General features: G+C 42.7%; 2 protein-coding genes, 1 non-coding gene and 1 pseudogene across 3 annotated transcripts in view; 2 read left to right on the plus strand and 2 right to left on the minus strand.

Annotated features, from left to right (window-relative positions):
- Positions 1–1,142: 1,142 nt before the first annotated feature.
- LOC138987341 (small nucleolar RNA SNORA42/SNORA80 family) lies at positions 1,143–1,276 on the minus strand. The gene has a single exon (XR_011463827.1). It is a non-coding gene; the product is annotated as a small nucleolar RNA SNORA42/SNORA80 family (small nucleolar RNA).
- Positions 1,277–3,118: 1,842 nt separating this feature from the next.
- Positions 3,119–53,080, plus strand: SMAP2 (small ArfGAP2). The gene is made up of 10 exons (XM_005898629.3): positions 3,119–3,651; positions 34,919–35,052; positions 36,243–36,328; positions 37,542–37,620; positions 41,053–41,139; positions 42,257–42,338; positions 43,301–43,410; positions 44,184–44,349; positions 44,755–45,071; positions 49,161–53,080. Exons 1-10 carry the CDS (start codon positions 3,549–3,551, stop codon positions 49,284–49,286), a joined length of 1,290 nt encoding a protein of 429 aa, XP_005898691.1. The 5' UTR covers positions 3,119–3,548; the 3' UTR covers positions 49,287–53,080.
- A 14,768-nt stretch (positions 53,081–67,848) lies between these two features.
- On the minus strand, positions 67,849–68,266 carry LOC106700965 (large ribosomal subunit protein eL43-like; annotated as a pseudogene).
- Positions 68,267–69,367: 1,101 nt separating this feature from the next.
- ZFP69B (ZFP69 zinc finger protein B) overlaps positions 69,368–71,625 on the plus strand; it is a 14,385-nt gene continuing 12,127 nt past the window's right edge. Inside the window, 2 exon segments of the mRNA XM_014479083.2 lie at positions 69,368–69,400; positions 69,786–69,942. Coding sequence (XP_014334569.2) covers positions 69,368–69,400; positions 69,786–69,942 — 190 coding nt within the window.

The following is a 71,625-nucleotide window of genomic DNA, read 5'->3' on the forward strand; positions in this document are numbered from 1 at the left end:
AATTTTGAGAAGTATTGCCATAGGTCATGGAGAGGCACTAAAGGGTTTTTAAGCAGGAGACAGTCAACCAGATTTACCATTTAGAAAGCTCTCTCCATAGCGTCATCCTGCTTATTTAACTTATATGCAGAGTACATCAAGCGAAATGCCAGACTGGATGAATCACAAGTTGGAATCAAGACTGCTGGGAGAAATATCAACAACCTCAGATACAAAGATGATACCACTCTAATGGCAGAAAGTGAAGAGGAACTAAAGAGCCTCTTGAGGGTAAAAGAGGAGAGTGAAAAAGCTGGCTTAAAACTCAACATTCAAAAAACTAAGATCATGGCATTTGGTTCCATCACTTCATGGCAAATGGAAGGGGGAAAGTAGAAGTAGTGACAGATTTTCTTTTCTTGGGCTGCAGTCCATAGAGTCACAACTCTTTGTGACTCTATGGACTGCAGCCCAAGAAAAACTTGCCTGGAGAATCCCAGGGACGGCAGAGCCTTGTGGGCTGCCGTCATGGGGTCGCGCAGAGTCGGACACGACTGACGCAACTTAGCAGCAGCAGCAGTAGTGACTAAACAACAACTACTCCAAAGAGTAGAGTGAAGGATCAAATTAACTAAAATTAGACTAAAGCAAAAAGTCTATTTGCATAGTGTTGGGATGAAGATGAGAATTTGAACTAAGGCACGGTGATCACAATTTACTGGGTAAGCCTGAGCCTTTCTTTCATCTTTTGAGACTCTGTTTCATCATTTTTTTGAAAAATTGTTATGTTAATATTATTACTTATCCTGTTGGGGCTTTCTCTGGATTATGATAGATAACATAAGCAAAAACTCTGACAGTACTAAGGCTGTGGGATCATAGAGATCTAGGTTAAAAATCCCAGCTCTACTACTCCCTAGATGAAGGAGTTTATTATTCTAAGTCTCAGTTTGCTCATTAGTAAAAGAAGTGTTAAAATAAGAAAATCTAAGTACGTTAATGTAAGAAAAATGATTACAAATGGGATGTCGGTTGAGAATATTAGCTTCAGAGGAAGGCAGAATTCCTTCTAGAGAAAGAACTGAGAATTTGTTTAGGAAAAATACCTTAATGAACTTATGTGTTTATGAAAGTCAAATCTTTATTTATTTTTTTTCTCTTCACCCTGTACAACCGCTTTCAGTGCTCACAGCCCACAGGTAAAGAGACTGGGCAATGGTTCGAGGCTGTTTTCTCTGGCATGGGTACACTATGAGAGGCCCACAGAGGAGGACCTGCCATAAATCCATTACCATGCTTTGAAAGTCAAATCTTTAGAAGGAAAGACGTTTAGACAGAGAATCAGATTGTTTTGATTAATACAGTAATAGAAAATTTTAGTTTTTTTCTGATGAAAGTTTTGCTTTGGGGGGAAAGTAATGAGATGGTGTGGTAGTTTAGTAACTAAGTTGTGTCTGACTCTTGCAACCCCATGGACTGTAGCCCACTACGCTCCCCTGTCCATGGGATTTCCTGGGCAAGAATATTGGAGTGGGTTGCCATTTCCTTCTCCAGGGAATCTCCTCAACCCAGGGATTGAAACTGTGTCTCCTGGATTGCAAGTGGATTCTTTACCGCTGAGCCATCAGGGAGGCAAAGAGATGGAGGAAAATTTGACTAGAGATAACTCTGAACATCTGGTCTTACCAGCTTCCCAAATCCACTCTTCCCATAGCAGCCAGATTGACTGCTTAAAACCATTAACTGAATCACATTGTTCCCTCTCATCCCGCCCCAGGACAGTGCCTCATACTTAGAAGTTTCTCAGTAACAGTTTACTAGGTGATTGAAAGAATGAATGAGTGAAGGAAAACATTTGCCAGACGGCAGGTAAGTCCCTAAAGAAAAGGACAGCCATTGAGAAATTCTGTACTTAATCCCCTCTGTAGTAAGGGTGGTTTTAGACAATGATGTTTAATAATCATTTTAATTAGTTATCTATTCTTGTGTTTTGATCTGATTCTTGTGTTTTACTGTAATAGCCCCTCCTCTCCACCTCACCTCTCCAAATAACTTTCAGTAAAGGTCTTCTGCACAAAACTGCACTATTTTGGGAGAACTGAGGAATTAAACAAGAAAGTGTTTAGGCAAAACAATGTCCAAAGATGTCAATAATCATAAGAGGAGACCTAATGAACAGAGAAACCCAGAATTCAGCAGGAGCAGGCATACCAAGTGAGAGGTAACCAGGGGGAGGTTGTGACTGATGTTCCCTTATTCTGTATTAGGAGGTGGTTGTTGTTATCCAGTCACTACATCGTGTCTGACTCTTTGTGACCCCATGGGCTGCAGCACGCCAAGCTTCCCTTTCACCATCTCCAGGAGTTTGCTGAACACATGTCCATTGAGTTGGTGATGCCATTCAACCATCTCATCCTCTGTCACCCCCTTCTCCTCCTGCCCTCAATCTTAGCATCAGGATCTTTTCCAATAAGTCGGATCTTCGCATCACGTGACCGAAGTATTGGAGCTTCAGCTTCAACATCAGTCCTTCCAGTGAATACTCAGGGTTGATTTCCTTTAGGTTGATTTCCTTGCTGTCCAAGGGACACTTAAGAGTCTTATCCAGCACCACAGTTGGAAAGCATCAATTCTTCGGCTTTCAGCCTTTTTTTATGGTTCAACTCTCATACCCATAATGACTACTGGAAAACCATAGCTTTGGCTATATGGACCTCTGTTAAGAGGTTTAGAAGGTAGGACCCTTCTATTTGGCTGTTGAAGGAAAGAATAAGCTTTGGAGCATTCACAACCCAAAGGTTACATAAGGATGGTAAAATTTTAACTCATAGAGAGGTTTGGGGGATTATGTTGGGATCATTCATAGAAAGCGCTCAGCACAGTGCCTGGCACGTGTAAGAGCTCAGTTATTTGTTGTTTCCCTTCACTTTCCTCCACTCCCTCCACCCGCTCTCCGCCTGCTCCATTCATTCTTTTCCAAGGACATGCAGGGGGCGTGCCCAATCCTTCCTCCGCCCCATCCAAGCCCCACCCCTTACTTCTGCCCGGATTGGTTCTTGAGAAGCGGAGCGGAGGGAAGAGCCCAGTCAGGAGCGGTGGGGGCGGGGCGCATGCGCGGGCTGGGCTGGGTGGAGGAGGAGAGGAAGAGCTGCCGGAAGTAGGCGGCCGAGGTGGTGGCAGAGCAGGCGGCAGCTGCCAGGGAAACCGAGGCGCGGGAGCCGTAGCCCGCTGACAGGCAGGCCCGGGGGTCGTCTCTGCGCCCGGCAAAAGCAGGAGGCCCGAGCGTCCCTGTTGCCTGGGCCGAGGGTCCTGCCTGGTCCGGCAGCCTCGTTGGGACCTGGGCCTTTCCCTAAGCCCGCCAGGGGGCGCCGCCCTGAGGGGGGCTGCAGAGTTGGGGGGCAGGCGCGGCTGACTGGAGAAGGGGCGCTGGACTGCGCAAGGGGAGAGGGCTCCCTCGTTCTCAGGAGGTGCCCTGGGCCGGGGACCGGGAGTCCTCACCTCCGGACTGAGGCAGGGGTTTCTGGGGCTAGGAGGGCGCGTCGCCCTCTGCCCCCACCGGCACCCTGGCCATGACGGGCAAATCGGTGAAGGACGTGGATCGGTACCAGGCAGTCCTGGCCAACCTGCTGCTGGAGGAGGATAACAAGTTTTGTGCGGACTGCCAGTCTAAAGGTAGTGCATCCTTCCTTGCGGGCGAGGGGTCCAGTCTCCGGGCGACACGGGGAAGGCGACCTGTGTGGGGAGGGGGGAGGTCTCTAGAGCTTAGGGGGCCCCTACCGTCTAAATGGTAACGCGTGCTACCCTCTTTGAGGAAGCTGCTAGGTGTTCTGGGGCGCCGGGATTGGTGTGGGGAGAGGTTGCGAGGGCGAGTTGTATGGTTGAGGCTAGGCTGGGGGGCGGGGGCGGTGATGGTCGGGGTTGGGGGAAGTGGCATGGTGTGTGCAGGTGAGAATGTCTGTATTTCAGGGCTCTGAATGAGTTCTGCGCCCACTGTCAGTGCGGCTCGCAGCCTTCCACTTGAAACGCTGGGGGTGAACTGCAGCGGGGTGGGGAGGGGGTGGGGAGGAGAGGGAAGTGAGATGACGGGGAGGAAAACTGCTTAAATGGTTTTTAAAGGTGGTGAGCGTGGCTGCCTGCTATTTGGTTAGCAGTTCCTTCTGTCATTTTACAGCCTTGCTGAGATCTAACAGAGTGCTTAGGTGGCTTTCCTCTTCCAGGATGTGTGGAGGGGGGAACTGGCTTATGCAGTGACACAGTGCGGATTTCTAGACAGCCTAGCCCTGGCTTGTGGAGAGTGTTGGAGGCCTGATGTGTGTGTGGTGGCAGGAACTGGCAGATTGTGGCTGTAGTGCAGGATCGGTTTAATCAGTGCAGAGAAGGAAACAAGGGCTCATCGAATTTGTTACTTCCATGGCGATCATCCTTCTAAAGATGAAATATGATCATGGCAGTGTCTTTGTTTTCTGTGCCCTTAAAGATTCATGATTTGGTACAGTTACAAATTAGCATGCAACCAAAGCTTGCTTATTAGTGAAATATTTGCGCTCGAAATTGATAGGTTACAAATATTTTGTTTCCTTATTTTCTTTCTGAATTCTTTGGAATATAAATTGGAGTTGGGAAAATTCCTTTTTTGGTTTGGGAGCTATTGCGAATTTACTTTTGTTCATAACACAGTGAATTCACCTGGATTGTTTGACATATAGCATGTTGGGCATATAGTACACAGCAAAGATCCAAATGTATTTGTCTTTATCAGTATTGAGAAAGGAATTACATGCTTAATTGATACTTTCACTTAATTACCTTTTATTTTGGAGAAGTAAGGTTATATAAGGAGATCGGAGAGAGACATTGATTTGGACCCCTGGTAGTATATTTTAGTGCCCTTTACCAATGGGTAAATGGCATGTGCCATTAGGAAAGTAGATCCCCCGACTTCTTTCCTGAATTTTTGCATTGGCAAAAATTCATTTTAAAAAGTATTGTAGAATAAGGTTATGTTGAGTAGGTTAATTTCTTATAGTTGACTTTCATGAGATCTTCTGCTAGCTCTATGGGAAGATTTGGCTTAAAATTTGGGAGTATATCTCTTTGGCTTGACTCAAATTCCCTTGTGTCCTCAGTTGACAGATCTTGAGTCGCAGTGGAACAACCCACTGAGTGAGCACTGCTCCGTTTGGGGAGTCAGATACCATTTTGATAATCGGTACCACCCCACCCCCCATTTCCCATACCACTCTTGTACTTACTCATATTCCAACAAAACATAGCACATGGAAGAGAGGTTGATTCATCACCTCCAAATTTTCTGTTGCTCTTTATTGACAGAATTACTGGGGATCAGGTAATAAAACATTAGTTAGTTCATTCTTAATGAGAGATGGTAACTGCTGGCCTGTAAACTTTATTAACTAATTTTGATAGTAGAATCCTGGGTCCTGAAATGACTTCTTTTCATGAATTAGCTTTACATTTTGGCCTGATGGCTTCAGTGACTTGGCCATTCTATTAAAATTGAGATGACAATGTGTCAGTCAGTCATCGTTCGGTTCAAGTCAGTAAGATATTTGTGGCCTCAGTTTTTGCAGTTTATGTGTTAGCTAGCCCTTGTACTCTTTGAACTCCTCCCATTCATTTTCCCGCTCCTTTTTCCTGACTGTGGTTGTCGTAATGGTCATGTGGACAAATGTCAGATGGTGGAAGGAAGAGACACTTGAATCCGTAGATTAAGTTATCTCTTAGCTCTGGTAAAAAACACTTTTAGTGGGAGGAGGAATTTTAAAGCTGCAGGCTAAAATGAGGTTTGTACTTGGGTATTTATCTGTAGGTCTCATGTCCTTTCTTACTTAGAAAATTGAGAGCTTAATTGTGTAGGACCTGGTGAGTGATTGCTTACTAATCCATTAACATAAAATCAGATGATGTAACCCTGAACTGCAGACCTATGAACAGGTATTTTTGTAATGTTTCAAAATACCTCTGGCAGTAATTCTTTAAAAAACATTGTATACTGATTTAAGAATGATGTTATAAGATACGTAATTTGAGTATCAGAATAGAGAATAAATGTGTTCTCTTTGTGTAGTATAAGTTTTGTTGGTTCTGGGTTTTTTTGTTTTTGTTTTTAACTCTCTTGAGCATAAGACTCACAAGTTTCCTGTACCTCCAAGGCATTGAAATAATTTAAGTGGGAATGGAGGCCACTTTGGTACTGCCTTTAAAGCAAATGCTTCAACTTGCTTTAAGCTGAAAGATATGGTTTCATCACCCAAAGCCTTTAACTTACTGTGACCTTTAGGGTAAAATTTTGGGCTGACTTGAAGTTGTGGTAGAAGAGAGGACAAACATACTGAAAACTTCAGATATGTTGATGGTTAACTCCACCTTGCTGAGGCCAGGCCGCGTGTTTGGAGGTTTAGTCTGTAGCTCTGCAGTTCCACGTTTTGTCTGTATGCCTGGAATAACTCCTAATCAGCCTCTTCAGAGAGTGGTTTAAACTGGACACTATCCTATTTAGCATGAAAGGATCTACCTTTCTGATGACCTGAATACTTATGTCCAATGTTGGGATGTTCCTTTCTCAGTATCAAGGTTCGTGAAAAAAATAGAGCTGTTTAATGAGCAAAGAATTAGAATGGAAGAAATTTGATGGTCTTGAGGAAATTTACTTTCAACTGTGAAATACCACATAGAATTCTGGAGTCTGACAAAAAGTCTGTAATACCTTTTTACTGCTCTGTTCTTCTACACTCCATCTCGGAAATGTTTCACTTCAAATCACCTGGCCACTGCCTTTGTTCCAGTGCCTAGTACGTGTTCTTAAATTCAGATTTCCTTTTTGAAAAACCACTTTTATGTGGTTCAAAATTCAAAAAGTTCAAAAGGGAATGTATTCAGTGAAAAGTTGTTTTCCTGTCCCTGATCCCTTAACCAGCTTTTCCCAGTGCTTCTGGAGGTAACCACTGTTGGTAATTTATTACGTGACTTTTAAGAGATGATACATACATAGACAACTTCATTTAAATATATTCCTTTTCAGTGCTTTTATGCAAATAATAGCATGTTACCCAAAGTCCATGGCACCCTGCATTCTTTTTCTTCTTCTTTAATATTTACGTATTTATTTTTTTTTGGCTGCATCGGGTCTTAGTTGAAGCCCGCGGGATCTTTCATTGTGGTGCTCAGGCTGAGTAGTTGCAGCACGTCCAGTAGTTGGAGCACACAGGTTTAGTTGCCCTGCAGCATACGGGATCTTTGTTCCCTGACCAGAGATTGAACCTGCATCCCTGCATTAGCAGGCAGATTTTTAATCACTGGACCATCAGGGAAGTCCCAACCTTTCACTTTTTCAATCAAGTGTATAACATGAAGGGCATGGAGATTCCCTCTCCATGCACCGTAAGGAGTGTCCCCAGGGTTTAAAGTTGAAAGATATGCATGATTTGGAAACATCTGCTCTCGCTGAAGTCATCTTAGGCAGTGTCCTAGCCCCCGTCCATAGCACCTGTAAGCTCACCTTTCAGGTGCAAAGAATCAGAGCTGTAGACTTTTAAAAATATGTATTTATTTATTTATTTTTGACCTCTTCAGATCTTAGTTGCCCCAAGGCATGTGGGATCTTAGTTCCCCAACCAGGGATCAAACCCACATCCCCTGCATTGGAAGACAGATTCTTCCAATGGAAGGACTTCCAATGGAAGTCACTGGACCACCAAGGAAGTCCCAGAGCTGTAGACTTTTGTTGGAAAGTGGAAGTCACGTCTGACTCTTTGTGACCCCATAGACTATACAGTCCATGGAATTCTCCAGGCCAGAATACTGGAGTGGGTAGCCTTTCCCTTCTCCAGGGGAATCTTCCCAACCCAGGGATTGAACCTAGGTCTCCCGCATTGCGTGTGGATTCTTTACCAGCTGAGCCACAAGGGAAACCCAAGAATACTGGAGTGGGTAGCCTATCCTTTCTCCAGGAGATCTTCCTGACCCAGGAATCGAACTGGGGTCTCCTGCATTGCAGGCAGATTCTTTATCAATTGAGCTATCAGGGAAGCCCTTTGATGTTGGAACATCCAGTTAAACTCTATCATTCTGCTTATTTTAGCTTTGGGACCTTCAGCACACCACCTAAGTTTCTCAGTTTAATTTTCCTCATTTGAAAAATAAAAATGCCTTGTAAACTAAAGTGTTACACACATGTAAGCACTATTTATCATTACTATTGCTGAACTCATTTATTTCATCTTAATTTTATTCATTCATTCCACTTTCAGACTTTATTCCCTTAAATACCCTAGTTACTGGAAGCCACAGTTAGAATGACTCACTGAATAACTCACTGAATAGAAAACTCATCTAGTTTTTAAGCCAAAACCATTTCCTATATTTGATTCTAACTCTGGTAAATTCATCTCTAGTTTTGCTTTACTTTTGTTTTCTGTCAATAGCTAAATCATTGCTTGTTGAATATCATTCCCTAGAACATGAACATTGCTATCAGTTTTTAATTATTTTAGCTGTATCTGTGGCACCTTTTAAGAGATTTTTATCTTAATTGCCACAGACCTGGACAGTAGAAGGTATTTTCCTTCCATCTCTAGTTAGACACCCTTCTCCAGCCAAGATCAAATAACTCTCAGTCCTTTTACAGCTCATGCACCTTAACTCTGACCATTGTAGTTAGGCTGACAGAGTTTTACTGAAAGTAATTAAAGTCCCTGTTAGGTTGTCATTTATTTTATTTTATTTATTTATTTGATTGCGTAGGGTCTTGGTTGAGGCACACCAGATCTTGGCTGTAGCTCACAGGCTTAGGTGCCATGCGGCATGTGGGATCTTAGTTCCCTGACAAGGGATTGAACCCACATGCCCTGCACTGCAAGGCAGATCCTTTTTTCTTTTTTTAAATGATTTATTTGTTTGTGCTGGGTCTTAGTTGAGACACTCGGGATCTTTAGCTGTGGTATGTGGAATCCAGTTCCCTGACCAGGGATGGAACCCAGGCCCCCTGCATTGGGAGTGCAGAATCGTAGCCACTGGACCGCTAGGGAAGTCCTGCAAGGCAGATTCGTAACCACTGGACCACCAGGGAAGTCCCTAGGTTGTCCTTTAACATCCACTTATTCAAACTGTTCCCTGGGAGACATTTTCCTATTAGTTCTCTCTGTCCTTTAAATATCATCTGGTAGCAGTGGGATAGAAAGTACAAAATGCCTTGTCTTCTGAGAGTGCAGTCCCACACTGTATGTATTCATTCAGAAAATGCTCTTAAGCACCTGCTTTGTGTCAGACACTACCAAGACATGTAGATTAAAAGATAGGGCCTTTGGTCTCAGGGATTTTATAGTCTAATGAGCAAGCAGATGTGTAAACAGATAAATGATGCAATGTAGTAATTATCATTGTAGCATTGTGTACAGGGAGAAATGAAAGCGCTGAAGAAAGCAAGCGAGTCTGCTTAGGAAGTCATGGCTCAGAGAGACAAGTAGGCTATGTCTTGAATGGTAAGCATGATTTTGTCAGGTGAATTTAGGGGACTTGCATTCCAAGCCGAGGAAGAAGAACGTGCAAAGCCTCAAGACGTGCTGTAATGTGTGTGTGAGATTCTTTGGTATAGTCTCACTACATGTTGGGGATTGACAAGGGCTAAGGTAGGCAGAGACACGTCAGACTAGCTCTGTAGTTGACTTGCTGTGTGGCATTGAAATTATGAATATGCATTAGACTCTCTGTTATGTAAGAAACCCACAGTATTGGAAGTCCACCTGCTACTCAGATGGAGTTGTAAATATAGCAAACATGAAATGTTTTCTAACTGCTGAGTGGTAAGGAAGGTCAGAGTATCGTGCCCACTAGATCTCCCTTCATGAGTACCTTCATTTATCTTGTGAAGTCTAGTGAAATGCCAGCCGTCGATGTCATGCTGTTTCTGGAGCTGATGACGTTGGATTTTTGAAGCTGAGCATGCTCTCACACTCAAGCAGTCTAAGAATATTTCACGCAAGCCCTTGGCTGTTCAGTGCTTGTGTGTGTGTTCAGTCGTGTCTGACTCTTTGCGACCCCATGGACTGTAGCCCTCCAGGCTTCTCTGCCCATGGAATTTTCCAGGCAAGAATACTGGAGTGGGTTACCTTTTGCTTCTCCAGGGAATCTTCGCAACCCAGGGATTGAACCTTTATCTCTTGTGTCTCCTGTATTTGGCAGGCGGATTCTTTACCTTGAGCGCCACTTGGGAAGCCGGATGTGTAAACAACAGGCAGCTGCAGCCACATCTCAGTATACCTTTCAGCAAATCTATTGCTTTTAAATAAATCAGAAAACTACCTTCTTTCTGCATGTTTCCTCTGAGATCGTGGTATGTAGGTGGCAGCTTTCTTGGGCAGAGTCGTCTGTGTAACTGTTCACCACATGAGTCATTGTTTCTGTTCAGCCTAAAAATTCCATCTTGGAAATAATGTCATGCAGTTGGAGACCACAACACTTGACTCGTTAATGTGCATTGTGGCTGGCTTTGTATGTGATACTGGAAGCTACCTGCGCCATAGGGAGGAGATAAAGTGACATTAAATGGACTCAAACTCAATTCCTCCAAGTAATAGCTCCTCTGAAAAAGATACCCAGCAAGACTCTGCATCAAACACTCATGTGTTTTTCATTTAAGCATACAGCGCTTAACTTTTATTATTGTGTCTGCCTAAATCCTTATCACAGTTATATTTTTGTTTGAGCAAGTTGCCAGTTTAAGTAGATACTAACTTTGAAGAAGTTCTATACTGGCCCCTGGAATGTGACAGTTCAGCATACCACACTGAAAAGGTAGGAACCAAGTCTCTGTGGAGCAGAACCCCTTAAAGTTAATTCACTTTTACCAAATTCCTCTATTTTTAAAGAAATATTCCTCTGCTAGTTAACTTCTTAAAATTGTAATTTGCCACAGTTCACTAGAAAGTAAGCCGCATGAGGGCAGGAGTTTTGTGCCTGTTTTGTTCAATATAGTATTCCCAGGACCTAGTATGGTCAGTTCAGTTCAGTTCAGTTGCTCAGTCATGTCCGACTCTTTGCAACCCCATGAATCGCAGCACGCCAGGCTGTCAGGCTCTCAGTAAATATTTGCTTGAATGATACAAATCCTTTGTTTCTTATTAAAAGAAATCCTTTATAACTTATCTGAATATTTGTGTAATTCTTAGGAAATCTAAGTTTTTAAAATATATTTAAAAGTCATGGACCCTTCAGAGAAACAGAAAACACTACAGGAGATACAAGCTGAGGGACTTTAATATCGAATAGGTTCCATAGGTGATAAAAGGGCCAAGAAGGTCAGTGGGCTGGTGAGACAAGGCAGAGATTGGCAACACCTGGGACCTCCTATGCCCTAAGGAAATTAGAAGGTGCTGAAGTCAGCAAAGGCCAGAAGCCTGAGCCATCTGCTGGGACCAAGAAGAGTGGAAAGAAAAGCTGTCTGGTGGAAGCTGGAACTCGGACCAAGTAAGATAGAGAGTGTTACCCTGGCTTCCCCCCTTCTCCTGCCTCTTATCCTTATCAGTGCCTCCCATTGATGGAACTTACCAAGAAATTAGTTGGCAGGGGAGCCTGGGAGATGTAGTTCCCCGTGATAGTGTGGAGGAAGGGGAGGATCCAAGTTGAGACAGGCAAAGGCACTTAAATCTCCAAGATGCAGTTCTTTCTGCTTGTAAGAAAACAGTTGAGTTATTTTGGACAAAGGATAAGAAGGGTGTTCAGGCCAGTGCTTCTAAAGGAGCTTAACTGTTGCCAAAACAATAATTAGTCCTGGGAAGTAATGTTACAACTCAGTCATTGCCTGTTTAATTAGGATGCATGACTTCTGTGGAATCTGTATTTGACTTTCTGTTTCTACCAGGAGCAGTTTATCGTTTGGTTACTTGGAAAATAAGTTCCCACCCTGCTAATTCTGGGAAGACTTAGGCATGATGTGTATACACTGAGTTTGTCCCATCCACAACTAAAAACTCGAGTCGGTATCACTTAAGATATGCAAAGAGTTTTGAGGATTGCAGCCTTAAAACGTGGTACGGATTAGACTTTTCTGATTGTTACGCTGGAGCCAATTTTCCTTGTGTTGGGTATCTCTTTAAATAGTTTTGATTGGTTTGTCTGTTCCCCTCCCTCAGCAAGCTCAGATCAGTTAGCACTGGGTGAGAGAGGAGATCACCGGACACACAGTCTTCTCTGTTGTTGTTGCCCAGTCCCCTCGTCGCGTCCGTCTCTGCAACCCCATGGACTGAAGTCTGCCAGGCCTCTCTGTTCCTCACCGTCTCCCGAAGTTTGCCGAAGTTCGCTGTCTTCTATACTAGACCTGAAAAATATTTTGTCTTATTCAGAAGGTTGCTGCTGTTCCTTGTAAAGACAAGGCTTCTCAGGTTATTGCTGCCAGTTTTCTTGATGATGAGCTGTTTAATGAGTTATGTGATACGAGTTGAGCGCTTTGTAGAAGTGCTTTTTTTGTCAATCGGGTCACCTGCCTTTGGGCGCCTGCCACATTATTGGAATTGGTGGAACTAGGCCAGCAAGGGTTTTTCAGTGGAGTGTGAGTATGTTTGCTTTTAGGTGGTTCTTTTCCTGCAGAAGCTATGGATAAGGACCTCTCATTGAGTAAAGTTACCAGTGGTAAAAATTGCATAGGTTTCACTGTTTTTCTCTTCTTTTCCAAAAATTAGTTTCCTCATAGCAGGTACTACTATAATTCACGCATGTGATTGAAGTGTAATTTGGTAGTGTAAAAAGCATATCTCTTCCCAGAGTACCAGTTCTTCCCAGCCAGCCCCTTTCACCTTAAGAGGTACACTTATGTGGTTTTGAAGCCTCGTGTTTAATAATTGCAATATTTCACTACTGTATTTGACTCTTCCATTTTCCAAACTTTCTCCTTTCCTACCCCACTCTTCTGGATCCTGTATTTCCCCCACAGGCTGTGTGGATGCTGGTCCATTGATGGCTGAACTGCAGGTTTCTTCCCAGTGGAAAACCCCAGAGATGAGCCAAATCTGCCTTCAGCTGTGGCCACCCATCAGCGTAAGGTCACCCTGGTGGTCGTCTTCAGTTTGTGCATCACACCCCTGAAACCCCCATGCTCCCTCTTGTGTGGCTGGAACTTGTCCCGGGTTCCCACCTCTGCAGCCTGTTGCTGGGATTTTGTTGTCGCTGCTTGTTTTCAAACAATGTTAAGTAGCTTTTTAACCATTTTTGTTGACCATAGCCCTCTTTTCCCCATTTGTATATTTCCTATGGGTATTCTGGTTTGCTTTTTAAATAGCTGTTGGATATGGTTTATTTAGAAAGTACTGGATTTCATAAGTCCACTTGGAAAATGCTTTGTTTATCCTTACTTAATTTCAAGTCAAAAATTACAAAAAGAACTGTCTTAATCAGAAACAACGAGAACCAGATCCCTCAGGCTTCATGTCCTTTCTCCTCACCCAAGGAACAAACGTGTAACCTTTTCCATTTTATGATGTAGTGAAAATAATAGAGCAAATACAGGAGGAGGAGAGACCTAGTCTCAGCTGCAGCTGATAAGCCTGTCCCCGCATAGAGATGTGCGGAAATAGAGCACCTTTTCTTTCCCTTTATTGCAAACAGCCACCCTGTCTTTCATGGCGGTTGCTGGTGGTGGGAAGTCCGTAAATATCCCCGCGCCTCTGTCACAGAGCTTACATCTTGAGATGTGGGTTTACATGTTAATCCTACAGTGTTATTTCCTGAATGCACACACAGTGAATTTTAACTTCTTCCTCTTTTCTTATCTTAATGGAAGTCCCCTCTGTGTGTGTGTGTGTTTGTGTGTGTAAATTTAGAAATGAGTTCTCTAGTGTTTCAAGTCTTGAGTTAAAAATTGTCCTAATATTATTTAGATGGTTTTTGTTCTAGTGCCTTCAAAAAATAATCACCTACAGAATTTTCCATCCTGTGCTGTTGATGGAGGGGACATTGGTGTCTTTTCATGTTGACACTTTACCACTTGGGTTATAACTGACCCAAGGCCTCTGATGAGAAAGAGGAAGGAAACTCCCTATTCTTATCATGATGCTTGTGTTCAAAATAGCTGGAAACAATGGACTTAATGGAGACCATTTGAAGTGTGACAGCCGATTTGAAAAAGAAAGAATGAAAAGACTCAGCCTCTTCTGCTGTATGGAAAGCGTTTTTATTGTGAGAATAGCTGTAAGGGACTGGGAACTTGGTCTCTCCCAAGGTAGATGTCAGGAGATGAGTTAGAGGAACTGTTTCAGACTGAGGGGAATTTTGAGGTCTTTCTGGTAGTGTGAGTGTTGTGTGAACATTCCTAGCTCTCCTGTGAGAGAAAGGAAGCATCATTAAATACAGCATTGGAATCAGGAAGATTCCAGCTCAGCTCCCTTGAGCCTTCTGACTTGGTTTTGAGCCTTGTCTGTGAATAGGCATCTGACACAAGTGACTCAAATTAAGGATCGATGGGAACAGATTCCCAGGACAGTTGTGCTTATTAGCTAAACATGATTAAATGCTATTTCTCTAAAAAAGAAAAACTATCTTTTTCTCATTATGAAAGTTATTCATATTTGTGATGGAAATCATTGGAAAGTATGAAAAAGTATAGTAATGTAGAAGATATTTCATATAATCGTTATCACCCATTTTTACTTAAGCTTATACTACTGTAATATAGTTTTATATCATTGTTGTTTTGCTTAATATTTATCATAAGCATTTTTCCTGACATTAAAAATGTTTAAATGCCTTTATTGTACTCCATTGTTTGAATATATCATTACTCAATTCTTGCCCAGTTGTTGGGCATTTGGGTCTTAAATTTTCAGGGTTATAAAATTTTTTATAACGAGACAATGTGAATTTTGGTGTTGCTGTTAGACTGATGGGTTATTTATGCGTTCAGAGTTGAGTAGTGATGTGTGCCTTCTAATTTTAAGGAGTGGTCAGGGGGTTCTCCGGTTGAGCCCCTGTAGAGACGGCCTTGCTGTGGGGGCTGTCGCTTTGAACTGTCTTATTGTAGTGGACATTTGAGACGGGAGCAGAGAGCTGGGGAGAATCCAGGCTTAACCATAAGGAACAGATTTACAGGATATGATCATAGCAAGATGGGCCAAGATATATTTTTATATCTGACGTGCACGTTGCACATTATGTACTTGATATGTGGAACTGTTCTGTCAGGCCACTGATCAGCATCTTATGCTGTTCATACAGGCCTCCTTCACTTAAACTCAGTCCCCTGGGAAGAAGGATTAGAAGCCCTACTATGGTCGAAAGGGGATAACAGCCACTGGTTTTTGCTTTTGTTTTACAAGGCTTTCTTTAGACTGTGTGTTCCATAAGGACAGGCACCTTGTTCCATGTTTCCCTGATACCTGATGCTCAGCATCTGCTGCATAGCCTCTGTGCTTCTGTAACCATTTTTTTTGGAGTATAATCTGCAACATTGTGTTAGTTTCACATCTACCGCAAAACGATTGAGGACACTCACACACACGTGTGTGTGTATACACATTCTTTTTCATTCTTTTCCATTATAGGTTATTAAAAGATATTAAATATAGTTCCCTGTGCTATACAGCAGGTCCTTGTTTACTATCTTATCTATAGTAGTGTGTATATCTTAATTCCAGACTCCTAATTTATCTTCCTACCCACAAAAATTTTGGTTTTAGGTTGAATTACTTTACATTTGTCCCCAGTATCATCTTTTTCTCCTCTCTTTCCAGTCCGCACTCTCGACTGGGTTGGGTGCAGAATGATGTTTGCTGAATGGGGTAGAGTGTGTTCTGTGGGCATCGTGAACACTCTCCTAGTCATGCATGTTCAGGTCATACTCTTTCTCCTGTTTTATTTTTTGAAAGTCACCTTTATCCTCTCAACTCAGATATTTGAAGCTCTGTGACATTGCAGGAAGCCCAGCAGGTGAATTTCCTGGTGGCTTTGTGACCATTGCTTTTGTGTGCCGTTTCTTCTGTGTGCTCCTGGCATCTGTGCCACGTTGAAAGCTGGAGCCAGTCACAAAGCTAGTACCCTGTCCTTCCCATAGGAGGTTTTAGTGTGACACATCACTGGGTGGGGGGATGTAGCCGCGGTGCGAAACAGAAGGCTGAAACAGTAGTCCTTTAGCCTTTTTTGTGGGATGGGAGTAAATATTTAGACACTGTTCTCAGGTGCTGTAGAAATTCATCAGAACCTTGCAGCGCTTTTAGAAGCTCTCTTTGTCCCGCTGGAACAGGTTTGTCTAATTCCAAGAACCTTGCTTTGGCTCTTTTGAAGCTGTGCTTTTCTTTGAGACCTGCCCTGGGTTCCCCTGCATAAAGTTCCCTTTGCAGGAGCTTTCTATCCACACAGCTGGCATCTTGCCCCACCCCCTTCTGACCTGTACCTCATTATACCCAATTCTGAAACACCTGGCTTGTGAAAGCTTGTAGTGAATGTCTTCCTCTGGAAGGGCAGATCTCCACCTTTGCTCTGCTCCCTTAAGCCAGGGCTGTTTCAATGACTAACATTCTGTGCGTCACTGAACTAACTGGCTGTACTTTGATATTGGATTCATTTCTGTTCTGCTGTTTGTTTAGGAATGGAAGTTCTCTAGCTTTTGCATGCGGTTGTGATGCGATTAAACTGGCACTGGTTTTCCATCTGCTGGGAAAGCTGCACACCGGTGTGGAAGGGAGAAGTTCACATGTCTGTGGTCTCGTGTACGAGCTCATCTGCTGACTCGGAAGGTTTTGTGTAAAGCCTCTCTCTGCCTGTGTGAAAAGCATGAGCTTCCCTTCAAACAACTGAAAAATGAGTTCTGCCTGGCCGCTTGTTCTTCACTGTCCTCCACCTCTGGGCTTCCTCTGAGGAGGAGGACTGTGGGTGAGAAGGGGTGGGAGATGAACCTTCACACACAAGCTCAGGCATTGGGCTTTCCAGGAGCAGAGAGTAAAAAGTATGTGGTAAGAGAAAAGAGCACTTGAAGATCAGGACATCGGTACAGAGACTATTATTGAGCGTCTTCTGTGTATAACACATTTCAGGTGGAAAAAGATGATTCTAATTCCAGTCCAGCTGGTGATTTCTTCCATGAACTTGGGTAAATGACTTGACCTCTCTGGGTCTTAGATTCTCCAGCTGTGCTTGGACTAGATAATCCTTAAAGTTCTTTCCAGCTTTGGAATTCTGTATCTCAGTGTTTATCTCCTTGTTATGGAACAAGAGAGGCAGCTTTTCCACAGGATTGGTATATTCTTATATCTCACATGCTCCAAACTAAATGGCTTAAAATAAAGATGGCTTCTCTCGGGCAGGACTTCCTAACCTGAGCACTATTCGTGTTTGGATACGTTGTTGAGAGGTTGTCCTGTGTAGGAGCTTAGGCAGAACCCCTGGCCTCACCTGTTAGATTCCAGTCCCACTTCCTGCCAGTTGTGACAACTAAAAATGTCTCCAGACACCGACATTGCCACTTGGGGGGAAGTTACTTCATTTGAGAAGTACTGCTGTAGAGGAAGAAGAGTGGGAATGGAGGATTAAGAGCTGTCTCATTGGTCAAGAGCTCTATCGCCCCTCTTTGGTAGCTTATTCTAAAGGTATGCCTCCCCCAAATGGGCAGGCTCACTTTGCATCTTCAGTATTTTTTTCAGGATATGAATAGATACTGGTTGTTGCAAAGAGGAAGTTAAAGCTTTAGCCGGAAGTAACCTAAAGAACTAAATGTCCCCAGAGGGTGAAGACAATAACTTCTGGTGAATCAAGTTAACGTCCGTTTCCTGAAGTGAGGTCATGAGCGATAGGAAATTAGTTTAATTATAATGTCAAGTTTTGAAATATCAGGTCCACCTGGCCTTGAAATAATTGCCCAGCTGTCAGCTCAGTGATCCATCTCTATATGCCTCCTCCCCCCAGCCTGATGAAAGCCATTGAGCTAGTGACTGAAATGTCCTAGCTTTCTTACAAGATCTGGGCTTTATCCTTATTACTTTTGCTACAAAATGTTGGTTTTATTTTATCCTTTTAAAATATTTTAAATTTTTTAACCATTTTTTTGAGGTATAGTTTACAACATTGTGTAGTTTTAGATCTACAGCAAAGTGATTCAGTTATACTTGTGTGTATATATGTGTGTGTGTGTGTGATTCTTTTCCATTATAGATCATTAAAGATACTGAATAGGTTCCTTGTGCTATACAGTAGGTTCTTGTTGTTTATCTTACGTATAGTAGTGTGTATTTGTTAATCCTGGGGCTTTCCAGGTGGCTCAGTGATAAAGAATTTGCCTGTTAAGCAGGAGATGCAGGTTCAATCCTTGTGTCACGAAGATCCCCTGGAGAAGGAAATGGCAACCCACTACAGTGTTCTTGCCTAGGAAATCCCCTGGACAGAGGAGCCTGGCGGGCTACTGTCCATGGGGTCACGGAAGAGTCAGACACAACTGAGCGGCTGAGCTTGCACTTTATCTTTGTCCCCAGTGTCATCTTTTTCTCATCTCTTTTCAGTCCACACTCTTGACTAGGTTGGGTGCAGAATGATGCTGTTTGCTGGTTGGGGTAGAGCGTGCTCTGTGAGCATCCTTGCTGGGATGTTCTGGGATCCCAGATCCATGACACTTGAGCCTGTGTCAGTCTCTGTCCCTCAGTCCTGGCAGGCTCTCTGTTCCATTCCAGCTGAGCCTCTGTGGGAGTAATTGGCCACACGGAGCCTTCAAGCCAAACAATTGTTTGTACTCAGATAGTCTCACTGTTTAGCTCCTAATGAAATAATCTCCTTCCTGCCCCCAATGAAAGCAGCTCTTTTTTATCTCCTCCCTCCCCTTTTCAGAGAAGCCTCGCCTCAGCTACCACTCTTCTAGCTTATTCATAAATGCTTTAAGCAGGGTCTTTGTGTAGAGGAAATTAGCTAGAGCCAAAATATCCCGGCTAACCGGGATACAAGGAACATTAAGGACACCCTTCTTCCTAATTTTCTGTGTAGGATATTTAAATCACCTTTGTGTGGTTCAATAATAAGGAATTCAAACCTCAGGTCCACATAGGAGAAATACTCATACTAGGTTTTTAAAAAGTATGCCGACTTAGGCAGTTGTTACCTAAAGGAGATGACAAAATAAAAACATATAAAACCCAGCAACAGAAAAACTGTAGATGAGTGCCATAGGAGTACTGAGAGAGTCAGAATAGGAAGGAAAAAAGACTTGCTGGAGAAAGTGGATGGAGCAAGGTTTTCACAAAATGATGTTTTGCAAGTAACAGCTCACGTAGAGTTGTTTGTGAGCTATATTAAGTTCATCTAGAAAGTGTAAGTAATCCAGTTTTCCTTACTTATCAAAACTGAGAACCTCCAAAACGTAAATCCAGGAAAGAGAATCCACAGGTAGAGATGGAAAGGTGTCCAGGTGACCCCAGCGTGCCCTGCTTCTCTTTCTGTTGTCGTATACTTCTCCTGGATTATTAATGCTCTCAGCACACTGCTGCCTCTGCTCTAAAGCTCTGGTTCGTACATAGACACAGATCATTTCCTTTGATTCTTTGCTCTTAGCCCTGTTAGCACCATTCAGAACTCTGAGTACAAAGAGGGAGCGAAAAGAGAACTTACCACAAAATATATGAAACTGAAAAGCAGTCACTGTTTGAAAGTTTAATTGCTGATCCTGCCTCAACTTGTTCCCAGTCCATGTTCAGCTTCATAATCCTTAAGTTGCTTGCCTTAGTTTATAAACCAGTGTAGATTCTTAATTACCTTGCTTGATTTTTTCCCCTCAACATCAGGCCCACCTCCATGGGAAAGGTGCTATTTAAGGACCTACCACCAGGAATTTTCTCTCTGGAGAGCTTGACCCAGAGGATAAAGCCAAACTAGCCTTCTTGTGCTGCTGCTGCTCACTTAAGGCTCTTTTACTCATTTCTTAGCGGATAGAGAAATCCAGGCCTCTTCCTAAGGCATAGTCAGAGACCTGATCCTCCAGGCGGATCTCAAGATTCTCCCAGAAAGAGAGGGTCTTCCCACTTGGAGGCCCAGCACTGTGTACCCACAACTTTCCTACTGGCTTCTCGTGGGAGCATTTATTTAAAATGAACTATGAACATACTGTTTTTGTTTTTTTAAGAAAGTAAAACTTTTATTGTTGGCATAAAATTTTAAAACATTTAAACAGCAAAACATATGCTAAACAAAATAACAGAGGTTAAAGAGAAATTTAAAAATCAAGAAACAAAAAAAAGTTGCAAAATGAGTTCTCCTAATCTATGCATTTATGGCTAAACCAATAAAAATAGTATTGTTTTTAGCTGGGGATGTTGTTTTGTTTTTACATTCTTTTAAAAACCAATCAATTTTGGGGGATAAATATTGTCACTTTTATAGGTCTTTAATAACAGCTTATTGCACTTCTTGTATTGTTTCAAATGCCTCCACCCTGTCATATCAAGCTTCAATTAATGAATTAAGTGATAGAGGGTCTTTTATTGTAGCCAAAGTACAACAGTTATACTATCTAATTCTAGAGAGTCTAATAAAGTAGGACTACTATGTTCTTAAGCATTATATTGGGCTTCCCAAGTGGCTTAGTCGTTAAGAATCTGCTTGCCAGTGCAGGGGACGCTGATTTGATCCCTGGGTGGAGATGATCCTTTGGAGAAGGAAATAGCAACCCATTCCAGTATTCTTGCCTGGGAAATCCTGTGGACAGAGGAGCCTGGCAGAGTATAGTCCATAGGGTCACAAAGAGCCACACACGACTTAGCAACTAACAACAGGCATTATATTAAATCCTATCTTAGAAATTATAATAAGGGCAAATGTAGCATCAATTGAATAACAGCCATTAAGTAAAAAGAGAGAAAACAAGGTGATTTTTGAAGAGAGGAAGCGTAGACAGATGTCCTGCTGTGGTTTTGAGTATTGAGGACGTGGCTGCTGTGGGATTAAAGCCAGACGTGACCCTGGGTCCCTCAGCCCTGGGCTTTAACTCCTCCTTCCCTGGGAACCTGATGAAAGAGAGGGCTGCCCTGACCTCTCTGGCCTCTGCTTGCTGATTAGCAAGGCAGAGGAGTCCTGGATCAGGGTTGGGGGTGGGGGTTGGGGGGAAGCTAGGGTTTAAATTCTGCTTTGGCCAATTTGTGTCTCCACTTCTTTTCTTAGCTCATTGAGCTTTCTCTCAGTCAATGGAGATGCCAGCCAACTTTGTTGAGGATTTTTTCTCATGGGACATGATCCATCTTTGATAGAAGGAAGTGTTTCTTTCCAATTCTCTCTCGAGGTCTTTGGCCGGCTTTCTGTAGGAGTTGCACTTCTGGTGTACACTGCTGATGTTTTTGTACACTTTAGGAAGTTTCTTCTTTTTAAGTTTTTGTGGTTTTTAAAAATTTTTTTTGAAAATTTGTTTGTTTATTTTTGGCTGTGCTGGGTCTTCGTTGCTGCGTGTGGGCTAGCTGCAGCAAGCAGGGGCTACTCTTTAGTTGTGGTGCATGGGCTTCTCACTGCGGTGGCTTCTCTTATTTCGGCTCTAGAGTACTGGCCTCAGAAGTTGTGGTACACAGGGTTAGTTGGCTCCCTGGCATGTGGGATCTTCACAGACCAGGGATCGAACCTGTGTCCCCGGCTGGCATTGGCAGGCTGATTCTTAACCGCTGGACCACCAGGGAAGTCCAGTTTCTTCTTTATTTCTAAGCAGTAAATTCCCTGCTTGATTACCTTTGAGCAAAGTTTCATTATATATTCTTGATGTGGTTCAGTCAGTATTTCAAGTTTCAGCAGAAGCTTTTGAATTTCACTTTCAAGTTATGAATATTCAAATTGCAGAGAGGCTTGTTCAGTTTGGAAATTTCTTCATTTGACTTGTAAGCTCTTTTTCATTTGATTGTCTTCACACAATTTCAAAAATGTTCCTTGCTTTTCTCCTTCAAACCTTTTTAAGGAAATATTTAAGTAACAGCATAATGAGTTTCTTTGAATTGACTTCTGACTCATAGTCTAGGTGGTCTCCATTTTCTGATCCATTTCTTTTCTTTTTTTTTAAACTTTTTATTTTATCCTGGGGTATAGCCAATTAACAATGTTGGGATAGTTTCAGGTGAACAGTGAAGGGACTCAGTCATTCATATACGTGAATCCATTCTCTCCCAAACTTCCCTCCCTTTCAGGCTGCCACATGACATTGAGCAGAGTTCCATGTGCTGTAAGTAGGTCCTTGTTGGTTATCCATTTTAAATAGAGGATCCATTCTTTTTATGTAATTCCAAATTACTGTCATCCATAAAATCTCTAAAGAGAGCAGGGAAGTTTGTCCTATTTGTCACAGATTTTTAGCTGGCTCTTTTTTATCATTTACAATCTACTTCATCCATGTATTTGAGTTCTCAAGCATTTTTTCCCTTCTGTTCCCACACTCTTTGCCTCCATCATGCAGTTTGTTGGGAAAGCAATCCTAGGTTTTTCTAGAATGAGTGTATTCAACCATACCATCCATTCTTTCCCTCTGAAGTTATGCATTCTTCTGAGATGCTTTTAGGGTGTTTTGGCACCAGTCACTAGGGTTTGGAGAGATTTTGATGTATCTTTGAGTGGCCATGTATGTCCTTGAAAGCAAGCCACCATTACTCCGTGTAATGAAAGTTTAGGGGGCTCACGTTTAGTTCTTTTTAGAGAAAATCTCCTGTGTCCTCAAGTAAAGAGGTGGACCTGTTTAGATTTTTATTACGTTTTGCCATACTCTGTTTGTAATAGCAGAGGACTGGGCTCCAGTGGAGGGAAGCATCAGCTTGTGTGAGAGTCTTCATCCCGGCAGAAGATGTTTTGGCCAGCTCTTTCCCTCTCCTTAGAATGTTTCAGCTCTCTCCTATGAAAACAACCATAGCATCACATACCATAAGCTCCCAGGGAAAGCCCAGGAGACTTGGGCTTTGTCTCAAACTTTCAGAGAGCACCACTAGCAGTACTGCACAGCTGCTGCTCCAGGACTGGCTGGAAAGAGACCTCTGTGGCGGTGCAAGACCTTCTGGGCAGAATCAGGGACTTACCTTGTCCAGGAAGGAGTCCCACAGTCTGCCTCAAATCAGAAAAGTGTCTGTGGGTGGGAGTTACCCTCTCAAATTTTTCTGTGTGCTGGAATCTGGCAACTGGCAGCTGCACACAGTTTTAGGGGAAGTGATGTCTTTGTTGGTGTATAGAAGAGAGAAAAGGAGTAATAAAAGTTGATTCTACAAAAGGCCCAAATCATGGAAGAAGTTAAGCCACATTTAGAAGTTTGGAGTTCAGTTAACAGTGGGGCTGTAAATTACATGTCTTTGAATGGGGCGGTGACATCATTAGAACGTACCTTTGCAGAATGTCCTTTTCAAAGCCAAACAAACAACCAAGTTCAAACTTGGATCTGGTGCTTTCCCTTCTGAAGTATTCTGGGAAGTAGAGTTGAGTAATAATGGTACAGGTTGGTTGATTTGGGAGTTTGGAAGTTCTTTAGTACTAGAAATATCACCTGAGTGTACGTTACCATCCACTGATGGGATAGCCAGAAAGGAAGAGTTAGAGCCTAAGCCACAGCAAATCCCTGCTGTCTAATAATAAAATAAGGCAAATAAGCTAAATTTTCTGAAAGTTAACTGCCCTTCCTTTGATCTTTTCAGAGTAGTTTAATGAATTTTAGAGATACAGTTACTACCTTTTAGGCCATAGCTTTGTGGCTAGCTAAATAACATGAGACATGTACAAGCATGTTACTGGACTAGTTCTCATCAAGGACTGGCTTTCCTGGGCTTTAAAGAAGATAGATAGCCAGTGTGTAAAGAAGCTGAGAAAGTTGCTGCACCCATCTGTAGATAGGTGCCTTGTTTTAGCTCTGGCCCTTTGACTGTTTTATTGTTTTAGACTTATTCCTTTCTGTAGGCTCTTTTTCAGTTATATTTAACTTTCTGTATCACCACCCCGCCTCCAGAGCAAAGTCAAGGCTGTTGTTTTGTCTCTAAGCAAGCTCTGCTTAACAACAAGAGAAAGATGAAGAATGTCTCCTTCTTTTTTCCCACTAGTCCCCAGTCTGCTTCCCTGTTGACTTCCTAGTGTTGCAAGCTTTAATGTCTTTAGAGAAAGACCATTTTAAGTTAACTACTGAAATGGGTTGAGATGTAGATTGACTGCTTATTTCATCAGTGATTGCCCAGCAGTGCTCTGCTTCACTCACCACCTTTTCCTGGTTGCCTGGTAGGAGGATAGTGTTGCTTTGCTTCCTTTCCACGGATGGCATAGCAGTTTGTTTGCGTTGTCTGTCCTATCGTTGACCTCCTGGATTAAGTTGGTTCAACTGGCTTGTATTTTGGTTGAGTGTAGAATAGCTGCTCTCTCTAGAATCTCCAAACAACTATCTTTATCTTACATTTATTATTTTATATAAATTTGGGAGGAGTATAAAAGCAGCACCAGGAGGTTAAAAATGGTAAGAAGGCAGGTTAATGGGACTCAGTATAAAGAAGACATCACTAATATTCAGTGCCATCCAGCAGTAAAATGGCCTTCCATTCTGGGAGGAACCAGATAGAAGGGTCTCAGTAACTAATGAGAAGTTTAGACTCAGTGACTTTTCCTTCCCTTTTTTAAAAAATAAATTATTTATTTATTTATTTGGCTGTTCTGGGTCATACTTGCGGCATGTGAGATCTAGTTCCCTAACCAGAAATCAAACCCCGCACCCACCCCCACCCCGGTTGGGAGCACAGAGTCTTAGCCACTGGACCACCAAGGAAGTCCCTAGACTCAATGACTTCTAATGTTCTTTCCACCTCTGATTTTCCCATTTTTCAATTCCTTGGTATAGTATTTTCCTTTATTCTCTAATCAGTCTCAGAAATCTTTCAATTTGTTTTTTGTCTCAAACATTTAAAAAGCATAACTTCTGTTTTCAAAAATGTGAATGTGGACAGTGTCTCTTTTTGACAGAAGGAAACGACATTTTTGCAAGATGGACCAGGTGGAAAGGGACTGACTTCTCTTGCAGAGCAATCTGAGAGCAGAGGTTGATTGAGTAAGCTCTTGTTTTGGCCTCATGGTTCCTTAAAATGTTTGTGTTTACAGAAGTTCAAAGTAACTGTTTATTGTTATTTTGGAATAAGGAACTAGGTGAATTCTCTTTGGGGTAGATGGAAATAGGCTGGTAAACATACCTCCTAGTAGCCCTATGTAATTTCTCCAAGATGCCACTGGTGTTTATGTGTATTCTTTTTTTGTAGTAAATCAGGGGTTGAAGGGATATAATGAATGGAACTGAGATAACTAGCATTCAGTTCAGTTCAGTCGCTCAGTCGTGTCCGACTCTTTGCGACCCCATGAACCACAGTACACCAGGCCTACCTGTCCATCACCAACTCCCGGAGTCCACCCAAACCCATGTCCATCGAGTCGGTGATGCCATCCAACCATCTCATCCTGTGTCATCCCCTTCTCCTCCTGCCCTCAATCTTTCCCAGCATCAGGGTCTTTTCAAATGAGTCAGCTCTTCCCATCAGGTGGCCAAAGTATTGGAGTTTCAGCTTCAACATCAGTCCTTCCAGTGAACACCCAGGGCTGATCTCCTTTAGAATTGACTGGTTGGATCTCCTTGCAGTCCAAGGGACTCTCAAGAGTCTTCTCCAACACCACAGTTCAAAAGCATCGATTCTTCAGCGCTCAGCTTTCTTTATAGTCCAATTCTCACATCCATACATGACCAATGGAAAAACCATGACTAGACGGACCTTTGTTGACAAAGTAATGTCTCTGCTTTTCAATATGCTGTCTAGGTTGGTCATAACTTTCCTTCCAAGGAGTAAGCGTCTTTTAATTTCATGGCTGCAGTCACCATCTGCAGTGATTTTAGAGCCCAGAAAAATAAAGTCAGCCACTGTTTCCACTGTTTCCCCATCTATTTCCCATGAAGTGATGGGACCAGATGCCATGATCTTCGTTTTCTGAATGTTGAGCTTTAAACCAACCTTTTCATTCTCCTCTTTCACTTTCATCAAGAGGCTCTTTAGTTCTTCACTTTCTGCCATAAGGGTGGTATCATCTACATATCTGAGGTGATTGATATTTCTCCCGGCAGTCTTGATTCCAGCTTGTGTTTCTTCCAGCCCAGCGTTTCTCATGATGTACTTTGCATATAAGTTAAATAAACAGGGTGACAGTATACAGCCTTGACATACTCCTTTTCCTATTTGGAACCAGTCTGTTGTTCCATGTCCAGTTCTAACTGTTGCTTCCTGACCTGTATACAGGTTTCTCAAGAGGCAGGTCAGGTGGTCTGGTATTCCCACCTCTTTCAGAATTTTCCACAGTTTATTGTGATCCACACAGTCAAAGGCTTTGGCATAGTCAATAAAGCAGAAATAGATGTTTTTCTGGAACTTTCTTGCTTCTTCCATGATCCAGTGGATGTTGGCAATTTGATCTCTGGTTCCTCTGCCTTTTTTAAAACCAGCTTGAACATCTGGAAGTTCATGGTTCACATATTGCTGAAGCCTGGCTTGGAGAATTTTAAGCATTACTTCACTAGCGTAGAAATGAGTGCAATTGTGGGGTATTTTGAGCATTCTTTGGCATTGCCTTTCTTTGGGATTGGAATTGTTCTTAAGACAAATATGGCCTCTGCTTTGCTTTGACTCTAATTTCATGTTGCAGTTGATGACAGGCCAAGTCCAAGAGAAATTGAGCTGTATTTTTCAGACCAGAACATGTTGATGGAGCTTCTTCCTTATGTGTCTCACATTTCAGTGTCAGTCATAGGTTTCTGAACTGAATTTGATCTCATGTTTTTAGATTCATCAAGACATCTTTGTATGTTAGCTCACGTTACACTTTCAGAACCACTGAATTTCCAACAGGAAAGGATCAGCCAGTAGAACTATAGTAGCAGGAGGACATTTATAGTTCACGGTTTACCCTACCCACTGCGCAGGAATCCTTTCTCTACCTCCCCGAGAGTTGATCATCCAGCCTCTTCTTGAACACTTACTCTTAGTGGTATCCCACTATTTCCAGATATGCTGCATTTGCTTTCACACAACCTTAATTATGAGTTAGGAAATTCTTCCCCAGAGTGTGCCAAAATCAACTTCTACTCATTGGTACTGGTGCTGCCTTTGGAGCCCCATCAAAGTAACCTAATCCCTTTCCTGTGTAATATCTTGGCCTTGCAGGTGTTTGAAAACTTCTCCCTTTATTTTGCAAAACAGGAAAAAATGGTATGCTTTCTATCTTGCTAATTGGTGACTTCATTTACCAGAGGAAGTACGTTTTGCATGTACTGCCTGCAACCACTGTGCTGGATGTTTGGGGTAAATGATGAAGAGATGAGGTCGTCGCCTTCCAGAGCTGATAGTCTATTTAGGGCAAGAGAGTCTTGTAAGCAACTAACTGTAATAAGATATTCAGTTTGGGAAGAGCAAAGCATGCAGCCATGACGAAGGTCAAGATTTATTCCTTTGATGGCTTCACAGAAAGAGGTGCCATTGGACTAGACTTTGGAGTTTGTCCAGCGGGGAATAGGGGAGAAAGCCATTCCAGGTAGGAACAAGGTGTAGTCAAAGAGAGGCATGCATGAGTCATGACATATTTCAGAATGATGACTTGCGCATCCTGCGTGAAGCACAGGCTGGTAAAGGGCTTTACTGCCATGCAAGGTGTTTCAACATACCCTGCAGCCACCAAGGAGTCATGGATGGCTGTGTTATTTTGTTTTTAAAATACCTCTACTGTTTTTTCTCATTGCACATGTAATACAAGTTCCTTGCAAATAAGTCAGAGAATATATAAAACAATAGGAAAACAAACATTTCACAATCCCACTACCCAGAAGCATTAAGTAGCTTCTAGTATTCTACATACATTCTTGTAGGCATTTTCTTCTGTACATACATATGCATTTATTCACATCCTTAAAAATGGTTTGATTTGTTCTGTGTATACTGTTTAAAATCAGATTGTATCACTCCAATGTTCTGTTCTTGCCTGGGAAATCTCATGGACAGAGTAGCCTGGCAGGCTATAGTCCATGGCATCACGAAAAGTCAGACACAACTTAGCAACTGAACAGCAACACACAGTCAGGCAGATTGTGATTTGAGGAAATAGTTCTTAATGGAAATATGGCATAAAATGGAAAGTGAAGTGACCTAGCAATATGAAATATAGAGTTTGGTAAGAAATTAAAATTTGTGTATAGAATAATAGCTGCAAATATTCAAACAATAAAGTCCGTGGCTAAAGGAAAAAGAAAATCGGATTTTATATAATTAATATAACTTGTACATGTTCCTGTATTAAATAAAGAACTACAAATTTCCCCCCTAATTTTATAGTGATATTATAGTTCTTTTATGTAACCTGTTGATATTTTTTGTTAGAACACAAATCTTTTGAGAACATTCTTAATGTATTTCTTTCTGTATTTGACCTGTTGTTTCCCTGATGAATTCTTACAAGGGGGGAAAAGGAGGGAAGGAGGGTTCAAAGGATTTGCTTACTTCTGATTAATTTTTAAACAAATTTTGCCTCCCTGCCATGTGCTATAGCAACTGTGCTGTGTGCTGGGAACGTGACGGTGAACAGCACAGATCTGTCTGCTCTTGTGGCGCTTATAATTTAGTGGAAAAGACATGTTTAGCAATCACACAAATAAATATATCATAAAGTATGGTACGACTTAGAAAAAAATAAGGGTAAGTGAAAGTTTCTAACCTTTAAAAAGTCCTTATTTCTAGAGATATATACCAAAGTATAGATAGATATAATGGTATGATGTTTGGGGTTTGCTTCAGAATATTCCGGGGTTGGGACTTGAGTATGTGGAAGTATAGCTAAAATAAGATTGGCCAGGGGTTGATAATTGCTGAAGCTGCTGGTTAATTACACTCAGCTTGTTTGAAATTCTCCATAATGAAATGTAAAAGCCAGAAGAGAAGATGGAAATGAGAATATAATCTGGTTTAACTTGAGGGACTGAGGAAAAGCTCTTTTGAGGAGGAAACTTTTCAGCTGAGACCTTAATGATATATGGGCGTTGACCAGGCTATGAGGAATGGATGGTGCTTTGGGAAAGAGCTTTTTAGGCAGTGGGAGTGACTTGTACAAAGGCCAAAAGCCCTAAGTAAGGAACATGTTGGTGTTTTGAGGAAATGAAAGAAGGCTGGTGTGACTGGAGCTGAAAAGCTGGGCCAGATCATGTAAGTCCTTGGAGACATGTTAAGGATTTTGTACTTTAATCCAAACCCTAGAAAGGTTTTAAGCAACTGAGTGACAGGGTCACATTTGCTTCTTTAAGAGCTCAATCTGGCATATGGGAAAAGAATCTAAAAAATAGTACATATATGTATATATATAACAGATTCATTTTACTCTATACCTGAACTGTGGTGTTGGAGAAGACTCTTGAGAGTCCCTTGGACTGCAAGGAGATCCAACCAGTCCATCCTAAAGGAGATCAGTCCTGGGTGTTCATTGGAAGGACTGATGTTAAAGCTGAAACTCCAATACTTTGGCCACCTGATGTGAAGAGCTGACTCATTTGAAAAGACCCTGATGCTGGGAAAGATTGAGGGCGGGAGGAGAAGGGGACGACAGAGGATGAGATGGTTGGATGGCATCACCGACTCAATAGACATGGGTTTGGGTGGACTCTGGGAGTTGGTGATGGACAGGGAGGCCTGGTGTGCTGTGGTTCATGGGGTCGCAAAGGGTCAGACACGACTGAGTGACTAAACTGAACTGAACTGAAACTAACACAACTAATCCAAGAGATCTGGTGGGTTTGAATTAGAGAAATAGTGTTGCAGATGGAGAGGAGACACACCGATTTGATAGAGATTTGGTCTTGGTGATGCTATAGAGATGGTGGTTGAAGGAGAGAGGTATAAATGAGGTATGAATTTTTGACTGCTGCATTTGATTGAATGGAGGTGAGATGGAGGTGAATGGATCAAGATGGAGAAGAATGGAGACAGAAGGTTTTGTGGCAAGAGATTGAGAGTTCAGTTTGGAATATACTATTCAGAAAACTTGCACCAATTTACATTTTCACCTCTATGTTTACGACTGTGTGAAAAGTTTATATTTGGGGCCTGATTTGTATAGTTTTATGTTTAGAGAGATTATTCTAGTGGGAGCCTGGAGACCAATTAGTTGTTAGTCCTTGAGCTCTTTGAATTAGGGAATCTCATCTTCACTGTCTCTGCCTTTGTATTCCTGGTACCTAGCAGGCAGAGTATTTGGCACATAAAAGGTACTCAGTGAAAAATGAAAGTCGCTTAGTCATGTCCAACTCTTTGTAACCCCATGGACTGTAGCCTGCCAGGCTCTTCTGCCCATGGAATTCTCCAGGCAAGAATACTGGAGTGAGTAGCAATTCCCTTCTCCAGGGGATCTTCTCAACCCAAGGATCAAAGCCAGGTTTCCCGCATTGCAGGCGGATTCTTTACCATCTACTCAATAAATAATATTAAAAGAATGAATTCCTAACACAACATTGTAAATCAATTATTTTTCAGTAAAAACTTTTTAAAAGCTCCAACAAGGAAAAAATCTTATGCCCATTAAAAGAGAGAATGAATGCTTATGGGTGAGATAGGAGAAGGTCTAGGTAGAAATGGATAGTTTCTGGGAAAGTTTCCAAGGTAGATTCAACAGGGCTTGGATGGAAGATGGAAGAGAGTTTCTCTCCCTTCCTGGACCCTTCCTGTTGAAGAGCTTTTCAACAGCTCCAAGATGCTGGCAGGTCTGATTATGGGTAACCATCTATTTTGCAATTTTTTTTTTTTCACCTCAACATTTATTTTTTGGAACTCTACAAGTTAGAGATTCATGAGTTATAATTATTATAATAGTGACTTCAAGCTATCTGTAAGTCTAGTTCTCTTCTCTCTGCTGATTTCTCAAGCCCAGACAACACTTCTAGGCCCAGCAGCTCTTGTGATGAGGGAAATTTGAGCAGCAAGAAAAATTTGCAGCCAACTATCAGTAGTTAACTCAGTTATGTAGAAGCCATCCAGTAGTTGAATGTAAATTGGATTTACTTATATGCTTTCCATTTTACAAATGGAGAAATAAACACTCGAGATACTTGTTAGAAGGTGTGAAAATAGTTAGGGTAAGCCCAGATTTCCCTGATACTGGGCTGGTACTTATTAGAGCCGATTTCTTGACAGATTAGCCAGATCCAAATACTTTCTTTATTTTTACTGATCCCTTATTGCAGAGTGATTACTTGTTAATTTTAATGTTGCTTAATGCTTCCTGAGCCTGCTCATAGGCCCCTGTTGAATATGTTCACTTACCTATGACTTTGTTCTTATGTTGTGCTAATCACTACCCAGTTTATGTCACTATCTTTCCTCTTTGCTTTCAAAACAGTTTGGAATATTGCCTCTCAGAGTCTCTATTTTCAACTTCAAAATGGCATCTTTTGTATATTTTCTCCTTGGTTGCCATGACCAGTGTGTATGGAACAATTGGATTATCTGCCTATAACGCCATGTTCCAGTAGGCTGGCCTTGCAGCAGCAATGCAGGGTGCTGTGTAATGCGGACCTCATAGTTGTCAGCTTCTGTCTCCCTCTGTGTGTGTAGTGGAGGCATGTGTGGACCCAAAGGCAGAGTGGGAGTGTATAACAGAAGAGGGGAGCAGGTGGGGGTTTAGGGAATACATTTCAAGAAGTATTTGGGGGGAGATTTAGAAAACTGCCTAAAATTTCATGTTTTCTAGAAGACTTTGAAATTATATCGAGGGTAAATTTCTTCTCTCTGCTGTTCAGTCAGTTGATTCTGGTTCTGACGCTTTAGGACTGGAACTCGCATTCCTGTCTAACAAGAGCATTCTGTGGTCTTGCATAGTGTTGGTATATACATATGAATGTGTTAACATGCCGCTATCGCCGGAAGTAGATGAACGGTAAGTGGGTTCCAGAAATCTCACTCTATACCATGTTCTTAGGCGTAGCTCTCTTTTATTATCCCTCCATAGTCTCAGCACTGTAAGGTGAATATTACTGTACACATTTTGAAGATGAGGAAACTGAGGCCTAGGAGGTTTCAGTGTCTCTCTGAAGGTCACGCAGCTAATTGTTATTGAAGCTGACCTTCAAACCTCAGTTTTTTCCTGGCTGCAAAGATTATGCTTGCAATAACAACACCATTTCCCATTTTCAGCCATATAAGTAACTGTCTCTCCTGTGTTTTCCTTTTCTCTAATTTCGGAATCCTGTATGGAGCATAAAGTTACAGCTTAATAAATCCAGCAGCGTAAAACTAAAGGAAGCTGAGTGTCTGAGATGGAATGGCCTGTATTTCACTGGGAAAAGGTCGTAGGAGGGATGTGGGAGTGGGGCAGAGGAGGCTTTCCTTTGACTTTTCATGAAAATATTATTGCCTGTATTTCTATACTGAGGCCTTGTTAGCAGCTTCAGAATATCAGGATTTAGTCCTGTATTCCTCAGAGACTTTATACTTTGGAATGGGATCTGGAGAAATTCCCCAATTGTGACAGTGGCTTTGATGTTTGGGAATCACCTTCTCCAAATTTAAGGTCAGGAAGCAAATAGTGTAACACTCCACAGCTAACTTTTAATTCGTGTTTTTGGCTTCTGATTTTGTTAGCAAACAAGTACAATTTAACTGTCTTATGAGTTCTAGAATCTAGAGCAGAGGGAAAATGGTAAAGAGACATGAAATAGTAACTTTTGGTCCCACTTTTAATCCTGTATAATTTCAATTTATCTTGAGTTCCTTTATAAAAATTGTAACCCGAAGTAGACCCACAGCACCCTAAGGAATCTCATTTCCGTCTATTTAGGTTTTCCATTTTGTATTTGTGTAGCTCACTGCCACTGAAAGAAGTGTTGGATCATTTGTGTGCTTGTTAGTTATATGGCAGATCTACTGTGCAAATCTGGGGATTTGAAGGGACGGAAAATCTTTTTAGAAGATAAACCTGAGTGTATCAAGATTATAGCAGTAAGAGGGTGTTGGGATAAAATTTCAGGCAGAGAACGCCATCTGGTGGTTATAAGGAGAACTTGAGCCTTCTGTATTTGCAGTTTTTAACCATAGTATCTGAGTGATATCTTTATCTAGAAATGACCTTCTTATATATAATAGCTGCAGATTCAAATCTCTAAGAATAATTTTCTTCCATATAACTCTAGCATTCCTTCATTAAAACTTATGTCAAGGAATCTAGAAAAATGGTACTGAAGAATTTATTTACAGGGCAGCAGTGGAGAAACACATAGAGAATAGACTTATGGACATGGGGAGAGGGGAGGAGAGGCTGAAATGTATGCAGAGAGTAACATGGAAACTTACATCCCCATATGTAAAATAGATAGCCAACGGGAATTTGCTGTATGGCTTAGGAAACTCAAACAGGGGCTCTGTATCAATTTAGAGGGGTGGGATGGTAGGGAGATGGTAGGGAGGTTCAAAAGGGAGGGAATATATGTAGACCTATGGCTAATTCATGTTGAGGTTTGACAGAAGACAACAAAATTCTGTAAAGCAATTATCCGTCAGTAAAAAAATAAATTAAAAAAAACACAAACTTCCGTCAAAACCCTCAGACTAAACACACTATTGTCTGTGTCCAGCAGAACCAAAACCCTATGTCCTTTTTTGTTCCAAATGCAGGCCCTGTTTATCTCTGTAGAAAACCAGTTAGTGTCTTTTCACTTCTTTTTCACAACCTCTAGCTCTTGACATCATGCTTCTTTTATTTGGTGAATTTCTGCCTACTGGAGTAGTGGCAAAAGAAATATTAGTGATTTTTCAGTAAATCTTTGGCAGATGTCATATAAAAGTAAGTCGCTTTTACCCTGTATAAAAATTATGAAGAGGAGTTTGAAATTTTTCCAAAGTGATTATTAGGGTGAGCAAAGTTGGCAGGGGATGGGAGATTATGTAACAGACTTATATTAAAATACATGTCTGAGATTTTTTTTTTTTTGCTATAAGCATCTTTATTATATGGCAATTTTGAATGTAGATAATGCTGTAGTTGGGTAAAGTAGAGACATTAACCCTAGGGGAAGGGATCCTTTTAAGTGAATCTGAATGCATATTTTATAGTCCTGGTGGGGAGGGGAGGATAAACAGAGTTTTAAATTTCAGGCTTAGCTGCGAGCTGGCATGGCATGTCTGTATCTTTTTTCCTAGTAGGAAAACTGAATCCAGGTCTCACCACCATTAATAAGTTTCTTGAGGGAGGGCTGTTCATGAAATACATTAAATAGAATGTGACATGACCTGCCACTGTTCTCCTGGGATTTTTAAAAACATAAGTAACAATATTATAATATTTGTAGTTCAACCTTCATGAAACTCTAAAAAAGCTATTGTTCCATACACAAATGCTCACATGTTATATAATTCTATTTCTATGAAATGTCCAGAATTGGCAAATCTATAGAAAGAAAATGTAGATTTGTGGTTGTCAGGGGCTGGGGTCAGGGGATGTTTGGAGGAAATGAGGAGTGCCTGCTACTGGGCTTGAGAATTCTTCTTGGGGAGGATGAAGATATGCTGGAATTAGATAGTGGCCATGATACATAACTGTGTGAATATACTAAAGACCACCATATTGTACACTTAAATCTTTAAAGTTTTTTTTTTAAAAGCTCATTTTTGGAAAAATGAACAAAACAATGACCAAAAAAAGGTGATTGTGGAATTCCCTGGCAGTCCAGTGATTAGGACTCAGAGTTTTCCCTGCTAGGCCTGGGGTGCAGTCCCTGTTCAGGGAACTAAAATCCTGCAAGCCTCACAGCGCAGCCCAAAGACTAAAAACAAAATTTTTAAAAATCTAAAAGGTGATCGTGGTAACAATTCTCTCATTTATGTTCTAGCTGAAATGTTATCTGATAACTTAAATAATTCTGGTTTGGGTCGTGAATGTTGTTTTAATTTTTACTTTATTGCCCTGCTCCTGACCTCCACAGGGCCACGATGGGCCTCCTGGAACATTGGTGTGTTCATCTGCATTCGATGTGCTGGAATCCACAGGAATCTCGGGGTGCACATATCCAGGGTAAAATCGGTTAACCTTGACCAGTGGACTCAAGAACAGATCCAGGTACTTACACAACCCAAGAGTGAGTCAACCGCTCCCATACTTCATGTGAAAGTAGTTCCAGATGAATTTCAGTCAAACTGGGCACAAAGGTGAAGGTGGAGGGAAGTTTAGGTATTCAACACTAACGCCACATTAAAAAATTTTTATCTTTATATTTAAGACACAAGTTATTCCACTTATATTTTACCTCCTTCAAAACACAAATACTCTGTGGACTAGGACCCCCCTGGATCCATGAAGACATGAAGGAGAATCTTTGTATTGTTTTCTAAGGCCCTTGGCATTTTCAGATCTAATGTTTGTAATTTTAGATACTCACTTAAAAAAGTCCAACACATATACTTTTAATGTTTTTTATTGCAGAAGTGCATATATGAATCCTGCTTGCCGTTAGGTTGGTGGGCTGAGTGTGAGACACTTAAGTTAGTGAGTCCAGCCTGGCCGGAGAGCTGCAACTTGATGTGGCTCCCTGTTTTCTGTTCTCTTCCTGCATTGAAACTTCTTAAAGTAATTTACAAATACATACATATTTTGCTTTGGGGAAATCTCCTGGCTCCAAAGAAAACCAGTTGCTAAAGTTGATGGTGTAAGTAAGAGGTTATTCTTGATAGAAAATGGCTTTAGAAGTTACTTTAGGTTATCTTTATAGATTCACTGAAGGACTAAAAGATTAGTTATATTTTTCAGTTATATTTGAAGCTGTTTAAAAATCTTGGAATTTATCTCTCACAAATGTTAAGGAGTCTTTCAAAAGCCTAATGAGAAACATAGTTGTTGGTAATACAGTGGATAGGTTAATTACTACTATAAACTCAGAATTGTAGTTATTCCTAATTACTGCCTGCCTGATTAGGCACTGATTATTGCCTGCCAAGTAGACATTTGGATTGGCAGCTCTATGTCTTGGACTTTCAAATGGGATCTTAAATTACTATTGAATCAAATATATCTTGTTAGACAAATCTTTCAATAAAAGGAGACAGAGTGGCAGGAAAGACAGCTGTGGAAGGAAATGGTTGGGAGCAGAGCCGAGAGAATCATGGATTGTAAATCAGAATACTCAGGTTTAAATCTTGGTTCTGCCACTCCCTAGGTTGGTTGTTCCATTGTAAAATGATGCAGTTGGATAAGAAGTTTTTCGGTTCTTTCCTAATGTGACATTCCTTGTTTCCACATCTCTTTGACTGCAGTGCATGCAAGAGATGGGGAATGGAAAGGCAAACCGACTTTATGAAGCCTACCTGCCTGAGACCTTTCGGCGACCTCAAATAGACCAGTATCTTTTTTGGAGCAACTTCGAAGGCTGGATGGTTTTATTGGTGGTGGTGGTGGTGGTGGTAGTGTCTTGGGAGAGTTACAGAAGACTCAGGACCCACAATCTGACTGGGCCATCTTTATATGTGGATGAGTTGAAGTCTGGCTTTTCCTCTCTCCTGCAACCAAGACATATAGAAAGCCCACGTATACTCTCCAATGTCACAATGGTGGTGTCACACAGGGGCGACTCAGAAATTAAGACTGCTGTGGTTCACTGTGAATTCTTCCATAGAGTAATATCTCCAATAGTCTTCTGATCTCTGAAACTATTGTTTGATAAAAAGAATAGTTTATTGTGCTATGTTGATTCAGCAAAACTGCCACTAATTTTTAATGCCTTTTTGTGCTCTACCTGAAAGAATTAACTTGTTGACCAGTTAATCCATAACTTTCTTCCCCCAGCCCCTCAAATGGAGATAGCACCCAGCTCATAAAACCAAACTCCCTGAAGGCAGTGCTTCTCAAAATATGGCTTGTAGACCATCTTGTTAGAGTTTGATTTTGGTGGGTATAGGGAGAACCTACTAAATGTAGATTTGGAGCCCTGCAGAGGACCCCAGATCAGAATCTGGCAGTGGGGCATGGGAGTCCTGTATATTTTTTTTAAGGGGCACTCAGATGTCTGTTTCAGTACTGTTGACTTAAGGACTTTATTTTTTTTAAATATGAATTTATTTATTTTAATTGGAGGCTAATTACTTTACAATATTGTATTGGTTTTGCCATACATCAACATGAATCCACCACGGGTGTACATGTGTTCCCCATCCTGAACCACCCCCACCTCCCTTCCCATACCATCCCTCTGGGTCATCCCAATGCACCAGCCCCGAGCATCCTGTATCATGCATCGAACCTGGACTGGCGATTCGTTTCACATATGACTTAAGGACTTTAAAATAGATAACTGACTGCTTTACCTGTACTCTATCAGTAGAACAGCCACAGGCTCCACTGATGTCAAAATGGGGAGTGACCCCGTTTCTGCTCTCATTACTCTGAAGGAAGATTGTTGGAAATGGTGATTCCCTGAAGTAGCCATGAAGAAGGCCTTTTAAGGTTTTGGTTAGGGATAGGCCAGAAGAGACAATGCTCATGGGATACAAATTGACCTTTTATAGTCATTCTGTGAGAAAGATTTGTTTGCTTTATCCTTAATAAGCTTCTTGCAGTGCGGTTGAGGGATTTATTCGAGATAAATATGAGAAGAAGAAATACATGGACCGAAGTCTGGACATCAATGCCTTTAGGGTTGGTTGTAAATCTTTCAAGTTTTGTTCATAATAAATAATTTGCTTATTAATCAGGCCTGAGGAGAATTTGAAGAACAGCTGGCAAAATACTCTTAAGAACATAAAAACAAAAAAAGTAGAATAAAGCCAGCTATTGAATGAAGACTATGAGATGTCATGGAGCAAACCTTTGCCTCAGGGATGGACCAGCCATCAGTTAATTCTTTACCGTGATCTGAGTTTAGATGTCAGTGATTCCCAGTTCCAAATTACTTCTTTATATGGATATGTTGGGCATACTAGATCAAACAGAATAGTATGTGTGTGCATACATACGTGTGTGCATCTCTTTTTCTGTAAATGAAGTCACCTAAATTGGTGTAATTATATCACCAGAGTTTCCTTAAATTTGACCAGCATATATTTCCATTGTGTCAGTGAACTGACTGCCAATGGAACGCTTGTTCTTGAGAGGAGTTTTAGGAGACGCCCAGTTGCCAAATACACTTTGCATCCTAGGCATGTGGCTATAATCTAAAATACAGTGTACAAGAGGAAATACAACATGGTTTCTGGAAGAAGAAAATACGCCTGACTAATGACAGCTAGCGGGGAACCTATAAATATGACTAACTTAAACCTTCAAAAAGCCTTTGACAAGACTAATAAATTTTTGAAATAATCGACTGTTTCTCTAGCTAAGGAAGTATGGAGAATATGGGATTCTCCAGTTCTAGCAAAAGACCTATCTACCTATCATCTGTCCTCTGTGTGTTATTTATTTTGTTGGAAGATGTACTAGCCAGTGAAATCATTACATGTACACAGGGCTCTAAGCCCTTGCAGATAAAGTCAAACTAATTGGAATTAGCTCAAGACTGATTTTTTGATCTTGTGTGAAGAGGGGCACTAACCGGTAGTTGATTTCAATGTGGGCAAGTAAGTGCAGGGCAATACATGCAGTTAGGTAATGATAATTCCTTCTCAGCTTTGTATGAAGGACTCTTACATCACACTCATCCAGAAAAGGGATGTGTCATAACTCTTCCAAGAAAGACTTAACCCAGCGTACATTTACAGCTTGGATGGCATCATCAAGAAGAGTTTGAAACCAAAAGAAACAGACCTTTCCTTTCCTTTGTAGAAAACTGTAGTCTGTCTGCTTAGCTCTGTTCATTGTACAAGAACATATGAAATCAGACAAGGTCGAACAAAAGGTTATCTGAGGTAATTCAGAAGGTAGGAGAAGAGGAAAGAGTTGCTGTATGGAAATAGATGGTATTCATTCATAATTATGTTGCTGCTGTACCATACCCATGAAAGCAGCCTGTTTTACTCACTAAATGCTTTCACTTAGAAAGGAAATGTTTCCTGTGTGCCAAAGAGCTATTTCAAAACTTTTTATTTGATGTATTTAGACTTTTAAAAAATATCTTCGTGAAGATGTATATGCCAAGAATTAATATTTGCTAAGTGAAGGCATTTAATATCAAATCTAAAAGAAACTGGCTTTGTTGAAGAGTATTCTTTTTAAATGGACAGTTGAGATGTTTTTAATTTCGAGAAATAAAGTGTTCTGTATTAAAGTATTACACTATGTGTGCAACAAGCATAGCTGCATGTGTTCTTCATGATTATAATATCATTTACAGATAATATGAAAGTTAAAGTGGAAAATCCATGCCTGCTCTTCCCTTCATAATGACTGTCATCCATGTGTTTCCCCCATTCTTCCCTGTGTAGTTACTTTTTGGAGGCATAATCGTGACATAGTTGGATAGAACGTCTCCTGCTTTCCTTTAACTTAGCACATCATGTTCTTACTTGTCACCTGTTAGCTTGTTGCTTTTCACAACTTGTAATCATTGCCTCTTGTTCAGTGAGTAGCTGGATCACAGTTTATGTTACTATTCCCCTCTGCGGCATAAAGGCTAAGTTCTTCTTAAGATATGTTATTCTGGAATGAACTGCTTGGCATATGTAACTTTCTCCATGTTTTGGATTATTTTTCTTAAGGTATATTACAAGATACAATATTGTCTTGGTCAAAGGGTTTCAGTATTTGTCTCTTTGTACTTTTGCCAATATATTTTTTAGAAGTTGTACTGTTGTATACTGTCTTCTCAGCATTGGATGAGTAGTTTTACTCCATCCCTACCAATATTAGATAGTACTATTAAGATTTTTTTCTCCTCCCCAAAATGTTTTTTTTTTTTTTGGCCATGCCTCATGGCTTGAAATCTTATTTCTCCAACCAGAGGGCAAACCTGTACTCTCAGCATTGAATGTTCAGAGTCCTAACCACTGGACTGCCAGGGAATTCCGCCCAAAAGTGCATTTTAAATTTCACTTTTTGATCATTATCAGGGCCGACCATTTTTCACGTGTATTTGTTGTTCAGTTGCTAAGTGGTGTCTAACTCTTTGTGACCCCATGGACTGCAGCACGCCAGGCCTCCCTGTCCTTCACCGTCTCCCGGAGTTCACCCAGGTTCATGTCCATTGAATTGGTGATGCCATCTAGCCATCTCATCCTCTGCCACCCACTTCTCCTTTTGGCTTCAGTCTTTCCCAGCATCAGGATCTTTTCCAGGGAGTCGGCTGTTCGTGTCAGGTGGCCAAAGTATTGGGAGCTTCAGCTCCAGTTGTCCTGCATTTTACAAATAAGATTAGTGAGGGCAGGAGAAGGGGATAACAGAGGATGAGATGGTTGGATGGCATCATTGACTCAATCGGCATGAGTTTGAGCAAACTGTGGGAGATAGTGAAGGACAGGGTAGCCTGGCATGCTGCAGTCTGTGGGGTCACAGAGTCAGACACGACTGACTGACTAAACAACGAAACCCCCTGGCTAGAAGAGGCAGATGGGGGACTTCAAACTTTATTCATTGTATTTTTACAGTATCCTTTAATATATAGCAAATTACATTTATATTCTGTTATTCTTTTGATCCAGGTGCTAGCCCTGTGGGGTTAGTTCACAGCTCTTCTTACTCACGTTTGATATATAAGGAAACACTTGACACTTGGCTCGTATTTGTAAGGGAGAGAACCTTTGATTGAAGGCTGCGTGTCAAGTAAGATGAACATTTTTCACTACCGTACCAAGATGAGCGAGTTAAACTTGGGTCCAAAAGGGACAGCGAACTGGGGAAACGTTTTAACCTCTATAGATAACCCGGTCTGCACGCTAACAGGCATACGTGGATTAGACAGAACAAGGAGGGAGATACTTAAGAAATTTGAAAGATGCCTCTCTACAGCCTTGAGGCCAGGGTGGAAGAAGCCAGCACTCATGCCCCACACAAGACCCTCCCACAGTCCGTCAGGCTCCTGCATCAGATTCAGTAGGGATTTGTGTGTCCTTTTGAGACATTTAGAATTATAATTTGTTGAACTGTTAGTCACCATGGGGTCTGTTCTTTGTCTTGTTTTTTTTTAAATCATCATAGAAAGAAAAAGATAACAAGTGGAAAAGAGGGAGCGAACCAGCTCCAGAGAAAAAAATGGAACCTGTTGTTTTTGAGAAAGTGAAAATGGTAAGTGGGGGCAGTATGTGTGCTGTGTGGATGGCTTAGGGTTTGTTGACATGTGGAGGGGAGGGCAGTGGAGGAGAGGAGACGGGAGGGGAGGGGTGGGGAGGGGGCGGGCTAGTTGCGAGCACACTGCACCATTGCACCTGGGACTAAAGGGGGCCACATTCAGATTAGACCACCCACTGCCATTTCTGCTGCTTTCCCATCGCCTTGCTGCTGCCTGATCTGCTCTGTCACACTCCCTCTGAGGTCCAGATGGGAGCTTGGGAACGGCACCTGTCCCGTCTGAGCAAGAGGCACGTTTCATGGCAGAAGGCCAAGGCTCTGTGACACCTTCTGAGCAGATGCTACGTTAGTCCTTCTCTCCTTAGGCCTTCTGTACCTTGTTTTCCTGTTGCTGTTAAGAACAGTCCAGAAGCCAGGCCACAGTAATTAATTTTAAACCATCCCTTCTTGTATTCTCAAAGTAGGCACCTTTCTTTTCCCACTGGACTCCTGATGGCCGTGGTAGTAGATACTCTAAGATGGGGCTTCCCGGGTGGCGCTAGTGGTTAAGAACCTTCATGCCATTGTAGGAGGCGTAAGAGACATGGGTTCGATCCCTGGGTCACGACTCTTAACATGTTTGGAATCTTGGGAAAGAAGACTTTTTACTGTTTTCCTTCGAGAGTCTTTTAGCATCATTCTGAATCGTATTGTCTGCAGAACACAGTCCCTTTTGGTATTAAAGGTTTTCTAATCACTGGGAGAAGTGTTGGCCATTACCTTTTGTACCATCAGACACCTGCCTTTATTCTTTGCTTTTCCTGGGACCAAAAACCACTGCTTCTGTTGAATACCCTGGTCTGTGGTTGTCTTGGTTTCGGAAAGATCTGTCTCTTTAGAAAGCCAGACAAGTGCAGATGACAGCTTTGTTTTTCACTTTAGGTTTGATTTCTGCACTATGCCTTCTGATTTGGTTTTTTTTCACACAACAGTTCCTAAGTTCTGTTCCTTTGGTAACTCTCTTTGAATAACAACATCCATGCCACAAGAATTCCTGTGGCTTTATGGTTGGAGAGGGGAACAGAGGCTTCAAAAACACCTGCTTATTTCTTTCTGTAACATATTTTAACCCTAGCCACAGAAAAAAGAAGATCCACAGCTACCTCGGAAAACCTCCCCGAAATCCAAAGCTCCTGTGGTGGATCTCTTGGGCCTTGGTAAGAGCCAGACTTTTCCACTCCTCTAATCTCACCAATGTTGATGAATTCTCTGTGATCCTGGGGAGATAGGTAGAGATGGGGTTGTTCGGTTGGTGGCTTCATCACTAAGGTTGTTCCCGCCTGTTCTTCCTGGTGTTTTTCATCTGAGCAGTTGTTCTAAAAAGTGCTGATATTCTTTAGGGAGACAGTACAGTAATAGAGAAGTGGTCAAGTCCAGAGTCCCAGCTCTGCCACTCACTTCTTGGGGGGCTTGCTCAGCCTCTCAACATTACTTTCCTCCTGTAGTGAGGATGATGAGTCTACATCAGAGATGTTGTGGGAAGGACTAAATGAGATAAATAAGCTCTTAGCTCCTTGCCCCACACACTGAGCATTCAGTAAGTGTTTGCAAGCTTCACTAGACCAGCACCTGTGAGCCCTGCCCCAGCCCGCTCGTTCTCCAGGTGCATCCTGTTTCTGAGACGGCCCCTTACCTTGTGGTCATTTTCCTCCAGACTTTTGAAACCCTGAGCTAATGGTTCTGCCCCTTTCAGAAACAGAGCCTATTCTTACTTTTCATAGTACTGATGGCTGTACTTTGTCTCAGTCCATTCCTGCTGAGTGGACTGAGTATTGGCTACTTCAGCTTCTCATGTCTGTCCTTTTCATTTCTCTCTGAGAATAAATCCTACACAGCTTTGCCCCTCAAATAGCCAGAAGGGAGCCAGCCAGCTCCCTTGCAATGGTGCTAATGTAGCCTTCAAGCCCAAGTTCCTCCTGTCCTCTGCTGAGCTACAGGCTTTTCCAGTGTGTTCTCGGGAATCTTGTGAGATGCCTCATCCAAGCTGTATGGTTCCAGAGCCTAGATTTCAGGGTCTGTGATTGGAGCATGTGGGCCTTCTCTGTTTTGTGTCTGGAAGAGAAGAAAGGAATGGGCTTAATAAGCAGGGCTACATTTTAACTTTGGCCTCTCTTTCCAGATGCTCCTGTATCCTGCTCCATTGCAAATGGTAAGACCAGTAATACCCTAGAGAAGGATTTAGATCTTCTGGCCTCCGTTTCATCTCCCTCTTCTTCGGTTTCCAGAAAGGTGAGTCTTGTGGGTGACTCAGGAGGAAAGAGCATTCTGTAAAGGGTGCTTTTGATAACTTAATCCTGGAGTCAAGTCATGCGTTCTTGGTGAAATTTGACTTTGGTTTTCTTGATTCTTCCCTTAACCCTGTCATCTCTGTTACAGCCTATTCATTCCATTTTGTCTCTTGCTCAAAAAGAGTGGGCCCTTCATGTGAACTTCTGTTGAAGATTGTCAGATTGTAAAGGCTAATCCTATAAGTCAGCTCCTCAGCCTGAGTTATTGCCAGAGAGTTTGTAAACAGGAAAGGCTTGAGACCGTCAGTGACTCCCATTTGTGGAATCCCTGCTGTGTACACCAGGCGCAGTGCTAGGTGATTTTGTGTATCATTTTGTGTATTTCCCTTAGGATTTAAAATATTCACCACAATCCTGCAAAATGGGTCTTCTAGATGAGGAAAGAGTTCAGAAAAGTCACATGACTAGCCTCTCATTACACAACCAGTAAACAGTGGTACTGGGACCTTAGTTCTCTCTGGCTGCATCATTTGTAGGTCATTTTAATTTGTTAGTTCTTCACCAAATCACATTTTTTTGCTAAAGAGCCAAGAATTGTACCAGAGCGTAACTATCAGGTGTTTCCTGATGTTTGTATGGCAAAAGTGTCAGGAGGCTACTAACTCGAGCCACGTTTTCTCATGGCAAATGGTAGAAACAGTAGAGAGATGAGGGAGGTCCTTACAGAGAACCCCAGGAGGACCATTCCAATTCCTCCCTGCCGTTTGTCCTAAGGTTGTAGGTTCCATGCCAACCCCAGGGAGTGCTGGCTCAGTTCCGGAAAACCTGAACCTGTTTCCAGAGCCAGGGAGCAAATTAGAAGAAACAAGCAAGAAGCAGCTGTCTAAAGACTCCATCCTGTCGCTGTATGGATCCCAGACGCCTCAGATGCCCACTCAAGGTAGAGTTCACAGGGGTCATGGCTGTGTGCCAGGTGGAAACGGGAGGCCTTCCATGCAGGAATTATTTGTTGTGCCAGGGGCAGTTGCTCTGGGAGCCCTGACATCATATTCCAAACAAGCCTAAGCATGACATTTCTTGTGAAACCACTGAGTATCAGGAGATAGATATTAATGTAACTCAGAGCCATGCTTCTGTGGGGTCTGGCCCCTGTGAAGCCTGACTCGGGGTCTGGATCTGGACCCTAAAGGGGGAGTGCCTGGCTCTGCAGCCCACTGGAAGCCAGAGCAAGTCTTGTAGAGAATCTGTCTGCGGAATTCTAGCTGGCAGGAGCAGCCAGTGAGCATTTGTATTGACCTCGTGTGCATTCCTCCTTCACAAATCTGTATGTCTGTTCTCTTGGCAGCAATGTTCATGGCTCCTGCTCAGATGGCGTACCCCACTGCCTACCCCAGCTTCCCTGGGGTTACACCTCCTAACAGCCTAATGGGGAGCATGATGCCCCCACCTGTAGGCATGGTAGCTCAGCCAGGAGCTTCTGGGATGGTTGCCCCAATGGCCATGCCTGCAGGCTATATGGGAGGCATGCAGGCCTCCATGATGGGTGTGCCAAACGGAATGATGACCACCCAGCAGGCCAGCTACATGGCAGGCATGGCAGCTATGCCCCAGACTATGTATGGGGTTCAGCCAGCTCAGCAGCTGCAGTGGAACCTAACTCAGGTAAGCTGCTCCATTTCACTCAGGACGAGAGTTCTGAGCCTCCCTCAAGGCTGTCTCACTTAGTGTTTGCCCCTTATCCTTTGAATCCTTATAATGTAAATGAGATCTCGCCAGAGACATTCTTGGGTTTGCTTCATTTATTTATTTATTTTAACAGAAGGTCTGTCTAACCTCAGACTTTCTGAGGTATTTTGGGTTCCTGTAGAATAAGGGTAAATTGCCTGATTCTAAAACTCTCCACACATTCATCAAAACAAAACAACCTGTCCAGATAAACAAGAGATGCCAATAAAAGCACCCATAAGCAATGACTATTGGATCTAATAGAATATCACAAACCTCAAATTACACGGTTATAACACTGAAATCCAGGGCTTCCCTGGTGGCTCAATGGTAAAGAATTCGCCTGCCAAGGCAAGAGACACAGGTTCAATCCCTGGTCCAGGAAGATCCCACATCCCGAGGAGCAGCTGAGCCCATGTGCCACAACTGTTGAGCCTGAGCTCTGAAGCCCAGGAACCGCAACTACTGAGCCCAAGTGCCACAAGTACCGAGGCCTGTGCACTCTAGAGTCTGTGCTCTGCAGCAAGAGAAGCCACAGCAGTGGGAAGCCTGCACGCTGCAGCCAGAGAGTAGCACCTGCTCACAACTAGAGCAAAGCCCCCACAGCACCGAAGATCCAGCACAGCCAAAAATAAATAAGTTTTTAAAAACACCGAAATCAAGCAGAGCCAGCACCACAGAGAGACCGTGTGAAAAGAGGAGAAGGAGTAGGGGGCTAGAGGTGACAGCATAGATAAAACACTCCCAAGAAAGAGAAAGCCCTGCCCTGATTAAGTGTTCTGAGACCTGGTGCAGTATAACTCTGGTTACTTGGAGAATCAAAAGCAAAGGACTCGAAATAGATAGGACCATATGGGGTAGCTTTGGCAAAGCATTGTTTCTAGGAGAGATGAGGATGACTTAGAATGAGGGGGTGCTTTTTGGAGACCTTGTGGTGAAGAAGTAAAAATTGAGAACGACAAAACCAGATCTACTATCCTCCTCCCCACCAAATAGTCATTTCACTTTACTAACGGAAGAGGGCGCTCTTGAACTAAAAAATTCAGTAAGTCTCCCCAGATCCTTTCACCTGTGTGTGTTATTGCTGATTCAGGAAAATAAGGTACTACAAAGAATCCGCCTGCCAGTGCAGGAGATGCAAGAGATGAGGGGTTTATCCCTGGGTGGAGAAGATCCCCTGGAGGAGGAAATGGCAACCTACTCCAGTATTCTTGCCTGGAAAATTCTATGGACAGGGAAGTCTGAGGGGCTGCAGTTCATGGGGTCACAAAGAGCCAGACACGATTGAACACGCATACACACACAAAATGAAGTATCAAGTGACATTTATGTAAAACTATTATGAGAAGAAACTAAAAAAATGAAATCTAAACATTTTGAGGAATGAAAATTCTTTCTCCAAAACCAGTCACGAAATGGAAGAAAACTGTTACACAATCCTGAATTAAATGTCCTCTAACAAACACTTGCAGGCAAGACAAAACAGCTTGAATCAAAAAGTGAAAAACTTAGAAGCAAAATGGACAAATAACTGAAAGTTGTGAAATGAAAGTTTCCTAAACTCAGGAAACAAATTGAGAAACAACACAATTATCTTAAAAATAGACTGAATTACAAGTTAGTCAGAGGAGAATAGATTCAACTGGAAATATATTTGGCATAGAGGAAAGGCATGAAATAGCTCAGAGAAAGGAAACTAAATATAGAGAGCACTAAAAAGAAAGAAGGAAAGGAAGAACTTAGGCAAAGAAGATCTAACATAAATATGCTTGTTTGGCGACCCCCAAAGGTGGCACTAATGCTAAAGAGCCTGCCTGCCATGCAGGTTCTCTTACGCCTGGGAAGGTCCCCTGGAGGAGGGCACGGCAGCCCACTCCAGTGTTCTTGCCTGGAGAATCCCATGGACAGAGGAGCGTGGAGGACTACAGTCCATAGAGTCACAGTCAGACACGACTGAAGAGACTGAGCACCCACACAAAGAAGAAAGGTAAAATAGTGGAGCAGGATTAATATGTTTAAAACTTAATATAAGAACGTTTCCTAGAAACAAAGGACTTGAATAACATGTTGAAAGAAACTACTGTGTGTATCTGGAAGAACTGACTCAGAATGGTCACCTCGATCATATCCCAGTAAACTTTTAGGCTTTGTATGGTAAGAAAAAAAATCCGTGAGTCCATTTTTTTTTTTTTTTTAATGGGTGTGGGATAGAGGGAGAGAAAGCCTTCTTTGCAGAAGAATGACAACTAATAATTATAGAAAGAACAGGGTATTCACATATTTGCAAAGAAATACTCTTCAGATTACTTATTAATTACAATGAAAGAACATATGATGGATACAATCTTAGATAAGTGATCAAACGAAAATTATCAACAGTGGGGCACATTAGTATTATGCATTTCTTGGTATCTTATACTAAGAAGGATATAATATCACTTACATAGAATTTTGGGGGTCTTCCCTGGTGGTCCAGTGGTTAAAATTTCACTTTCCAATGCAAGGGGTGTGGATTTGATCTCTAGTCGGGGAAGCTAAGATTCTACATGCCTCACAGCCGAAAAACCAAAACATAAAACAGAAGCAGTATTGTAACAAATTCAATAGACTTTAAAAGTAGTCCACATCAAAAAATATATATATTAGAATTTTTGCCAAAAATATTTAACTTGGATTCAATCATAAGAAAACATGAGATAAATCTAAATTAAAGGATTTTCTCTAAAATAACTGGCCTGGACTCTTCAAATGGTGTTAGGAAAAAATGGCGGGGAAACTCCTCTAAAAAGGAGGCTAAAGAGGTGAAAAATGAAGTGTATATTAGAATATAGTATTAATGTGAAGTATCTTGAACATGATCATTGTATTGTGATACTAGGAAAGTCTTCTTTCATATGAGACCTAAGAGTCCGACTTTGTGCGACCCCATGGACTGTAGCCCGCCAGGCTCCTCTGTCCATGGGATTTCCTAGGCAAGGATACTGGAATGGGTTGCCATTTCCTTGTCCAGGGGATCTTCGTCTCCTGCATTGACAGGCCGGTTTTTTACCACTAGCACCACCTGGGAAGCTTCTTATGAGATGCCTCCTGACTTATTAAGAGGTGAAACGTCACAGTATCTGCAACTTTCAGTGTCTATCAAAAATTTTTTAAAGCTGATACATATGTATATATCAACGATAAAGCAAAAATGTTACCAATTGTTGAATTTAAGGAAAGATGTATGGGTCTCATTATCCTAATCTTTCAACCTTTCTGTAAACTTGAAATTTTCTTTAAAAGTTGGTGGAAGAAAAAAAAGTTAGCCTTTCTCTTAAAGGAAAAGATCTTATACAGAAAATGTACCAGACTTGGGGAATTTAAGGCATTTTTCTTTGATAAATAGTTTCGTCTGTTCACTGCCAGGAGCCAGTCTTTTAATCAGATTCCTAAAGGGGCTTCAACCCCACCCAGGCCTGATGCCACCAACCCTTTTCTCCCAGCAACTTACTTTCTCATGCAGTGAAGACATGTTGGTCTTTTTTTTTTTTTTTGCCTGCCTTTGTTCTTTGTGAAAAGTCCAGTTTCCTTTTCTTTGTCTTCTTTCTACTCGAGCATGCACAGCACTTTCCCTGACACTCTGGATAATGACTTTGCTGGAGAAAAGACAGGAGTGCTGGCTGGCTGGGGGCTTCTCTTTATACTCTCAGGGTTGGCTCCAGCCAGTTCACAATAGGCTCCTTCTTTTCAGAATCAGAGTGGAAAGGAAATAGAATAACCTCCTGTGCCGCTTTTATGTCAGCTCACTCCAGGATTCCCCCTTCCCCTCCCTGAGCATTAGTCTCAGACAGCATCTCCCTTCTGCAGAGGCCTCCATCGCTGTGGTCTGGTGTCCCCAGAATAATCGTTCAGGGCAGTTCTGTTCACGACAGAGCTCCCCTTTGTCTCACTCTCCTCTCCCCACAGGCGGAAGGACTTCTTCCCGCCCTTTGCTCTAATTGGCCCCGTGCCCACAGCCTGTCTGAAAGCGTCCTCTCTCCTTTTCAGATGACCCAGCAGATGGCCGGGATGAACTTCTGTGGCACCAACGGCATGCTGAGCTATGGACAGTCCATGAACGGCGGGAACGGACAGGCAGCAAATCAGACGCTCAGCCCTCAGATGTGGAAATAGGAACAGCGCACCTGGATGACTACCACTCTCCCCGCCAACCTCTCTCCTTGTGTTTCCTCTTTCCCCATCCCCCTCTCCTACTTCTCTCTGGTTTAGAAGTCGCTCAATCCGGGTCACTTAGGACTTGGCATCCTGCCTAGCCCAACCCCATCCCAAACCTGCAGACCTCTCTGTGGCTTTCTGTCATACCTGTCCCCCAGCTGTCCTGATTCCCTCCCCAGCCTCAGCCGGGTTATCTCCTGGCAGCCGCACCTTAGGAACTGTTGCCAGAAGGCACTTAGACTGCAGGGTAGACGTGCACACCTTTGAGCACCTTTCGCACAAGGTGAAACTTCCTGTCACACTCAGAAAGGTCTGTAGGGGTTGTGTTTTAGGCAAAGAGGGGAGAGTTTAGAGATCCTTCTGTATGTGTTGATAAATTATTGGGTTGGCCAAAAGAACCTTTTGGCCAACCCAATATTTCCATAGGTTTAAATTTTGGGGATGAGAAAGGAGGCATCATGCTCCCCTGATTTATGGAAATTAAGGAAGTACTGAAATCGAATTAAATGCTCCTGGAGTCTTAGAGCAGTTTGCCCCCAGCCCTGGGGCGAGGATGAGCAAAATATGACTCTACTTCATGCTGAATTGTTTCCTGGATCTGAGACTTCAGGAGTTGCTGCTTCGGTCAGCCTTTCTTAGCACCAAAGACTCTTCAAAGGTCCCACACAAAGACACACACCCTGTTCCCTGACTTCATCTGGTAGGATCTGGCTTTGTGGCTGGAGGACCAGCCCCTCCAGTGGGAATGCAGAGTTAACGTGTGTACTGCTTGTGTGTGTGTGTGTGGATTCCACCTCCGACTCTTTCCCCGTCTGCGCTGGGTATTTTTGTTTTTGTTTTTTAGTTTTAGGTTTACAACAGAGAGGAGTTAATTTATCAACAGCCTAAAACTGTTGCCAGTTTTTCTTTAGTTAAAAAATTTACAATCTCATCGGTAGCTCCCTTCCTCCTTTCCCCTCTCCAACCTGCCAGTTGCTGTTTCGTATTGGTGTGTCCAGGCTGCCCTGCGCCCCCATCTGTCCAGGTGTATGAGGCAGGGCGCCTGGGCAGCCTTCCTCTCAGTCATCGTTCACCCCACTTGAAAATTAAAACAAGAAGACGTTGCTTACAAGATTTCATCTGTGGGAACCACAGCTCCTGGTTGCCTTTCTCCTGTGTATGTATAAATTCCTTAATAAACATTGCAGGGAAGCAGCGCTCACTCGCTCTCGCCGTGTGTCACTTGTGGAAGAGGGTGAGTTCCGCCCCGGTTTTCTGCTTTCCAGGGGCAATTCCCTCACTTTCTGTATTGTAAAACATGATTACATTTAGAACGGATAAACAAGGTCCTACTATAGCATAGGAAACTAGAGCCAGTCTCCTGGGATAAACCAGGATGGAAAAGAATATTTAGAAAAAAATGTAAATATATATATGTGTGTGTGTGTGTGTGTATAACTGAGTCACTTTTCTGTACAGTAGAGATTGGCACAACATTGTAAATCAACTGTATTTTAATTAAAAAAAAACAACAACAGCATAGGGAGCATACCCAAGGGGCAGGTCAAGACTCAGGCAGTCAGAAAGGTGGCCTTTTTCCAGTAGCATCTAGAGTTGTGAGGGAGTGGACTCTGGATGTCCGTACCGGCTGGAGTCCCGGACCATCGGAACTCATCGGAACCAGAAGTACCCCCCACAATAGAAAAACTGAGACCCCTCCCCCTTCCCGTCCTTCGAGTACACCTTTTGAATACTTCAGGGTGTGAGAGGATAGCACAATGGGTCCGAAAGCTCTGAGCCAAGCTGCCAGTGTTCATATCCCTTCTTGCTCTGTGACCTGGCTACTAAAGCCCTGTGTATCAGTGTAAAGCTGATACTAAACCCCTGTGTATCAGTGTAAAATGGGGCTTGTGTAAAATGAAGCAATTCCTGTGGTACATTCAGCACACAGGGTATTTGCCCTCAAATATTAGCAAATACTACATGCCAGGCCTATGTCAATTCATTCAACAAGTGTTTAAAGAAAGCTTTCAATGTGCCCAGCACTATCTTAGGCTCTGGAATAAAACAGTGAATCAAAACTCTCATAGGATAGTGTGGTAGGGGAGATGGACAATAAACAAGTAAATGAATGATTTGATTTCAGGTGGTATTAATACAAGGTAAGGCAAGATTAGGGGAGAGGGTGGGTGTGGGACCATTTGGGTGGAGCAGTCAGAAGGAGGTTACATTTCAACTGAGACCTGAATAAGGAGCCAGTTGTGTGGAGATCTGTAAAAAGAGAGCAAAGGTGGACGTCTGCATTGAAAATGGTTTGGTGGAGGTATTGGTTTGAGAATCATCAGGGTGTGTAAAGCCACGAGACAAGGTGAAGTCATCTAAGGAGAAAGCATGAAGAGGAGAGGACTGAGCCTTAAGGTCCATCAGCTTTTAGAATTTGAAGAGATGAGGAAAAACATTTTGAAGAGAAAAAAATGAATCATAGTCCCTGCTCTTAAGACGCTCACAGAATCACGGGGCAACAGACTTCGAATCTCTTAGACATGCTTTATGGGAGCTAGGAAGGTTGGGGAAACCTTCCTAAGGACAGAGCACTTGAGCTGAGTCCTGGGGGCAAGTTAGGAGTTAACCAGCGAGTGGTGTGGAGGTGGGGAGAACAGCCCAGGCAGATTGTACCATGTGATCAGAGAGAGAGACCTGCAAGAGCACAGAACACTCCAAGAGGCACAGGCAGTTCTGTGTTTCTAAGGTCTGATACTAGTCAAGGTGTGGTGAGAGGAGGGACCTAGCTGGGGTTGGACCAGATCACGGGGGGCTTCCTACAGCCCAGGAGTGAGTTTAGCCTGAACTGTGGTTAACAGTGGAGTGACACGGTCAGATGTGAGATTCAGGCAGCTCACCCTTGCCTTGCTGACAACGTGTTTGAGAAACAAGACCAGATCTAGGGGACCAGAGAAGGGCAAGAGCTGAACAAGGGCCAAGTTACTAGGGGGTGGGATAAAGGAAGCCGCTCAGAAGAGTATCTCATGAGGCACATGAGATGCTAACAGGTGCAGCACAGAAACGCTACAATGAGCTTGGGAAAGCGCATGTCACATCAGCGCTTGTACTTCTAGAATGTAAATATCCAAGTAGAAATGGCTCTGGAAATTTCCGTGGTAAAGACTTTAAAAAATATATATATTTTTGAAGCAGTTTTAGGTTCACAATGAAATTGATCAGAAGGTATAGAGTTATCTCTGTCCCTCACCTAGCCTCTTCCACTTTTGACACTCTGCACCAGAGGAGTACATTTGTTACAATGAACCATAGCAATAGATCATGATCATCCAAAATCCATAATTTACATTAAGGTTCATTTTGGTGTTGTGTAATCTATGGGTTTTAGCAAAGGTACAATGACATGTAGTCATTATAGTATCATACAGAATAGTTTCACATCTTGAAAACCCTCTGTGCTCTGCCTCTCTATCCCTTGCTCCCCTGTAACTCCTGGAAGCCACTGATTTTTTTTCCCCCACTGTCTCCATAGTTTGGGCTTTTCCAGAATGTCATATACCTAGAGTCATACAGTTTGTGGCCTTTTTCAGATTGACTGCTTTCACTTAGTAATATGCACTTTTGTCTTTTCATGGCTTAATATCTCCTTTCTTTTTAGTGCTGGGTATTTCAGTGTCTGAATGTACCATAATTTATTTTAATCTATTCATTTACTGAAGGACATCTTGATTGCTTCCAAGTTTCGGCAATTATAAATAAAGTTGCTATAAACATCTGTGTGCAGGTTTCTGTGTAGACATAATTTCTAATTCCTTTGAGTAATTACCAAGGAACATGGTTATTGAATCATATGATAAGTGTGTATTTAGTTTTGTAAGAAAGTGTCAAGTGTCTTCCAAAGTGGCTGAACCATTTGCATTCCTACCAGAGATGAGTGAGTTCCTATTGCTCTACATCCTTGCCAGCATTTGGTGTTATCAGTGTTTTGGGATTTAGGCCATTCTAATAGGATATTAAGAAGAGGTGGCAAAAATACACAGAAGAACTGTAAAAAAAGATCTTCACGACCAAGATAATCACGATGGTATGATCACTCACCTAGAGCCAGACATCTTGGAATGTGAAGTCAATTGGGCCTTAGAAAGCATCACTACAAACAAAGCTAGTGGAGGTGATGGAATTCCAGTTGAGCTATTTCAAATCCTGAAAGATGATGCTGTGAAAGTGCTGCACTCAATATGCCAGCAAATTTGGAAAACTTAGCAGTGGCCACAGGACTGGAAAAGGTCAGTTTTCATTCCAATCCCAAAGAAAGGCAATGCCAAAGAATGCTCAAACTACCGCACAATTGCACTCATCTCACATGTAGTAAAGTCATGCTCGAAATTCTCCAAGCTAGGCTTCAGCAATATGTGAACTATGAACTTCCAGATGTTCAAGCTGGTTTTAGAAAAGGCAGAGGAACCAGAGGTCAAATTGCCAACATCCGCTGGATCATGGAAAAAGCAAGAGAGTTCCAGAAAAACATCTGTTTCTGCTTTATTGACTATGCCAAAGCCTTTGACTGTGTGGATCACAATAAACTGTGGAAAATTCTTCAAGAGATGGGAATACCAGACCACCTGACATGCCTCTTGAGAAACCTATATGCAGGTCAGGAAGCAACAGTTAGAACTGGACATGGAACAACAGACTGGTTCCAAATAGGAAAAGGAGTACGTCAAGGCTGTATACTGTCACCCTGCTTATTTAACTTATATGCAGAGTACATCATGAGAAACGCTGGGCTGGAAGAAACACAAGCTGGAATCAAGATTGCCAGGAGAAATATCAATAACCTCAGATATGTAGATGACACCACCCTTATGGCAGAAAGTGAAGAGGAACTAAAAAGCCTCTTGATGAAAGTGAAAGAGGAGAGTGAAAAAGTTGGCTTAAAGCTCAACATTCAGAAAACGAAGATCATGGCATCTGGTCCCATCACTTCATGGGAAGTAGATGGGGAAACAGTGTCAGACTTTATTTTTTGGGGCTCCAAAATCACTGCAGATGGTAACTGCAGCCATGAAATTAAAAGATGCTTACTCCTTGGAAGGAAAGTTATGACCAACCTAGATAGCATATTGAAAAACAGAGACATTACTTTGCCAACAAAATTCCGTCTAGTCAAGGCTATGGTTTTTCCAGTGGTCATGTATGGATGTGAGAGTTGGACTGTGAAGAAGGCTGAGCGCCGAAGAATTGATGCTTTTGTACTGTGGTGCTGGAGAAGACTCTTGAAAGTCCCTTGGACTGCAAGGAGATCCAACCAGTCCATTCTGAAGGAGATCAGCCCTGGGATTTCTTTGGAGGGAATGATGCTGAAGCTGAAACTCCAGTACTTTGGCCACCTCAAGCGAAGAGTTAACTCATTGGAAAAGACTCTGATGCTGGGAGGGATTGGGGGCAGGAGGAGAAGGGGACGACAGAGGATGAGATGGCTGGATGGCATCACTGACTCGATGGACTTGAGTTTGAGTGAACTCCGGGAGTTGGTGATGGACAGGGAGGCCTGGCATGCTGCGATTCATGGGGTCACAAAGAGTCGGACACGACTGAGCAACTGAACTGAACTGAACTGAATAGGTGTGTAGTGGGATCTCAGTGCTGTTTTAATTTATAGTTACCTAATACATAATGTTGACTATCTTTTCATATGTTTGTTTGCCATCTGTATACCTTGATTAGATTAAAATTAATAACTATCAAAAGATTTAATTAAGAGAGAAGAAAAGTTTATCTCAGAGTAAGGGAAAATATCTTTATTTATTTATTTCTGGCTGTGCCGGGTCTTCGTTGCTGCGAACAGGCTTTCTGTAGTTGCAGTGAGTGTGGGCTTCTCATCGCAGTGGGTTTCGTTGCAGAGCACAGGCTCTAGAGCATGCCAGCTTTGGCTCGGTAGTTGTGGTGCATGGGCTTAATTGCCCCAAGGCATGTGGAATCCGCCCAGACCAGGGCGGATTCCTGCATTGGTTTCCTGCATTGGTAGGTGGATTCTTAACCACTGGACCACTAGGGAAGTCCCCTTGGATATATTATAAATAGATAAAGCTAAACATTATATTAGGGTATTCCCAGGTGGCTCAGTGGTAAAGAGTCCACCTGCCAATGCAGGAGACACAGGAGACATGGATTCAATCCCTGGGTCTGTAAGATTCCCTGGAGGAGGAAATGGCAACCCACTCCAGCATTCTGGAAAATTCCATGGACGGAGGAGCCTGGGGGGCTATAGTCCATGGTGTCTCAAAGAGTCAGACACGACTTAGCGACTAAACATATAAGCATGCATACAAACCTTATATTGGCCAATCCTAAAAGCTAGGACAGAAATTCCTTTGTATAATGTAGAGAAAAGATTCCAAAACTCAAGGAATTCTGGGACGAATTACCAAATATGTCATTCCTTTTCCCAACCTGATAAAACACTGAAGGCATTCCCTTTACCCAATGGTGAGACATACTTTGTTATAGAAGTACTAGAATCATGAAAACATGACTTAGTAGGTGTTCTCTATAGGCCAAGAATACTAGTGAAGTGTACTTCCGATTTTCAGTGGACTTGAGCATTTCCAATAATAGCCTTTAACAGTGGCCCACCTGCAATTTATGATAATCGGAATGGATACCAAGATTTTTGGAGATGATTAATTAATTGAAGCTAGGGACCCAGACAAATGGCAGCTCACTAAAGCCCCACTTGATCTGGATAGCCAAATTTTCTCAGGGTTTGGAGACAGATGTCAATAAGATAGATATATAGCCTTATATTCTGTTGCTAGACCTGAGTTCACAGCCTATTGAATAATGGAGAGACAGGTATTCTTGAGGATGGAGCTTGTAAAAGCCCTATTAATGTGTAATGTTTATCTTCTGGCTTTCCCCCAAGGGATGCACTACCATTTTATCTGGGTAAATACAGTAGGGAAACCACAAATCTTGGGCAGCAGTTAGACATTAACTGTTAGCTCTCGCTACATCCTACTTAGAGTATTTTTGTCCATGTGTCAGAGTGGAAGCATGTGGTGATCAGGTAATGATGGAGTTTTGACCTAAGTCAACCTCACCATAGGCCAAGTGGAACCTTAAACCCCTCCTGTAGCAGTTCCCCCCAAGTTTCTGAGTGTCCAGTTGGAAAAAGATGTCCTTAGCAACGGATAGATTTCTTACATTGACTTGCTGACCTGCGAAGTAAGGACTGTTGAGGAAACAGTGGAGGAAGAGGAAGCCCCTGGAACTCTTCCCTACTGAAATAACAAACCAATAACAGAATTACATCTCTGGGGGAAATTTAGGAGACCACAGGTCCATTTAACTTGAAGTCTAGCTGGTGCAAAAGATGGATGGGTCTGGGAGAATGACAGTAAATTATGGTAAACTGCTCTGGGTTAATACCTCCAAACTGGGCTATCCTCATTATAGGTGCTATTCTGGAAGGCATCTCCTTTTTGAATTTAATCAGGATAATGCTTGAGGTGTGACATAGGTCTATTAACATTATACTTTGGGAGAAGTAATTTATCCTGATAAACAAAAATATCAGAAACAATCTGCTTCCACGTGATAGAACAGCAGTGTGAGTTTACTACCCAATCTGAGGAATGTGCCGTCTCTTAGATCTATGCAGGAATTCAGCGTGTAGAGGCTTTGGTTCTCTCTCCACAGGAGATTGTATTTTCCAAAGATGGCCTCACTGGCATACACCCCATCCCACATGCTCATCTTATAATCGTGACATTGGCCTTCCACTGAAGAGGTCTATTTTCTCTTCCTTTGAACATGAATAGACCTTTATAACTGCCTTAACCAACAGAATATGGCAGATACTGCCTCACTTCCCAGGCTAAGGTTATACAAGGGCTGTGTGGCTTCTTCTTGGTTCTCTCTCTCTCTCTCTCTCTCAGGACTCTTGCCCTTCATACCAAGCCAGTATATTTTTAAGAAAGCTCAGGCCACATGGAGAAGTCACGTGTGGGTTTCTGGTCAACGGCTCTGGCCAGGCCTAAGTGGAGTCAGTCATGTCTGACTCTTTGCGACCCCATGGACTGTAGCCTACCAGGCTCCTCCCTCCATGGGATTCTCCAGGCAAGAGTACTGGAGTGGGTTGCCATTTCCTTCTCCAGGGGATCTTCCCAACCCAGGGATCGAACCCAGGTCTCCCGCATTCCAGGCAGATGCTTTAACCTCTGAGCCATGTAACAATAAATAACCTTCAGATGATTCCAGTTCTTTGCCTTTGCATCTTCCAGTTAGGCTCCCAACATCATGGTGCAAAGACACGCTGTCTGCTCTGTGCTCTGTCTGAATTTCTGACTTACAGAAACTGTGAGAAACAATAAAATATTTTTGTTGTTTTAAGCAGGAACTAATAGGCAATCTGTCATATAAACCAATCTGTAAGGAATCCTGCCATATCAATGAATTATTTGAGGCATGTTGGGCTGATCCTTTTAAAGGAAGGAACAAGTTGTTTTCTGTCCTCTGTATTAAAAAAAGAAGTGCTGCACCAGATGAGTCCCTTTGGATTTGTGAAGCACATACACCATTGTCAGATGTATTGACCCAACCGATTTTGGGAGTGATATGAAAAGCTGCCTATTTCAAGTAGAGCCCAGAACGACAGATGTTTCTCTTATTCAGGCTACAGGCACTTCTTCCCTCAGCTCTTGCAATTCGGTAGATCAGTAGTAGATCAGGATACTGTGTGGACCCTCTTACAAGCCCTAAGTAAAGAACCAATAATGGGACTTCCATGGTGGTCCAGTGGCTAAGATTCTGCACTCCCAAAGCAGGGGCCTGGGTTCTGTCCCTGGTCAGGCAACTAAGAGTTCACATGCTGCAACTAAAGATACTGCATGCCATAACGAAGACCCGGTGCAGCCACAGAAATAAATATTTGAAATAAAAAAGAATCACCAAGGAGGCAATTATGGTTTTCGAAACTAAGCTCTCTTCGGCAAGCAACTCTTCCTACTTGGCCTTGGTGTGGATTGAATGCCAGATCAGGAGATCCCAGGTGCCATGGGCTTTCCTGGTGGCTCAGATGGTAAAGAATCTGCCTGCAATGTGGGAGCCCTGGGTTCGATCCCTGGGTTGGGAAGATCTCATGGAGGAAGGCATGGCAACCCACTCCAGTATTCTTGCCTGGAGAATCTCCATGGACAGAGGAGCCTGGCAGGCTACAGTCCGTGGGGCCTCAAAGAGTTGGACACAACTCAGCAATTAAGCACACACAGCACATGGGACCAGAGCTGCCCGTAACTGAACCGAGTAATGGTCTGCCTGCATATCCTTGGAGAACCTTCAATGTCAGTATCTTTATATCTTTTTCTCTTTGGCCGGGTGGAGTCACTGGAGAAGTTTTTCAAATTTGCTGCCCAGGGAGTATAGACCTGGGTAGAAGCATTCTGGAAAGAAGACTGGGAGTCTCAAGTTTAGTGTGTAAATGTTCACATATCCTTGCCCTGTTCCCTGTATTCCCAGCATAGTGCCCATCCCTCAACTCTGCCTGCTCTTCTTCAGTTCAGAGACCCCTCTGTTTTATCTTTTCCTTAAAGGACTCCTCCAGTCTCCTGCAGAGATGGTCAAAGGACAGTCACCTGACTGGAGTAGTGTAGAGACACTGAGAATCCGCTTCTAACAGTTTTACAACCAGTGTTCTTCAGCTAGCATTGCCTGAACTCCCCATTTTCAGAGGGACCCCTAGGCAACCAGTTTGTTTGCTTTTGGAGGTTCTGGAATGTAAATTAGGTTGCTTCTTGGCTTTCCTGCTGCTCACTAAGGATTCAGCCTTTTCAGGACTCATAAGGCTGTCAGCACTCATCCATTCGTTCTTCAGTTGCCAGAATTTTGTTTTTCTCTTCTCTATTCAATGTATCCGGAGAAGGCAATGGCACCCCACTCCAGTACTCTTGCCTGGAAAATCCCATGGACAGAGGAGCCTGGTAGGCTGCAGTCCATAGGGTCGCTAAGAGTCGGACACAACTGAGTGACTTCACTTTCACTTTTCACTTTCATGCATTGGAGAAGGAAATGGCAACCCACTCCAATGTTCTTGCCTGGAGAATCCCAGGGACAGGCGAGCCTCATGGGCTGCCGTCTCTGGGGTCGAACAGAGTCGGACACGACTGAAGCGACTTAGCAGCAGCAGCAGCATTCAATGTATCCTTGGGTTTATGCCTTTGGTTTTGAGTCCTTTTTTCTGCAGCTATGATGGGATTTTTGTGAGGGAGTGGAGCTAAATACATGTGTTCCATCTGCTCCCTTTAACTAGAACTTAAGACCATATGACAAGGACTAAGAAGGCAGAAAGAACAGGGGATGAGACCCTTCTTTTGGAAAGGGGTGTAGTTCTCCCAGGGAAGAGAGTCATGGACTGACAGCCTCAAGGAAAAGAACACCTGTAGGATGAGGGTTGTGACTACAGTCCCTGTGAAGTTCAAAGTGCCAAGTACTTTCTTTTTAAGAGAGGTCAAGTTAATTACGATTGTGATTCTGAGAATTTCCTGACTCTACTATAAAAATTATCATAAAACTGTTCAGTCTGGTTTATGAATCCTGTGAGGGTTTAAGGAAAGCAGGAAGAAGATGGCTTTATTCTGTCCCACTATCTCCCAGAATGGAGAAAGGGCATTAACTTTGAGTACCCACCCTCCTAGCGAAAGCAATAGATCCTGGAAGATTGTTCCAGAGAGGACAAGAGAAGAAAGAGGATCATCTATTTACTCTCATGTGTTAGTGAAGGTTGTTCCTTTGAGGAGAAAGAACTCCAGCAAAATCCTGAATTATTTAAGTGGAGTGACAAGTTCATTTATAAACCAAATAAATTCATTGGAAGCAGAAGCTCAATGCTGGGGTGACTGTGATGCTGAAAGACAATTTTTATTTTTAATTTTTTAATGTGGTTGATTTAAAATGTGTTGATTTCTTCTCCATAGCAAATTAACTCAGTAATACAGATTATACATTCTTTTTGATATTCTTTTCCATTATGGTTTATCCCAAAACACTGAATATTGTTCCCTGTGTTATACAGTAGTACCATGCTGTCTGTCCATTCAATATGTTATAGTTTGCATCTCCTAACCCCAAACTCCCTGTCTGTCCCTCCCCCGTCGCCCATATGTGAAAGTACACAAATTGTAAATGTGCTTGTATTTATTTTTCATGTGTATTAGGAGGAATAGAATTGGTATGTTAAATACAGAATATAGGATTTTATTGCTTTGGATTTGGATGAGGGTCACTTTATGGGACACTGGAAACTGGGGGCCCAGGTATTGAGACTCTGCTCGGAACGGCACTCACGTTACAGGGACCGCATGGAAGTGCCCTGGGGGCCCAGGTGTTGAGACTCTGCTCGGAACGGCACTCACGTTACAGGGACCGCATGGAAGTGCCCTGGGGGCCCAGGTATTGAGACTCTGCTCGGAACGGCACTCACGTTACAGGGACCGCATGGAAGTGCCCTGGGGGCCCAGGTGTTGAGACTCTGCTCTTCCACTGCAGGAGGTGAAGATTAGGCCCCTGGTCCGGGAACTAAGATCCCACATGCCACACAGTGTGGCCAAAACAAAAACAGAAAATACAAAGACCGTATGACGTGTAGGATCATTGTTCATGCCTTCAGTGACTGTCTGATTTGGGTTCTCTCAGAAACATACTCTGACAAAGGATTGGGCCCAAGTAGTTTATTTGGGAAATACCAATAGGAAATGGGAGAAGAAGGTGGAAAGAAAGGTAGCCAGTAAAAGGTACATTATTAAGCTAGTTACCTCTGTAGGAGTGTTGTGTGCTTAGTCACTCAGTTGTGTCTGACTCTTTGAGACCCCACGGACTGCAGCCTGCCAGGCACCTCCGTCCATGGGGATGGATTCTCCAGGCAGGAACACTGGGTTGCCATGCCCTCCTCCAGGGGATCTTCCCAACTGAGGGATCGAACCCAGGTCTCCCGCATTGCAGGTGGATTCTTAACCATCTGAGCTCCCAGGGAAGCCCCCTCTGTAGGATACTGGAGTTTAATCTCACTGAAACTCTGGGAAACTGCATAATAACCTCAGAATCATGCCATCTAGTGGTGAGCAGTCTGGGTACTGTCAAACCAACTGATGAGAATCATTGGTCGAAGGCTGCTGGTGGGGGTGCTTACATGTCTGCTCAGTCGTGTCCAACTCTTTTCAACGCCATGGACTATAACCTGCCAGGCTCCTCTGTCCATGGGGCTTCTCCAGGCAAGAAGTGGGTTGCTGTACCCTCCTCCAGGGGATCTTACCAACCTGGAGACTGAATCCACACCTCCTGTGTCTCCTGGATTGCGGGCAGATTCTTTACCCACTGAGCCACCTGGGAAGCCTGGTGGTGGGGGTAGTTGGAGGGTAATCAGTGTTAATTCCCTGCCCAGCTGCAGAGATGCAAATACAGGCAGCTGGCATCGCTGAAGCACACTGGAAAGTCTAAAAGGTATGCATACGACACAAACAGCATCAGCTCCTTACCATTGTAAGTGCTTGGAAGCGCTGATAGTATAGATACTTATGAGTGCTAGCATAGATTCCTCCTGCATTTTTTCCATCATTCTTCTGCTGGAACTTGACAATTATTTGTGATGGAAAATACTTAGAAAGTTAAATAATTATAAATTGAAATTGGGCCTCACTCTGTCATAATGTTAATTTCTTTTTGACCCTATCAGAAATCAGTGGTGAAAATGGTAATTCTAAAGAATAAGGCCAAACATTGTAATAGAAATGTGAATAGCAATGGTGATTTGAATAAAATTTACAGATGGAAAAGATTAGTTTTCATTCTAATCCTAAAGAAGGGCAATACCAAAGAATGTTCAAACTATCATACAGTTGTACTCATTTCACATGCTAGTAAGGTTATGCTCAAAGTCCTTCAGGCTAGGCTTCAGTGGTACATGAACCAAGGACTTCCAGATGTACAAGTTGGGTTAGAAAGGCAGAGGAACCAGAGATCAAATTCCAAACATTCCTCAGATCACAGAAAAACCAAAGGAATTCCAGAAAAACACCTACTTCTGCTTCACTGACTATGCTAAAGCCTTTGCCTGTGTAGAGCACAACAAACTGGAAAATTCTGAAAGAAATGAGAATACCAGAGCACCTTACCTGCCTCCTGAGAAATCTGTATGCAGGTCAAGAAGCAGCAGTTAGAACAGGATATGGAAAAACGGACTAGTCCAAAATCGGGAAAGGAGTAGTCAAGGCTGTATATTGTCACCCTGCTTATTTAACTTCTATGCAGAGTACATCATGCAAAATGCCAGACTAGATGAATCACAAGCTGGAATCAAGATTTCTGGGAGAAATATCAATAACCTCAGATATGCAAATAATACCACCAAAATTAATGCGGATGGTGACTGCAGCTACGAAATTAAAAGATGCTTGCTCCTTCGAAGAATAGCTATGACAAACCTAGACAGTGTATTAAAAAGCAGAGACATCACTTTGCTGACAAAGGTCCACATAGTCAAAGCTATGGTTTTTCCAGAAGTCATGTACCGATGGGCTTCCCCAATAGCTCAGTTGGTAAAGAATCCGCCTGCAATGCAGGAGACCCTGGTTCAATTCCTGGGTCAGGAAGATCCCCTGGAGAAGGGATAGGCTACCCACTCCAGTATTCTTGGGCTTCCCTTGTGGATCCCCTGGAGAAAGGATAGGCTACCCACTCCAGTATTCTTGGGCTTCCCTTGTGGCTCAGCTGGTAAAGAATCCACTTGCAATGCGGGAGACCTGGGTTTGATCCCTGGGTTGGGAAGATTCCCCTGAAGAAGGCAAAGGTAACCCATTCCAGTATTCCGACCTGGAGAATTCCATGACTGTATAGTGCATGGGGTTGCAAAGAGTCTGACATGGCTGAGCATCTTTCATTTTTGCTTTCATGTAAGGATGTGAGAGTTGGGCCATAAAGAAGGCTGAGCACTGAAGAATTGATGCTTTTGAACTGTGGTGCTGGAGAAGAGTCTTGAGACTCCCTTGGACTGCAAGGAGATCAAACTAGTGAATCCTAGAGGAAGTCAACCCTGAATATTCAGTGGAAGGACTTTTGCTGAAGCTGAAACTCCAATACTTTGGCCACCTGATGTGAACAGCCAACTCATTGGAAAAGACCCTGATGCTGGGAAAGATAGAAGGCAGGAGGAGAAGGGGGTGACAGAAGATGAGATGATTGGATAACATCACTGACTCTATGGACATGAGTTTGAGCAAACTCCAGGACATGGTGAAGGACAGGGAAGCCTGGACTGCTGCTGTCCATGGGGTTTCAAAGAGTCGGACACAACTGAGCGACTGAACAACAAGCCATCCAATTTTGGTATTTAATTCCCTAAATGGCTAACTAGTTGTCTTCACAACACTTAATGAATAATCATCATCAGTTTGCTAATTTGAATTCCACTTTTATAATATATTAAATGGGTTTTAGTTTAATTTTATTAATTTAAGAGTATATTTTGGTGCTGGTTTTATCTTATCTTGATTATCAAGCCTTGTATTATATTGGTAAAACAATTTATATAAGTTATATTGGTAGATCAAGTCTGACATCATTATTGTTGGAAAATTTTATTGGCCATTCTGGAATACTTACCGTTCCTGGTAAACTTTAGAATCATTTAACTTATTAAAAGGAAAAGTTGAGATTTTTATTGGGGAGCATTAAAGTGGAGGAAGCTGACATATTTAGAAAGTTCTATTCCAATCCATGAACATGATGTACATCACTATTCTTTCCATTTAAATCAGTAATTTTTGTGACTTTATTGATAAGGTCCTGCATAATTCTTATTTATTCTTAGCAATATTTTATTATGAAAACATTCAAACATACAGGAAAGTTGAAAGACTTTACAGTGAGCATCCATGTACCACTACCTAGACTTTACCATTAACGTTTTATTATATTTTGTGCCACGGTTTTGTTGAGTAGCAGGTAGAAGAGCAGACTGCTTGGATTTATCACTTGCAAGCTGTATGATGCAGGAAAAGTTACTTAACTTCTCCAAACCTCAGTTTTCTTTTCTGCAAATTGGGAATAATAATAGCATTTACCTCAGGAGGTTGTTACGAGGACCACATTGGTTAAAATATATAATGCACTTGGAACAAAGCTTCATACTCTAAATACTACATGCTAGTGTGTTAGTCTGCTTGGGCTGTTATAACAAAATATCATGGACTGGGTGGCTTAAACAACAGACATTTATTTCTTCATAATTCTGAAAGCTAGAAGTCCCAGATCATGGTCTGGCAGCATCACTTTCTGGTGAAGGCTCTCTTCCTGGCTGTACATAGTGACTTCTTGCTAAATCCTCGTATTAGCTTTCCTCAGTGCCTGCCTTCAGAGAGAGATTAAGCCCTCTGCTGTCTCTTCTTAAAAGGACACTAATCCTATGGGATCAGGGTCCCACCCTTATGATCTCATTTAGTCTTAATTACAGTGAGTCCCTCCCTGACTTATGATTTTTCAATTTTACAGTGGTGTGAAAGTGATATGCATTCAGTAGAAACTATAATTTGAATTTTTATTTTTTTCCTGAGCTAGCATAGTCTCTCGTGATGCTGGGCAGTGGCAGTGAGCTTCAGCTCCCAGACAGTCACAATCACAAGGATAAACAACCAATACACTCACAACCATTCTGTACTTACACAACCATTCTGCTTTTCACTTTCAGTACAGTATTCAGTAAATTACATGAAATATTTCAATACTTTATTACAAAATAGGCTCTGTGCTAGATGATTTGGGCCAACTCTGGCTAATGTAAGTGTTTTAAGCACATTTAAGGTAGGCTAAGCTAAGCTAGGTGAGGTGTATTAAATGCATTTTTGACTTACGGTATTTTTCAATGTACTATGGGTTTATCTAGATGCAATCCCATCATAAGCTTAGGAAGGTCTGTACTTTCTTATTCCAAATATAGCTACTCTGGGGGTTAGAGTTTCAACATATGAATTTGTGGGACTGGTTGGGGAGACAGACATTCAGTTCTTAACAGCTAGCAATGACATTGCTTTATTCTGTTTTCTAAATTGTTGCTTTTGTAAGCTATTGATGTAGAAGATAAAACAGCATTAGAGTATAATCATTTCTGCAGAAAATACATAAAAGACATGAAAAAAATGGTGTGTGTATGTGTGTGTGTGTAGGTGAGTCTGTGCACCAAAAGTTAGCAATGGTTACCCTACTTGGTGAAATTATAGGTAAGAATTGTTTTGTATTTTGTGGTATTTCAGAAATATAAGGAAAGCAATTAACGTAAGGACTTCTTGAATACTAGAACAAAAAACTAATCGTTGTTGTTCAGCCACTAAGTCGTGTCTGACTCTTTTAATGAAACACTGGATTCCATTCCACTTTCAGTCTTTTCTATGTACATATTAAATGAAAGTGGTATGGTCATTTTATACCAATGTTGTTTCTACAAAAAAGAGATACAGATGTTTTCCTTTGTCAAGGGTTTCAAATATTCCCGCGGAAACATTCACAAGTCTATGCCCGGCAGAGGAGAGCTGGTTCTATTCAGTAGTCCGGGCTGGCGAGAAGACAGGCTCTGTCTCCTTCCACAGGAGCGGGCTTGCCTTACGCTGGGTTCTAGCCCCAGGCTGCAGACAAACCAGAGTGATGGAACCACATCCCGGGGCGCACCCCGGAGAGCATCCCCTCAGGCGCCCGCAGCCCCGGAGGACGCTGGGAACCGCGCGCCGAGGCTGCTTGTCGCGCAGGCGCATCGGCCACGGGTGCGCTACGTGGGAGCATCTTGTCCCTGCGCGGTGACCGGTCCACGGCCGCCGGAGGGCTAGGGAGTGCGGTCAGAGCAGGTGAGACGGGTGAGCCATGGCTCCCTTGGGTCTGGAAAGCGGACAAACTGGTAAGAGCCGCCTCCGCCCAGCCCGATGTCATCTGTGGCTCGCGGTGTGCTCCCAGCCTCTGAGTCAGGCTCACACAAAGGCTGCGAGGGCTGGGCCAGACCGGTCCATCTTTGGAGAAAGGTTTATCATCTCCATTTACAGAGGAGGAAACGGGATCAGTGGGATTACGTGGCTTGCCACAGCCGACAAGTGAAGGAGCTGTATTCAAACCCAGATCCTTTTTGATTACAAATCGCAGACCACTTTAAAAGTGTTGTTCAGTCGCTAAGTCCTGTCTGACTGACTCTCTGCAGCACTCCAGGCTTCCCTGTCCTTCACTATCTCTTGGAGTGTGCTTAAACTGGTGTCCGTTGAGTGGATGATGCCATTCAAACATCACATCCTCTGTTGCCTCCTTCTCCTGCCTTCTATCTTTCCCAGCATCAGGGTCTTTTCCAGTGTATCCAGTCTTCACATTGGATGGCCAAATTATTGGAGCTTCAGCTTCAGTCCTTCCAATGAATATTCAGGTTTTATTTCCTTTAGAGTTGACTGATTTGATTTCCAAGGGACTCTTAACAGTCTTCTCCAGCACCACAGTCCAAAAGCATCAATTCTTCATTGCTCAGCCTTCTTTATGGTCCAACTCTCACATCTGTACATGACTACTGGAAAAACCATAGCTTTGACTATATGGACCTTTGTCAGCAAAGTGATGTCTCAGCTTTTTAATATGCTGTCTAGCGACTTCATTTTCACTTTTCACTTTCATGCCTTGGAGAAGGAAATGGCAACCTACTCCAGTGTTCTTGCCTGGAGAATCCCAGGGACAAAGGAGCCTGGTGGGCTGCCGTCTATGGGGTCACACAGAGTCGGACAGTACTGAAGCGACTTAGCAGCAGCAGCAGCAGCAGGTTGGTCATAGCTTTTCTTCCAAAGAGCAAGCATCTTTTAATTTCATGGCTGCAGTCACCATCTGCAGTGCTTTTCAAGCCCAATAATATGAAGTCTGTCACTGTTTCCACTTTCCCCCCATCTATTTGCCATGAAGTGATGGGACCAGATGCCATGATCTTAGTTTTGTGAATGTTGAATTTTAAGCCAGCTTTTTCACTCTTTTTTCACCCTCATCAAGAAGCTCTTTAGTTCCTCTTCACTTTCTGCCATTAGGTAGTATAATCTGCATATCTGAAGTTATTGATATTTCTCCTGGCAGTCTTGATTTCAGCTTGTGGTTGATCCAGCCCGGCATTTCGCATGATGTACTTTGCATATATAAGTTAAATAAGCAGGGTGACAATATACAGTCCTTAATGTACTCCTTTCCCAGTTTTGAACCAGTCTGTTTTTCCATGTCCGGTTCTAATTGTTGCCTCTTGACCTGCATACAGGTTTCTCAGGGGGAAGATAAAGTGCTCTGGTATTCCCATCTCTTTCAGAATTTTCCACAGTTTGTTGTGCTCTACACAGTCAAAGGCTTTAGTGTAGTCAATGAAGCAGAAGTTTTTCTGGAATTCCTTTGCTTTTTCTGTGATCCAGTGGATGTTGGGGAATTTTTTTTTTTAATTAACAAGCCAAAGTAATTTAGTTACATAAATCAACTCATTTACTATAGGCTACCAACGTTATCAAATGGTGGTGCTTCTACTGGTCCTCAATTCCTTCAGTCTTCTGATGGCAGACTTTTCTGTGACAGGAGAAGTGTGAAGGTCCAGGCACCACCAGCAATGTTTTCATGCAGGAACCACAGTACCAAATGCCCACAGCTCATCTCTTTCTTGGTTTTGCCACAGAAGGAGCAGGTATTCTTGGCGTGCTGGCTGATTTCAGTTTTCTTCACTGTTTTCCTGAGGGAGGCACCATAACGGGTGGTGTATTTGCCCATGATTCCAACTTTCTTGGTGCATTTCGCCATTTTAACACAACCTAGGTCTGAGCCCAAGAGCAGATGTTGGTAATTTGATCTCTGGTTTCTCTGCCTTTTCTAAGTCCAGCTTGTACATCTGGAATATCTTGGTTCACGTACTGTTGATGCCTCGTTTGAAGGATTTTGAGCATTACTTTGCTAGCTTGTGAAATGAGTGCAATTGTATGGTAGTTTGAACATTCTTTGGCATTGCCTTTCTTTGGGATCAGAATGAAAACTTACCTTTTCCAGTCCTGTGGCCACTGCTGAGTTTTCCAAATTTATAATTTCCAAATTACTTTAAAGGTTCAGTTCAGTTCAGTCACTCAGTCCTGTCCGACTCTTTGTGACCCCATGAATCGCAGCATGCCAGGCCTCCCTGTCCATCACCAACTCCCGGAGTTCACTAAGACCCATGTCCATTGAGTCAGTGATGCCATCCAGCCATCTCATCCTCTGTCATCCCCTTCTCCTCCTGCCCCCAATCCCTCCCAGCATCAGAGTCTTTTCCAATGAGTCAACTCTTTGCATGAGGTGGCCAAAGTACTGGAGCTTCAGCTTCAGCATCATTCCCTCCAAAGAAATCCCAGCGCTGATCTCCTTCAGAATGGACTGGTTGGATCTCCTTGCAGTCCAAGGACTCTCAAGAGTCTTCTCCAACACCACAGTTCAAAAACATCAATTCTTCGGTGCTCAGCTTTCTTCACAGTCCAACTCTCACATCCATACATGACCACTGGAAAAACCATAGCCTTGACTAGACGGACCTTTGTTGGCAAAGTAATGTCTCTGCTTTTGAATACACTATCTAGGTTGATCATAACTTTCCTTCCAAGGAGTAAGCATCTTTTAATTTCATGGCTGCAGTCACCATCTGCAGTGATTTTGGAGCCCCCCAAAATAAAGTCTGACACTGTTTCCACTGTTTCCCCATCTATTTCCCATGAAGTAATGGGACCAGATGCCATGATCTTCATTTTCTGAATGTTGAGCTTTAAGCCAACTTTTTCACTCTTTCTTTTCCTCAAGAAGCTTTTTAGTTCCTCTTCACTTTCTGCCATAAGGGTGGTGTCATCTGCATATCTGAGGTTATTGATATTTCTCCCGGCAATCTTGATTCCAGCTTGTGCTTCTTCCAGCCCAGAGTTTCTCATGATGTACTCTGCATAGAAGTTAACTAAGTTAAATAACTTTAAAGGTAGGACTGCCTAAACAAATAATTGGATTTTATTAATTCCTTTATGCTTCTAGACATCAGCAGTGTTTTGGACCATGTGGGTTGTGTCTATCCATGATCTCTGTGTATCTGTTGTAAAAGAAATTTTCATTGATTGGTATAAGTTCTGACCATGTGATTGAACTTCCTAGATCCTTTCACTAACACTGATGTTTTCTGCCCATTGTGGTGATTGGGAATAAATACTTGGAGCCTCCAGCTGCCTGCTGAGGAGATAGATGGAGGCAAGGATGGGAGGTGTTCCTTGAGAGCCTAGAGAGTAAAACTGTCCAGACTCTGGATTTTGGTGCTGTTTGTTCCCTGGGTTCCTGAGAGTGGAGGACACCTGTGCAGTTGTAAAGCCTCCTGTCAGAGACTCTGGCAGTTTCCTCATCAGAAAGTGGAGAAGCCCGGTCAGGACTCTGCCCTGTGGGTGGAGCCAGAGTTCCCCAGAAAGGAGTGCTGAAGTCATCATCCTACAGTGACTCCTGATCACCTTGCCCACTGAGGCCAGCACCTGGGTGAAGCTGCACCATCCAGAGAAGACGGTGGTGGGGGCACCCCTGTGGGAGGACGTGACTGAGATGTTTAAAGAGGAAGGTGAGACTAGACTGCTGGGTGGGAGGGAGGAAGAGCACCATCCTCCAGAGTGGGAAGGAATGTAGACATCTGAGCAGAAGCATCTGTTGGGGAGGCAGTTGGGTAAAAAGTCTCTGGAGTTCTTTATTGCTCCTGGCCTGAGGTTTTCCTAAATAGTAGTGGTTAACTCAGCTCCAAACCAGTATTTCAGTGTTATGACTGTGTATGTTATTTCTTTTCAACTTCCTCATGGGTGTATGAGGCTGGGAGAACTTGCCTGATTTTCCATATTTTACAGTGAGGAAATGTGAATCAAACAAATGACCTGTCCAGGTGCCGGGTATGTAGGTCAGAAGTAGAAGGCAGGAGGGAAAGTACCAGGTGAGATGGAGTATCTTGTGCTCAAATAGCAAGGAAGAGCTCAGAGACTAATAGACCTGTGTTTAAAGGATGCAACAGCCCTGTTCAAACTGGGGACAGTTTAAGTATCCAGATTGATTGTAACACCTTAAATAAGTAAAATTCCACACATTCATGATGATACTTAAAATAGAGGAAGAAGAGGGGAGAAAACTCATCTGTCAACATTGGAAGTGATTAAGACACTGATTTTCTTACTTTGAAATTATATTATTATGGGAATGAAGGATGCATTGACCTTGCTTTTTAAATCCTTTTCAGAAAACACCTTCCAGTAATGAATTTGAAAGGAATGGTGGGATATTTTACTATAAATGAAATAATTGGAAGATTGATGGGGAATAGGATATTCCCAAGGTGTCAAAGTTTCACCCCCACAAATGAGATTAAGTGAAAGTCTCTCAGTCGTATCTGACTCTTTGCGACCCCATGGACTATACAGTCCATAGAATTCTCCAGGCCAGAATAGTGGAGTGGGTAGCCTTTCCCTTCTCCAGGGAATCTTCCCAACCCAGGGAAAATCCCAGGTCTCCCGCATTGCAGGCAGATTCTTTACCAGCTGAGCCACAAGGGAAGCCCAAGAATACTGGAGTGGGTAGTCTATCCCTTCTCCAGAGGACCTTCCTGACCCAGGAATTGAACCAGGGTCTCCTGCATTGCAGACAGATTCTTTACCATCTGAGCTATAACCCCCCACAAATCACTTGCTAAATGTCAGGGAAAGAACATACTTTTCCAGTGGCAATATCTGGTGGTCACTATCTTAACCAAGTGTTCCAGTGATGGGATGACCTGACATTTTGTGCCTTCTGGGTCATGTAATATAAAGCACATGGTATCACCCATAATATATCCCTTCCTAAAATGTTTCAGTTCAGTTGCTCAGTCATGTCCAACTCTTTGCGACCCCACGAATCGCAGCACGCCAGACCTCCCTGTCCATCACCAACTCCCGGAGTTCACTCAAACTCACGTCCATTGAGTCAGTGATGCCATCCAGCCATCCCATCCTCTGTCGTCCCCTTCTCCTCCTGCCTCCGATCCCTCCCAGCATCAGAGTCTTTTCCAGTGAGTCAACTCTTCGCTTGAGGTGGCCAAAGTACTGGAGTTTCAGCTTTAGCATCAGTCCTTCCAGAGAACACCCAGGACTGATCTCCTTCAGAATGGACTGGTTGGATCTTCTTGCAGTCCAAGGAACTCTCAAGAGTCTTCTCCAACACCACAGTTCAAAAGCATCAATTCTTCGGCACTCAGCTTTCTTCACAGTCCAACTCTCACATCCAC

The sequence above is a fragment of the Bos mutus genome, chromosome 3, assembly GCF_027580195.1.
Source record: "Bos mutus isolate GX-2022 chromosome 3, NWIPB_WYAK_1.1, whole genome shotgun sequence".
Lineage (NCBI taxonomy): Eukaryota > Metazoa > Chordata > Mammalia > Artiodactyla > Bovidae > Bos > Bos mutus.

Coding starts and splice junctions, on each gene's coding strand:
- SMAP2 (XM_005898629.3), top strand. CDS start 3,549: ATGACGGGCAAATCGGTGAAGGACGTGGATCGGTACCAGGCAGTCCTG. Junction 41,140..42,256: donor TTTTTGAGAAAGTGAAAATG/GTAAGTGGGGGC, acceptor TTTTAACCCTAG/CCACAGAAAAAAGAAGATCC. Junction 45,072..49,160: donor TGCAGTGGAACCTAACTCAG/GTAAGCTGCTCC, acceptor TCTCCTTTTCAG/ATGACCCAGCAGATGGCCGG.